We start from the raw sequence: 72,089 nt of genomic DNA, 5'->3' as shown, positions 1-72,089 counted from the left end.
AGTAGTAGCTGGAACAGAGAGAGAAACAAAATGTTTATCGTATGACAAAACATATAGTGAGCTGAAGTGTGACGAAGGCATCAATTGGGAAGAATGAGTTCACACATACTCTGTGAACAAGATTGGCATATAGAAAGGGATGACAAAACGGATCTTCCATCAACACTTTGATTATTCTCTTTTCCCCACTGTCATGGAACATGCTGATGCCTTGGTCGCTCCACTAGCTCGTATTCTCCAGTACTTGGGGCAGTTGCCCTCCTCCAACATAAACACTCCCATCACAGCACAAGACATTAAACTTATCCTCCGGTCCAAACGCAACACGGCCCCTGGTCATGACTGCGTCACCTTTGAGAAAGCCCTTATACCTTCCTGCCTGTCCTCACCCATCTCTATAACGTCATCCTCTCTACTGGCTTCTACCACGACCTGTGGAAGACCTCCCGCGTCCTCTTATACCTAAAACCCAACAAAACCCCTTCTGCCGCCTCTTCCTATCGTCCCATCTGCCTCACCTCCGTCTTCAGTAAGGTCTTAGAATCCATCCTCTCCCACCATATCCATCAGCGCCTTACTCAACACCACCTATTCCCTCTTACCCAGTGTGGCTTCCGACCCCCCTCCTCTGCTGAAGACCAACTCCTTAACCTCGTTCACCTTCTGTCCCTCCAGCTCAGCTCCCGTCGCTCTGCCATTTTTGTTTCCCTTGACCTCCAAAATGCCTATGACCGTGTATGGCATCCTCCCCCACCAGTTCACCATCTCCAGTATGCTGATGACACCGCCTTCCTGGATCTCTATCCTACCCTTCAACAATCCCAACGTACCCTCCAAACCCACCTTAACCGGTTCATCACTTGGTGTAACCAGTGGTTCCTCCGTCTCAATAGCTCCAAACCCAGGCAATCATCACAGGGCGCACCACTCGCTCCTTTCATCTCCATGATTTCTACCTCACCCATTGTGGTCGTCCCATCCAGCTCACCCCCACCCTGAGATACCTTGGCCTCACCCTCGACCGACACCTCACCTAGACCCCTCATCTCCAGACCATCCAGCAGAAAGAACATTCCCGCCTCCACCTTCTGAAACTCCTGTCTGGCCGGACACGGGGATTGCATTCTTCTACCATCCTCCACACTTACAAATCCCTAATCCGTCCTATCCTCTGTTATGCAGCATTGCCTGGATCTCCGCCCCCACCCGCTTTTACAAGGCCCTCCAAATCCTTGAACGCCATGCGCTCCACCTTGCCTTCCGTATCCGCCTTCCTCCCCCACACGGCTCCTGTAGGAACCGATCCCCTTCCCCCACCTCCTCCTTTTCCTCCAACATCTCCGCATCCTTTACATTGTCCCCACAGGCTTGATCCACCCCACCCTCTGGTTTCCTCCTTCCTCTCCACCCCCCACCCATTGCCGCGCCTGTATTGCTGTATCCCTCCCTCTCTACACCTCCACACCCTCCATCTCCTTCATCAGGGCAATTTCCAGTGCCTCCCCATCCCAGATGATGGACTTTGCCATGACATCTACCCTTCCTTCCAACTATAACCTGGCCTTGTTCCCCCCGCCTCCCCTCCCCAGGGCCCGCCTTTTTTCCTCTTCCCTCCTTCTCCCAGAGCGGATTTTCCTCCTCCCCCCTGAGCCCCTGCACCCCATACCTGCCTCTTTCCTTCCCACATCCCTCCCTCCCTGGCACTCTCCAGCGTGGCCCCCGCCCATCTCCCTCCCTCCCTCCCTTCTTCCGGTCTCCCTCATCTCCTGGCGCCTGGGAGATCCTATGTTTTGATCATCGTCAGTGTGCCACGTCAGTGTTGTTTTTAGTGCTGTTTCTCCTATGCTTCAAGAGGTGTGATTTTAATTGTGTATTGCATTGAGGTTTGCTGTCAGTGTTTATGTGCTACGCCATCCGTCAATAATTTTTATGCTCCAGTCACACTGTGCCTTGTGTTCTTTTAATAGTTGCAGTGTGTGGCTTTCTCTGTGCGTTACTTTTTTACAGTTTTTTATCTCCATTTTACAGTCGCCCCTTTTTTTGTCTATTGCCTCCCATGATATTCCCCCTTTTCTATATCTATGTTCACCGTATTCTCTCCTTTGTATATTTTTCACTGTCTTCTATTGTTTGTTTCATGTCTTTCGGCTGAAGATCAGTGCATATGCTGCTGCCAGCCCACCCTGATGGGGAATTGAAAACAATAAAGGAAAAAAAAAAAACCGAAGCTTCATGCAACCGTGTACACTATTCCCCTTTCATCCCTGCCTGCCACTGGCTGCAGGTAATCCTCTAAACCCCTTTTCCTTCCCCCTTCCGTTCTGCACCCCTCTTTAAAATGCAAAACATGGATACAGATCAAATCGATGAGACTTCATGTATTGTATGTGGGGAGAAGAACGTTGTGTGGCATCACTATGTCCAATGGTCCATAATTTCTGGGCGTGCGAGGTTTAAGACATTCAGTATTAAAAGTCAGGGAGAATGACCTTTGAAATGTAATCTTCGGCAAGGCCTTGATGGTTAAAGAGAAACCTGTATTTACAAGCTTCTTTAATTATGTTCTCTGCTCTGAAACACACAAATAAGTTTGGAAGAACTGTTAATTTTTACGAAAACTTTGATTATCGTGCCTGTATCTTTGACAGTTTATCGACATATACTTTCATTAATGTGCTGTGTTCCAGTGCTCAAACTGCCACTACATTTTTCCGTTTTCCAAATGAAGGCTGTATTAACACACACACAACAACCAAAACACGTGATCTCTAGACTGGAACAAGATCGCAAGCTCCCACCAGAATGCGCTACAACTTCACAACTTTTAATTATGAGCATTATGTAATTGTGCATTTTAAAAATGCAGAAGGAATCGAGTTAACAAAACCTATCCTTTCATGTTTCTTAATTTGTCTGAATTTACGGTAAAAATTCTATATTGTTAATTTCTATGTATGACAAGTCCAATATCGTTTGTATGATGACACGGATACTAAATAAATAAATATTCCTGGCCCATTGTGGTCATGTACAATTCCAATTGTCCAACGGGTTAGGAGAAACAAAAGATAATGTGACATTGACACACACAACGAGACATCGTCATGCTACTAGATTGCCGTAGCTGCTGGCTGGCATAAACAGAACAATAGATACACTCATCACAACTTTGAAATCTCAGTATATTATACTGTAGGTCTCTGGTGATGCTGGAAGTTATACTACAGGAAATAGTTCTACCTGTATTTTGATTACAATGAAATTTCTTAATAACTTAGAGGGTCTCTGGTGTGGCAAATACTACATCAAAACCCTTAAAACCTCTTATTGTTCACTTTGCTGAAAACGTGTACCAGGAATGCAGCATAATTTAAAAAAACACAAGCACACGCACCCGCAGACACCTGAAAATTATAAAAACTTTTGCATCCTTGTCACAAAATTTAGACCTAACATGGCTCATTGTGACCATGTGGAAAAAGTATATTGCCTATCAGTAGCTAAGAAATTGTGGGATTACTAATAACAGGTGTGGGCATCTCAAAACCAAATATGAATAGAATCTGAGGAGGCAAGGCAGGGACAATATCTAAAATTACACCCCAAATGACCCATGCATGTTTTCAGTTTCTCCTCAACTACACAGCTTTTACTATTGTGGTGAATACTGTTTTTTGCTTTGGCTGTCTATTTTCTGTTGTGAGGATAAAGTTCCCCTCACTCACATGACTTTAAAGTTTTCTAGTGTGAATTCTCGTTTTGAGATACTGAAATTAAAATACAAAGAACAAAATACATAAACTCAGGAACTCAAGAAGGCACAAGGGAATACAGATATCTGAAAAATGAGACTCAACAACTGCAGTATGATGAGCAGGAATGACCAGAGAGCAGAAGAAGACCATGTGGCTAAGGGAAATATAAATGCTGTTATTAAGAAAAGTAAACAGACCTTTGCAGAAAACAGAAGCACGTGTATGAATATTAAGAGAACTATCAGAGACAAGCAAACAGGGCAAGAGTGATAGGTGTTAGGAACATACAAAAAGGTTGTACAAAGGAAAGAAACAACAAAACAATGTAAAGGACAGGGAAGATGAGGGGACAAGATCTGGTATACTGTAGGAATAATTTGACATAGGACTGAAAAGCCTAAGTTGAAACAAGGTACATAGAGTAGGTGGCGTCCTGAAGAAATTGAGATGCTTGGGGAACAGGCCATAACAAAATGATTACACCTGGCAACCACAATACATGAGACATGCAAAGTATTGGGTTTAAAAACATAACAAAACCATTCACCTGTTATACAATGTATGAGATACCCAGAATAGCCTCCGACTTCAAGAAGAAAGTAATAAGTTGTTCAAATAATTTATGGGACTACAGAAGGGTGATCTCAATAGCCATCAATATTTCAACATGAGCGCACACTATCATTCACCAGGCTCAACTGCAGCAAGTAAACACTGTGTTAGGGAATTTAAAACCTCTCTTTGTGGGCAAATTCTGGAAAGATAACAAAAGCAACACATTATACACACTAGTGCAACACACAATCAAATATAATGACCAAACAATCAATTATTGACAATGTAATGTCAATGGATAGGCAAAAAAAAATTCACGTGCACTTGCAAAGGCTTAACTTTCAGAGCCAGTGGCTCCTCCTCCTGGCAGAAGAGTTGAAGGGGAAGGAAGAGTGGTGAAGGAAAAAAGACTGGAGAGGTTTAGGAAAAGGGGTACTTGTTCAGAAAAGTCTCCCAGAACCCCAGGTCAGGGGAGACTTACAGGATGGGATGTGAAAGGGGACTGCAGTGGATGAGATTTGAAAGCCTGAGAGCTTAAAGGTGGAAGACAGGGTAATATGCAAGACAGAGATTACTACTGAAACACTGTGTATGAGTTAATAAGAGTAAAAACTGTCATTGTATGTAACAGGGGTAGGATGGGGATGGGAAAAATAGACATGGCAGAAAATGAGAGTTGTACAAAACTAAAATGGAGTGAAAGAAGGAGTAGGTACTGTGAAGAAATGCTGAGATGGAAGCAGTCAACATAAATTAAGACCAGGTAGTTGGCGAGAACCAGGGACATGTGGTTGCACCAGTTCTCAGCTGTGGAGTTCTGAGAAACTAGAGTCTGGGATAAAAATCAGATGACACCTGTGGTGAAACAGTCACCGAGGTAATGACTGTCTTGTAGAGCATTCTCTGCTACAGGACATTGCATGTTGCTGGTATACTCTGTCTGCTTATATCCTTTCACGCTGATTAACGGTTGGGTGGTATTTATGCTGACATAAAAGGCCAAACAGTGTTTACATAACAGACGGTATATGACATGTGTCATTTCATAGGTGGCTCTCCCTTTGATGCTACATGTTTTGCCAGTTACAGGGCTGGAATAGCTGGTTGTAGGAGGGTGTATAGGGCAAGTCTTGCAGTGGTGACAGTCACATGGATAGGAGCCGTAGGGTAGGGAGAAGAGTGCGGAAGGAGCATAGCGCCTGACGGGAATGTTGCGGAGATAGGGAGGGCAACAAAAAGCTGTTCTATATGTGGTGGGCAAATTCCCAGAGAGAATGGATCTCATTTCAGGGTATGATTATGGGAAATCATGGGTTCCGGGGGGGGGGGGGGGGGGGTGGCTTTCCTGGAATCCATAAGCCTTCAGCCCCTGGTTTGCTTTTGATACATTGATGATGTCATTGACATATGGACTCAGAGTGAAGCTGACCTGTTAAAATTTTTGGACTCCCTAAATATCTTCTCCCAATTAAATTTCACATAGTCCTACCCTGAGTCCTATTTCACTTTTCTTGATGTTGATCTAATCCTCACTTAAGACAATTTAACACACTTCTGTCCACATTAAACCTACTAACAAACTACGTTACTTACATTTTGACGGTTGGCATCCTTTCAGTGTCAAATGTTTGCTCCCATACAGGCTTGGAATTTGAGACAATTGTATTTGTGTGGATGCAGACTCTTTATGACAATACAACATTCTCATCTCAGCCTTCACTGGACTTAATTATCCCAACAGCCTGGTTCAAAAACAGTTTTTCTGGACCATCACATCCAATCCTGGTACTACTGGTTCCGTCCACCTCCGTATTGTAGCGGTAGCATTACCGCCTACCACACAGGGGGCCCAGATTCGATTCCCGGCAGGGCATTTGGTGTTGTGTCGCCATCAACATTTTCATCATCATTGACTTACAATTTGGCGAAGTGGTGTCGACTAAAAAGGACTTGCAATATGGCAGCAGAACTCTCCGAATGGGGCCTCCCGGCCAACAGTGCCATATGATCATTTCCATTTTCCACTACTGGTCCCTCCAAAACTCAACTTTGGAGCACACCACTTGTCACCCAGTATTATCCTGCTCTTGTATGTATTATTTTAAGCTACTTCAAAAATTTTAAGAGGGTAAAAACCTTTTCTTCTGACCACTTTTGGATATTATTTTGAAAGGAGATGCAGCATGTGCCTGCACAGGTAACATGTTAAAAAGCTTTATTCCCCATGTGTTTGTGCCCGCCACTTGTGGTTTTGTAAGTAAAGTAGCAGGCATGTCGATCTTTAATGTTCAGTGAGTATTATGATTATAAATGGACTCCTTAAGGCTGTAACTTAAAATTTTTTACATAAAAAATGCAACTGTATATGCTGAGGTGATAAAAGTCATGGGGTAGCTATACACAAATATACAGATGGTGGTAGTACCATGTACACAAGGTAGTACATTAGCAGAGCCATCATTTGTACTCATGTTTATAATGTGATTGTGGCCACACGATGGGAATTAACAGACTCTGAATGCGGAACAGTAGTAGGAGCTTGATGCATGGACACTCCATTTAGGAAATAGTATGGGAATTGAACATTCTGAGACCCACAGTGTCAAGAGTTTGCCGAGAATATCAAATTTTAGGCATTACATCTCACCAAAGAAAATGCAGTGGCTGATGGCCTTCACTTAATGACAGACCAGCAGTATTTGTATAGAGTTCTCAGTGCAAACAGACAAGCAAACTGGATGAAATAACCCCAGAAATCAATCTTGGATGTATAATGAATATATCTATTACAACAGTGCAGCAGAATTTGTAATTATTAGCAATGGTAGCAGACAACTGATGTGAGAGCCTTTGCTAACAGCAACACAGTGCCTGCAAAGTCTCTGCTGGGCTTGCGAGCCTATCAGTTAAAACCTAGGCAAGAGGAAAACTGTGGCCTGGTCAGATGAGTCCTGGCTTGGAATCTTTGTTTGCCAGCAACAACAGCACAGAAATGAACATCAAGAAAAGATTAGCAGTGGGAATGTAATGCATGTATTCCCTCAGAGAGGCATTCAGCTCAAAATCAGTATAAACATATGCCCAGCAGTTGTGTACGGTCCAGAAACCTGTAGCACAACTAAATGGGCAAAGGAAAAACTACTAATATTTGAAATAAGAGTAATGAGGAAGACATGGATGTTAGATAAAGGAGATTGGAGAATAATGAATGACAAATCTTCAAGCAACAACCAACAATCCTACAGAAGGTTAAGAGCAGAAGAATCCAGTGGACAGGCAATGTAGGGTACTTGAAGGGAAACAAACACCAGACACACTGTGAGACAACCAAGGCTGTGCTGGATGGACAGCCTGGTGAATAACCCAGTAGTCCTAGGGACTGAAGACACCTGGAGGAACTGAGCACAGAACAAAGGAATGGAGGCAGTTTGTGGGAGCAACACATGGTCTGCAGGGTCTGTGACTGCTGGATATGTATGTATATTAAGAGAGATGGGGCTATCAGTGTACATAATTATTTAAAATAAGAGATGCAAGATATTTCAGTTATGGATACTCCAGACATATCCCACCCTGATTACAGTGGGAAAAAAGCATAACAGAAACTCAGCAAGTTTTTCAAAAAGATGTGTAGTTTACTCAACAGATAACTAATACATTACAATTTATCATATGCGTGTTCTATATGACTGTTCCACCTTACTTCTGAATCCAGATAGATAACAATGACTATAAGAGATATGCACTCATTGTCAACATTCAATATTTGTCTGGAGTGTAGCCTTATACAGAAGTGATACATAAATGACTAACAGGGCAGACAATAGGAGAATAGGCTTTTTAAATGTGGTTTAGAAAAGAATTATGAAGGCTTGATAAGTAGGCTGAGTAACTAATGAAAAAGTTTTGTGTTGAACTGGAGACAAAAGCTTTGTGGCACAACTTAACTAGAAGACATGTCAGATTGTCAAGGACATGCCCTGACGTGTCAAGGAATATTAAGTTTGGTACTGAAAGGAAGGGTAGAGGTTAAACAGTTGTACAAGGAGACCAATTCGTAGCAACACTAAGCAGACTCAAATGGATACAGCAGCAGTAGTAATGCAGAGAAGACGACTTGCAAAGGATAGAGCTGAATAGTGCCAGTCTGGACAACAACCACCACAAACAAACAACATCCTACAGTCTGTTTTATGCCGTTACATGACGAATGGATGGCTATTCAAATAAATTAATAAATAAATGTAGATGCATGAAAAAGTGACATATTGGGAACACTACTATCATATAGAGGAATTTAGGAAGATGCAGACAACTGATTTAACATTTTGACGAAGATATTTGGTTAGAGCATGATACTGGACTGCCCCTGAAATCTTGCTTCTGATGACAGACCAATATGCAATGTAATTAGAGGTCTAGGTTAGGTTCAATGGTGATAATTTTGTTGCTAGTTGATGAGGTCAATGAACATGAATTTCTAAGATTCTGGTAAAGGCCAACCTGTCGTGCAGGCTAATGTTTATGTTCACACCGTATGTTAATGCTCTCCGATTCTAAAGAGTGTAAAGTCATCAAAAATGCCTCCTCTCCCCCACCCATCTGCTTAAGTGGAACCCTTGGTCTCCTAGATATGTATTCTCCTGCACTCTGGAGGAATCAATGTTGATAGTAACTTGTGCTTCTACCACCATTTAAAGGAGTGCACACGTTGCCCACTTTCACCATTACATGTTTTGGCAACAAAGATTTTGCAGATGTCCAAAAGACATTTTGATCCTGCAACCACTATGAATCAAGACACAAAGGAATTAAAGACGTTAGTTGTCAATGGACATTGATTTATATCAATGGAGCAAGTTGAAAACTTGTGCCAGACAGATTCGAACCCAGGCCTCCAGCTTACTAGGCAGATATGCTGACCACTATGCCACCTGGACACAGTGGCCATCACACCCACATGGACTAACCTGGATCACTTATTGTTAGGCACAAATTCTCAACTTACACAACACACTGTACACTGTCCTAGCTCATTAGATGTCGAGGCCGACGTAGTGGTCAGCGCATCTGCCTAGTATGGTGGAGACCACGAGTTCGAATGCAGGGGACTTCGAATGCCGGTCCAGCTCAAATGTTGTTCTTGCCTCATTTATATAAATTAATTCCTGCTGGCAATTAATGTATGTAATTACTATGTGAAAAGATTTTGCATTGCATTTCATGTTTCATTATTTTGCGAAGATATTGGCAGATAAACCTTTCAACTTATTTTTGTGTTGTTACATAGTAAGATTCAAGTTTAATGTTTATGATCAATCCCTTTAGATGTTTGGTTAGTTTATTTGGTTAACAAAACATAGGTTGTAGTTGTGTAAACTGGAATCCTTTCAGTTGCCTGTAGCAGATCTGTTACCTTTTTTGTTTAAAGTCTCCCTATATTAGTACACACACAGTTATTCTCTCGGAATTCTAAGATAATAGCGAGGAAGGAAGATCGAAGAAAGTGTCCCTTCTAAAATGATAAGCTATAGTACACAAAAAGATGGGTTGGAAAATGTTCGGTACACAGTTGTCCAATATGAAAAACAGTACAACCGAGGAAGCAGCAAAAACATGTAGACTTACAATTTTGGGTAAAAATTTGATGAGCTGATTTAGTATTGCCTTGCTATGGAAGTTTCGGAAATATGGAAGCGTCCGATCCCGGCCGTCTGCTTTGACCCATGACGTCACAAGTATGGCGGAAACTACCATAAACCACGATTCCAAAATGGCGCATATAAAGTCGTTAGGTACACATTATGAAGACGCAAATACATCGAAACACCCCCCCCCCCCCCCACCCCGCCACACACACACACACACACACACACACACACACACACACACACACACACACACACACACACACACACACGTTCCACAAAAAGCCTGATGACACTAACGGGACAAGAGCGGAAATGGGGGTTTTTGGGTGGGGACAAACTAAATATAAACAAATTTAGACACCCGCCCCCATAAAAAAACGCGAAACGACGAAAAAAAAACCGACATCACAAAACCCCCAAATACCACTAAACACAATATCATCTGGGATCGGACACTTCCCTTACCCTATATAGCTCAACAGCAGCTCCCGATCCCATAAATTAGGATCAAACACTTCCCTTGACCTATGTAACTCAAGAACATCTCCCGATACCAATACCAACATTCACATCCACACATTGCAATAAAACACTTCCCTCGACCCCAACACACCCAAAACAAAAAAAATAAAAACTTACCTCAAAAAAGTTCCGGCGCTACAAACTAGGTTGGCCTCGACAATCACACAGAAGCACTCACACACACCTGTACTTACCCCTGTACTTAATGAACTCTGAAAACACTTCACGGCAAAAAGAAAACCAATGAAGCACACTCATCTCACTCACACCAGGCTCACGCGCGCAAAAACTTTGTGGGGACCTATAACAAAAATAATAAGTCACCAGTACAATCTCGCGCATGCCCAACCTAGACTTCTCGAACCAGGAACCGCGCCGTGTGGGGCGCCAAATGTCGTCCTTTCGACAGCGCCACATACACTCCTGGAAATTGAAATAAGAACACCGTGAATTCATTGTCCCAGGAAGGGGAAACTTTATTGACACATTCCTGGGGTCAGATACATCACATGATCACACTGACAGAACCACAGGCACATAGACACAGGCAACAGAGCATGCACAATGTCGGCACTAGTACAGTGTATATCCACCTTTCGCAGCAATGCAGGCTGCTATTCTCCCATGGAGACGATCATAGAGATGCTGGATGTAGTCCTGTGGAACGGCTTGCCATGCCATTTCCACCTGGCGCCTCAGTTGGACCAGCGTTCGTGCTGGACGTGCAGACCGCGTGAGACGACGCTTCATCCAGTCCTAAACATGCTCAATGGGGGACAGATCCGGAGATCTTGCTGGCCAGGGTAGTTGACTTACACCTTCTAGAGCACGTTGGGTGGCACGGGATACATGTGGACGTGCATAGTCCTGTTGGAACAGCAAGTTCCCTTGCCGGTCTAGGAATGGTAGAACGATGGGTTCGATGACGGTTTGGATGCACCGTGCGCTATTCAGTGTCCCCTCGACGATCACCAGTGGTGTACGGCCAGTGTAGGAGATCGCTCCCCACACCATGATGCCGGGTGTTGGCCCTGTGTGCCTCGGTCGTATGCAGTCCTGATTGTGGCGCTCACCTGCACGGCGCCAAACACGCATACGACCATCATTGGCACCAAGGCAGAAGCGACTCTCATCGCTGAAGACGACACGTCTCCATTCGTCCCTCCATTCACGCCTGTGCGACACCACTGGAGGCGGGCTGCACGATGTTGGGGCGTGAGCGGAAAACGGCCTAACGGTGTGCGGGACCGTAGCCCAGCTTCATGGAGACGGTTGCGAATGGTCCTCGCCGATACCCCAGGAGCAACAGTGTCCCTAATTTGCTGGGAAGTGGCGGTGCGGTCCCCTACGGCACTGCGTAGGATCCTACGGTCTTGGCGTGCATCCGTGCGTCGCTGCGGTCCGGTCCCAGGTCGACGGGCACGTGCACCTTCCGCCGACCACTGGCGACAACATCGATGTACTGTGGAGACCTCACGCCCCACGTGTTGAGCAATTCGGCGGTACGTCCACCCGGCCTCCCGCATGCCCACTGTACGCCCTCGCTCCAAGTCCGTCAACTGCACATACGGTTCACGTCCACGCTGTCGCGGCATGCTACCAGTGTTAAAGACTGCGATGGAGCTCCGTATGCCACGGCAAACTGGCTGACACTGACGGCGGCGGTGCACAAATGCTGCGCAGCTAGCGCCATTCGACGGCCAACACCGCGGTTCCTGGTGTGTCCGCTGTGCCGTGCGTGTGATCATTGCTTGTACAGCCCTCTCGCAGTGTCCGGAGCAAGTATGGTGGGTCTGACACACCGATGTCAATGTGTTCTTTTTTCCATTTCTAGGAGTGTATAACCGTCCCTGGTCCGAGACGCCGAAACTTTAGCCTAATTCATTTCTTCGCCACAAACAGAGCATTTCACAACCTCGACAATTAAACCGAAAGGCTTGAAAAACTTGATCAGTTGCAAAGGAGTGTTCCCCATCATTTCCCTCAGACGCGCACTGTTAATTTTATCAGTCATATCCATTCCTGAACAAGAACAATAACCAATCAATTTCACTAAAATTACCACACACCGTACAGCGAACAACACTAAATTAACCTTCACAGAAAACCGCAAAATCGTTAAACTGAACATACCACGAGAGGGCACAACAAACCACAACAAGACTCGACGACATCTAGAAACACGCTACACGCACAAACCAAACTCCGCGCCGTCATGACGTCACGACGTCACACACCACAACACCCTTACGTCACGGGTCAAAGCCGACGCGCGAGATCGGACGCTTCTGTCGACCCACATTTAGAAAGAAAGCCTGTAGGAATGTCTACTACAGGGCTCTTGTTTTCAGCAAAGGAGACAGAAATTCTATAATCTTCTGATTGGTGCTATACTACACTTAATCTGAAACTAGATTGTGTTCTCTTATTTGATAGCAATTTCACATTTTATTTGGTACTACTATGATTATTTTTTGAAGTCTCCAATTTTAGCAGTTATTTTCAGAACTCTCACGTTTTTTAAAATAATTTTAATTATTTTTTTTAATCGTAAAATATAAATGGTGATATAAAGTAAGTATCTTGTGCCTTTAAAAGTTCATTTTTACTACTTTATTTTTTAAATAAAAACGAAATTGCGGGTCTGGTTTTCGGCACTTTCGCCTCTGTACCGTATATATAGCACACCCACAAGAAAGTCACACAGGTCGAAAAACGCCATTTTTTAATTTGTCACCGAAAAATACGTGTGGAGTGCCCAACATACACGAAAAATAATGGAATTTACTGCCAACAAAGTTTACTTTAAACTTAAAGAAAACTTATATAATTTCAATATAAGTTTTATAATGTGTAAGACGCCTTTCTCAAATATTGGATTTCTTGAGTTCTGTTACTGGACTTGGCGGCATGCAATATATAGTAGAGTTGATGGGGGAGGGGAGTCCTCCACAACTACTAACTATACTGGTCATTCATTCAGTTAAGCATTCACGAATATCTTGTTTCCACAAATTCCACCTGAAGGAATGTGGAAAGACTTAAGTTAACTTTACAAAAGCTGGTAGTACGAACCAATGAAGGCTGCTTCTATAAAATATGAATCACAGCCAGAACCGATATCACTTAAAAACTTGAAAGAGGTAACTTACCTAAATGCCCATACACAGTTTTCACCGGCAAATTTAACTCACTGCGTGCACTTGGTTTTAAAATTAAATCTTGCAAGACAACATCACCTAACAAAGTATTGAATAACATGTAGGGGATTACAACACATTACATACCGTACCATATGGGAATTGTATAGCGGTACGCAACAGAACTACGACGCACCCAATATCACTATACTCACCTCCAAATATTCCAATTTGCAACTGAGATTGGTCCAAATTTTCGACATAGTCTCCGAGAAAACGATTCAAAAGATCTGCTACGATGTTTTCTAAAACCATTCTCACATATCAACCACACAGCACTTTCAAAACTGACTTGCTAAATATGGGTTGGAGCAAGTTTACAGTTCGTAACAACGCGCGCACGAATGCCCGGGCGACACTGCCTGCTACAGAACCTGTTATCCGGGCACGTGATCTCGTCAACACAGGACATGCGACAAAGTTTGTGGCTGGTTGGGACTTAGCGAAACTTCGACATTAGGGTTTGTAAACACCGCCATGTCACCCAACCGACCTGCTGTCCTCTGCCGAAACCTACGACAGGCTGCGGCGCACACGTCAGCAGGCAAAGTGCGGTTCTACACCTGTTAACTCGTAGCTGGGCACTCGCGTACTAACGAGAACTGGGAGCCGCTTTTATGGAGTCTTACTGGTTTCTTGTACCACAACGAAATACGCAACTTTGCAGTATGCTTAAAAGCACAGCTGAAATTGCTACGAGAGGAGAGAAAAAGCAGTCAAACATTTCTGACAACGGAGATTAATAATTTAATTGACGCTCGGTTTATTGTACATCCACATCTGTACAAACTACAGTAAGGTGCCTGGCAGACGGTACATCCCATTGTACGAGTTATAAGGGTTTCTTCCCGTTCCATTCACTTATGGAGCGCGGGAAGAATGATTGATGGAATTGAACTGCACACACACACACACACACACACACACACACACACACACACACACACACACACAGGCATTCAATCACTCTGCAACACCATTCTGTTCTGGCGTGTAAGGAGTTGTTGTTTCAAGTTTAATTCCATTCGTCTGTAAAAATAACTTCATGCGCAAATTGACGAATTCTTTTCCGTTGTCTGTTCGAAGTATTTTGATTTTTCGACCAGTTCCTACTCGTGCTTTGAATTCGATGAATGTGCCACAGACTTCTGTTGTTGATTTTATCATATAACCCAAAGATTTTCTTGACAGATCATCTGTAAATGTGAGAAGATGTCGTGATCCTCCCCACGAAGCCATGCTCTTTGGTCCACAAACAGCAGAATGCACAATGTGAAGTAGATCTTTTGCTCTTCTACCTGATGTTTTAACAAAAGGTCGAAACTGTTTACCTTTTATGCAGGGAATTCACGGATCTAAATTGACGTTCGACCAGTTCAGTCCATCAGCCATTTTTTCTTTTAATAAATGCATGCTTACACGATTCAAATGTCCCAATCTTCGACGCCACAGGTCATAACTGTCAATTTCTACAACATTTTCGTAATGATGCACTTCACCTAATCGATACGTACCATTCATTTGAGTTGCAGCTGCTACTGGTGTTCCAGAAACAATTACATCACTTTTATTGTATACACCGGACTGCACATTGTCAAACAATACACACAATCCACGTCTTGTCATCTGACTAACCGACAGTAGGTTGTAAGCAAGGCTTGGAACATACGCAACATCAGTAGCAGTTATCTGTTTATTCTTGTCGTCACAAGTAACTCGAAGATGAACATCGCCTTCTCCAATGGCCTGAAGATTGCTGTTACCTGCTACTGTCACTTTAGCAGCTGTGGGCGATTGGAAAGTGTTGAACGAGGCTCTCTGATTCGTCATGTGTCGTGAACACCCGGAATCCACAAACCAGCCGTCACTATGACGCGAATATGCAGTTAAAGCCATTAACACAGTTTCGTTTTCAGTACTCACTGCATTCGCAGAATTTGAAAATTTATTTGGTTTCTTCTTTGCTCTACACTCATTCCCCTTATGACCAGGTTTCTGGCATTTATAACACTTAAAAGGCTTGATATTTCGCACATCACGTTGGATATTTCTCTTCTGGTGTTTACTGTCCTGCTTACTAGCTACCAGCGCCGAATCTGTGGTGTCATTTGTGGATGCAAACTGACGTTTCGTTGATTCTTGAATTAATCGCTGACTTACTAAATCACTAGTAATCTTGACGCCCGAATTCTCAGGTTGGGTTAGTGGTGTTTAACGTCCCGTCGACAACGAGGTCGCTAGAGACGGAGCGCAAGCTCGGCTTAGGGAAGGAAATCGGCCGTGCCCTTTCAAAGGAACCATCCCTGCATTTGCCTGAAACGATTTAGGGAAATCACGGAAAACCTAAATCAGGATGGCCGGAGACGGGATTGAACCGTCGTCCTCCCGAATGCGAGCCGAATTCTCAATTGCCATAATCAAGGGTTGGAAATCTGCTGGAAGTCCACCAAGCATAATTGCAACTACGAAATCATCGCCCAATTCCTTACTAATGCTTCGAATTTGTTGAGCAAGTGACATAATTTTCGACAAATACGCCTCCATATTTTTCTCAGAAGCCAATCGTACATTCATCAAGCATTGTAACAGCCCAATATAACTAGACAAACTGTTATCTTCAAATGCAGATTGTAAATTTGGCCACGCTTCTTTAGCAGTCGTTGCTCCACGAAGATTTGGATACACAGTTGAATTTACAGAAAACATAATTTTGATAATGCTTTCTGTACATTCTTCTCATCTTCGTCAGTGCCAGCAATTGTGTCCCTTAGTCCCTCATGTTTCAGGTACATTTCCATCGTGAATTTCCAGTCATTGTAGTTTGTCATACCGGTCAACTTTTCAAAATTAAACAGTGATTGTCCACCCAAAGCCATCTTCAATACGTTCAGATAATTAAATAAATAAATCTTGAAAGTTTCTCTGCAAAAAGAAAATACGATAGCAACGCGATGAACACACGCGAAAATTATGTAACCTTGATTTATCAGTTTATTTCTTTGGTATGCAAAGTTCACTAATCCCTCCTGGGCCCATAACCTATTAGATACTGACTCTAATTAGTCCTCTGTGAGATTATAAAGTTGACCTTTTAATCAAATACACAATACACCATATTGCCAGGAACACACATTTTTAGAGACTATTTATTCAGCAATGTTACATAGCAAAGATCAAAGAGAAAACATAAACTACCATACATTGTTGTTGTTGTTGTGGTCTTCAGTCCTGAGACTGGTTTGATGCAGCTCTCCATGCTACTCTATCCTGTGCAAGCTTCTTCATCTCCCAGTACCTACTGCAACCTACATCCTTCTGAATCTGCTTAGTGTATTCATCTCTTGGTCTCCCCCTACGATTTTTACCCTCCACACTGCCCTCCAATACTAAATTGGTGATCTCTTGATGCCTCAGAACATGTCCTACCAACCGATCCCTTCTACTGGTCAAGTTGTGCCACAAGCTTCTCTTCTCCCCAATCCTATTCAATACTTCCTCATTAGTTATGTGATCTACCTATCTAATCTTCAGCATTCTTCTGTAGCACCACATTTCGAAAGCTTCTATTCTCTTCTTGTCCAAACTATTTACCGTCCATGTTTCACTTCCATACATGGCTACACTCCATGCAAATACTTTCAGAAATGGCTTCCTGACACTTAAATCTATACTCCAAGTTAACAAATTTCTCTTCTTCAGAAACGCTTTCCTTGCCATTGCCAGTCTACATTTTATATCCTCTCTACTTCGACCATCCTCAGTTATTTTGCTCCCCAAATAGCAAAACTCCCTTACTATTTTAAGTGTCTCATTTCCTAATCTAATACCCTCAACATCACCCGACTTAATTCTACTACATTCCATTATCTTCGTTATGGTTTTGTTGATGTTCATCTTATATCCTCCCTTCAAGACCCTGTCTATTCCGTTCAACTGCTCTTCCAAGTCCTTTGCTGTCTCTGACAGAATTACAATGTCATCGGCGAACCTCAAAGTTTTTATTTCTTCTCCATGGATTTTAATACCTACTCCGAATTTTTCTTTTGTTTCCTTTACTGCTTGCTCAATATACAGATTGAATAACACCGGCGAGAGGCTTCAACCCTGTCTTAATCCCTTCCCAACCACTGCTTCCCTTTCATGTCCCTCGACTCTTATAACGGCCATGTGGTTTCTGTACAAATTGTAAATAGCCTTTCGCTCCCAGTATTTTACCCCTGCCACATTTATAATTTGAAGGAGAGCATTCCAATCAACTTTGTGAAAAGCTTTCTCGAAGTCTACAAATGCTAGAAACGTAGGTTTGCCTTTCCTTAATCTTTCTTCTAAGATAAGTCGTAAGGTCAGTATTGCCTCACGTGTTCCAGTATTTCTACGGAATCCAAACTGATCTTCCCTGAGGTCGGCTTCTACTAGTTTTTCCATTCGTCTATAAAGAATTCGTGTTAGTATTTTGCAGCTGTGGCTTATTAAACAGATTGTTCGGTAATTTTCACATCTGTCAACACCTGCTTTCTTTGGGATTGGAATTATTATATTCTTCTTGAAGTCTGAGGGTATTTCGCCTGTTTCATACATCTTGCTCACCAGATGGTAGAGTTTTGTCAGGACTGGCTCTCCCAACACTGTCAGTAGTTCTAATGGAATGTTGTCTACTCCCGGGGCCTCGTTTCGACTCGGGTCTTTCAGTGCTCTGTCAAACTCTTCACGCAGTATCGTATCTCCCATTTCATCTTCATCTACATCCTCTTTCATTTCCATAATATTGTCCTCAAGTACATCGCCCTTGTATAGACGCTCTATATACTCCTTCCACCTTTCTGCTTTCCCTTCTTTGCTTAGAACTGGGTTTCCATCTGAACTCTTGATGTTCATACAAGTGGTTCTCTTATATATAACACATCAAAGAGTAGAATATGATTGTCCCCCCCCCCCCCCCCCCTGCCACACATGCACCCTTGCAGGGTCGCACACATTGCCACCCGCGCCCCTCCCGCCACTCACAAGCACGCACCTAGTTCGTTTCTTTCGCCAATCGACTCGACTAAAGCGAGTAGCTGTACTTTCCTACGTAGTACGCGCTTTCGCGACAACGTATTTTATACATTTCTGTCTGGCAGAGCTAACACATACCTACGAGAAAAGTCGCGGCCATTAAAGTGACCTCCATACGTTGTTCGAGATATGTCGCGAAAATGCTTCTGTTTTCTGCTACAGAGAACTTTTCGATACGTAGTGTTGTAAATACGGACTATTCGCCGAATAGGAAGGTAGTTTACATTCAGAAGGAGAAATATTAAGACAAGAATGAATAAGCAAAAAGTCCTAGTTGTAGCGAGTGCAAGTGTGAAGATTACTCAAGAGTGAGAGTTACCAGTTGATTTCGAAGTATTAATAATAGTAATTCATAGAGACTCGTTAACAATATTTTCACTAATAATGTAACAATAGTTTCCCATACCTAACTCCTAATACGAGTTAGGTATGGGAAACTATTGATGTGTATATCCGCGGTAATAGTGACTTTCGAGAAGATTCCTAAAAACGCATTGTTACATATGAATGCATTAAAAACATCGAATGCACTAGAAAGGAACGGAATCGACAATAACCACACACGTAAATTGCCGGATGACGTCATCATTGGAAACTCGCCCTTATATTATGCATTGCGTCGTAAGGTACATATTGGCTAATGGCTTTCACAGTAGGTATTTGTTCACACGACATAAAAGTCTGGAATCGGACATTCTGGCAGCGAATGTTCTCGAAACAACCGAGCCACACACATAAGGGAAGCAGTGTCGCTTTTTGAAAGCTACGATCGTTGCGATAACTTGGAAGTGATAAAAGTGAACAACTGCGATTACTGGCTATTACCATGGACTTCAATCAGTGTTGTGCTTAGTGATATTAGAAATACGCGGGGTGTGATCGTGTGTTTTAGTGCTAAGTCTACTAGCGTTGGATTTTTAGTGCGAATAAAGTGTTTATCCGAGAATTAAACTTTGCATGTGACTTGATTATTTTTCATTACGGTAAAAGTACAGCTAGCTGAAGATATCTTTAGCGCCCCCTTTTAAGGTTTTTCTGTATCAGACACTGGCCATGTCACGTCAATCAGATGCCGCAGTAGGCCAACGAGAGAGGTTAGTTGACTCCCCCCCCCCCCCCCCCTCCCCCAAGGATGTGGTATGGAGGAACATGGGGTCATTACACGGCTCTCATGGCTGTTGTAGACTACTTTTTTTAGACATGGAAGCCGCTACTACTCACTCAAGTAGTTCCTCAGTTGGTGTCAAGGGGTGGGTGCAACTTGTTCCAGTCCTGCCACTGAGTAAAAATTTCGTGGAAGCAGAGTACTGAGAATTGAACACAAATACTCTGCAAGAGAGTCCGCTGCAATGACCCGTTTTTCTTTCTTTTTTTCATGTTTTTCATATTCTTACTTTCGATCTGTCTCTTTTTCGTTATGTCTTCAGTGGTTCTTTGAGATTGTCGAATGACACAATTCCAATTTCTCCCTATGAGAACCTCACTCAATGAATACCATTGCAGAATATTGAAATGACATTTCACAAAATCCAAAGTATTTTCTGGTCATATCTAAAGGCTGTTAGTGGCACCAAAGTTAGTGTCCAGTCCCTAGCCAATGACACAGGAACTGATATTGAGGGTAACAAAGCAAAAGCTGAAATGCTTAACTCCGATTTCAAATGTTCCTTTACAGAGGAAAACCCAGAATAATTGCTCTAATTTAATCCTCACACCACTGAAACGATGAATAAAATAAGCATTAGTCTCAGTGATGTTGAGAAACAGTTGAAATCGTTGAAATTGAACAAATCTCCGTGCACCAATGAAAACCCTGTCACACTCCACGCTAACTATAATATGTTGTAGATCACCTGAACAAAAAACCGTGCCCAGTTCTTGGAAAAAGGTACGGGTCACACCCATCTACAAGAAGGGTAGTTGAAGCGATCCACAAAACTACCGTATATCCATGACATCGATTTGTTGTAGAATCTTAAAACATATTCTGAGCTCAAACATAATGAGGTATCTCGAACAGAATGATGTCCTCAATGCCAACCAGCATGGGTTTCGAAAACATTGATCATGTGAAACAACTCGCACTTTGGTAGATGCAGTATTTCTTGGTTTCCGAAAAGCATTTGGCTCAGTACCGCTCAGGGGTGGTGGCAGTGGGGGAGGGGGGGGGCTATGAGGCTATAGTCCCCGTCCCCATGGTGTATATCACGCTGGGTAAAATGACTTCAGAAATCAGCGAATATATTACTCCAACAGATTCAATCATTTTCTTTAATAATTATGTAGCTATATAAGTTGCAATGTATTTCAAACACATTTTAACAAAAGAATAAGTGTGAAAAATAGCTTACTATCGAAACCAATAAATATCATTTAACTTAAAATAGGCGTCTTATTATTTACTAAAACACGTTTTTTTTACCCTGAACTCTAAAACATTTACCAAAAACTACTTTAAGCAACACTAAATTTTACCAGTTTGTCAGTAGAGAACCCAAACTCTCCTTTTGTTAAGCGATATTCCAGTCCCCACCACCACCACCACCACCATTAGCCCCTCCCTTGACCGACTTCTAGAATCGCTCCTATGCTTCTTGTCAAAAGTACGATCATATGGGGTATCAAGGGACGCAGCATGCTATCTTGGATGGAGAGTCAAATGTCAAGTTCTCTTAAGATGTTTTTCTGTTGTACCGTGTAAAAGCTTGCCTTAAAGCCTCTCTTTTATTATGTATAGAAATTTTTTTTATTGGGCCTTCCAAAGACTTAACTTGAATTTTCCTTAATATGGCATTCAGCCAGGATTTGTTAATGCTTAGCCTTTCAAGAATTTCCTTAGCTGATCTGAAATATTATCTCAGCCTTTAGCCGAAAAGATATTGTAATTTTGCTTAAGTAAGGCCTTCAACGATTACTTTAAATCCTGGTGTTTTAAAAGCAATCATTTAAACTTATTCTGGAGAGGTTACTTGGGCCCTCAGCCGTGAATTAATCTTTGTTGTTTTAAAGAGAAAACTGTGCATTGGTTTGAGGAATAAAGTTGTGTGTGTCCTTGTATAACTAACAGTAATGGACCTTAGTCCCTTTCCACAACCTGATTTGATGGACAAATAAAAATTACCACCTTGTATTGCGAACAACCTGCTGTGCGAAATCAAAGATTTACTACACTTTGGAAATAAAAAGCTACGTTCTTATATGATCTTGTACGAACAATCTTTAAAACACTATAAAGTGTGACTACATACCGAAAGAAAAACAAGTTGTCCTCTTCCCCCCCCCCCCCCCCCCCCTTCACTCCCATGGACATCATGCTGCTGGTGGTGTGTCATTTCCACCAAAAGCGCAGTTGATGGGCAAATAAAAATTACAGCCTTGCAATGCGAAACCCCTGCTCTGAGAAAACAAATATTTACTACACTTTGGAAATAAAATGCAAAGTTCTTATACGAACTTGTTTCAACAAACTTTAATACACTGTAAAGCGTGGGTACATACCAATAGATTAACAACATGTCCTCTTCCCCTTCCTCCCCCCTCTCGTGGACATCATGCTGCTGCTGGTGTGTCATTTCCACCAAAAGCCCAGTTGATGGGCAAATAAAAATAGTAGCCTTGTAATGCAAACACCCTGCTGTGAGAGAACAAAGATTTCCTACACTTTGGAAATAAAATGCTACGTTCTTCTATGAACTTGTTTCAACAAACTTTAATACACTATAAAGCGTGGGTGCATACCAAGAGATTAACAACTTGTCCTCTTCCCCTTCCTCCCCCCTCTCGTGGACATCATGCTGCTGGTGGTGTGTCATTTCCACCAAAAGCCCACTTGATGGGCATATAAAAATTGCAGACTTGTAGTGCGATCACCCTGATGTGAGAAAACAAAGATTTACTACACTTTGGAAATAAAATGCTACGTTCTTATATGAACTTGAACGAACAATCTTTAAAACAGCATAAAGCCTGAGTACATACCAATAGAAGAAAAACTTGTCCTCTTCCACTCGTCTCCCTCCCCCCTCTCTCATGGACAACATGCTGCTGTAGGTGTGTCATTTCCACCAAAAGGCCACTTGATGGGCAAACAAAAATTTCAGCCTTGTAATGCGATCACCCTGCTGTGAGAAAAAAGAGATTTACTACACTTTGGAAATAAAATGCTATGTTCTTATATGGACTTGAAACAACATTCTTTAAAACACTATAAAGCGTGAGAACATACCGATAGAAGAACAACTTGTCCTCTTCCGCTCGCACCCCTCCCCCCTCTCTCGTTGACTACGTGCTGCTGGTGGTGTGTCATTTCCAACAAAAGCCCACTTGACAGGCAAATAAAAATTGCAGCCTTGTAGTGCGATCACCCTGTTGTGAGGAAACAAAGATTTACTACACTTTGGAAATAAAATGCTACGTTCTTATATGAACTTGATCGAACATTCTTTAAAACACTATAAAGCTTGAGTACATACCAATAGAAGAACAACTTGTCCTCTTCTGCTCGCCCTCTCCCACCCCCCCCCCTCCCACCCCCACGCACCCTCTTTTGGACAACATGCTGCTGGTGGTGTGTCAATTTCACCAAAAGCCCACTTGATGGCCAAAAAAAGATTGCGGCATTGTGATGCGATCACCCTGCTGTGAGAAAACAAAGATTTACTACACTTTAGAAATGAAATGCTACATTCTTATATGCACTTGAACGAACATTCTTTAGAACACTATAAAGCCTGAGTACATACCAATAGAAGAACAACTTGTCCTTTTCCGCTTGCCCCCCCCCCCCCCCCCCCACCCCGGCTCATGGAAAACATGCTGCTGGTGGTGTGTCATTTCCACCAAAAGCCCACTTCATGGGCAAATAAAAATTGCAGCCTTGTAATGCGATCACCCTGCTGTGAGAAAACAAAGACTCACTACACTTTGGAAATAAAATGCTACGTTCGTATATGAACTTGAACGAACAATCTTTAAAACACTATAAAACCTGAGTACATACCAATTGAAGAACAACTTGTCCACTTCCGTTCGCCGCCCCCCCCCCCCCCCCCCCCCCTTCCCTCTCGTGGACAACATGCTGCTGGTGGTGTGTCATTTCCACCAAAAGCCCACTTGATGGGCAAATAAAAATTGCAGCCTTGTAGTGCGATCACCCTGCTGTGAGACAACAAACATTTACTACACTTTGGAAACAAAATGCTACGTTATTATATGAACTTGAACGAACATTCTTTAAAACACTATAAAGCCGGAGAACATACCAATAAAAGAACAACTTGTCCTCTTCTGTTCGCACCCCCCCCCCCCCCCCCCCCAACTCCTCCCCTCTCGTGGATAACATACTGCTGGTGGTGTGTCATTTCCACCAAAAGCCCACTTGATGGGCAAATAAAAATTGCAGCCTTGTAGTGCGATCACCCTGCTGTGAGACAACAAACATTTACTACACTTTGGAAACAAAATGCTACGTTATTATATTAACTTGAACGAACATTCTTTAAAACACAATTAAGCCGGAGAACATACCAATAGAAGAACAACTTGTCCTCTTCTGTTCGCACCCCCCCCCAACCCCCCCCTCTCGTGGACAACATGCTGCTGGTGGTGTGTCATTTCCACCAAAAGCCCACTTGATGGGCAAATAAAAATTGCAGCCTTGTAGTGCGATCACCCTGCTGTGAGACAACAAACATTTACTACACTTTGGAAACAAAATGCTACGTTATTATATGAACTTGAATGAACATTCTTTAAAACACTATAAACACGGAGAACATACCAATAGAAGAACAACTTGTCCTCTTCTGTTCGCACCACCCCCAACCCCCCCCTCTCATGGACAACATGCTGCTGGTGGTGTGTCATTTCCACCAAAAGCCCACTTGACGGGCAAATAAAAATTGCAGCCTTGTAGTGCGATCACCCTGCTGTGAGACAACAAACATTTACTACACTTTGGAAACAAAATGCTACGTTATTATATGAACTTGAACGAACATTCTTTAAAACACTATAAACCCGGAGAACATACCAATAGAAGAACAACTTGTCCTCTTCTGTTCGCACCCCCCCCCCCTAATCCCCCCCTCTCGTGGACAACATACTGCTGGTGGTGTGTCATTTCCACCAAAAGCCCACTTGATGGGCAAATAAAAATTGCAGCCTTGTAGTGCGATCACCCTGCTGTGAGACATCAAACATTTACTACGCTTTGGAAATAAAATGCAACGTTATTATATGAACTTGAACGAACATTCTTTAAGACACTATAAAGCCGGAGAACATAAAATAGAAGAACAACTTGTACTCTTCTGTTCGCACCCCCCCCCCCCTCCCCCCGCAACTCCCCCCTCTCGTGAACAACATGCTGCTGGAGGTGTGTCATTTCCAACAAAAGCCCACTTGATGGGCAAATAAAAATTGCAGCCTTGTAGCGCGATCACCCTGCTGTGAGACAACAAACATTTACTACACTTTGGAAACAAAATGCTACGTTATTATATGAACTTGAACAAACATTCTTTAAAACACTATAAAGCCTGAGTACATACCAATAGAAGAACAACTTGCCCTCTTCCAGCCCCCCCTCCCCACAATCCCTTATGGACACTATGCTGCTGGTTGTGTGTTAATTCCACCAAAAGCCCACTTGATGGGCAAATAAAAATAGCAGCCTTGTAGTGCGATCACCCTGCTGTGAGAAAACAAACATTTACTACGCTTTGGAAACAAAATGCTACGTTATTATATGAATTTGAACGAACATTCTTTAAAACACTATAAAGCCGGAGAACATACCAATAGATGATCAACTTGTCCTCTTCTGTTCGCACGCCCCCCCCCCCCCCCAACCCCCCCCTTCTCGTGGACAACATGCTGCTGGTGGTGTGTCATTTCCACCAAAAGCCCACTTGATGGGCAAATAAAAATTGCAGCCTTGTAGTGCGATCACCCTGCTGTGAGACAACAAACATTTACTACACTTTGGAAACAAAATGCTATGTTATTATATGAACTTGAACGAGCATTCTTTAAAACACTATAAAGCCGGAGAACATACCAATAGAAGAACAACTTGTCCTCTTCTGTTCGCACCCCCCCCTCCCAACCCCCCCCTCTCGTGGACAACATGCTGCTGGCGGTGTGTCATTTCCACCAAAAGCCCACTTGATGGGCAAATAAAAATTGCAGCCTTGTAGTGCGATCACCCTGCTGTGAGACAACAAACATTTACTACACTTTGGAAACAAAATGCTACGTTATTATATGAACTTGAACGAACTTTCTTTAAAACACTACAAAGCCGGAGAACATACCCACAGAAGAACAACTTGTCCTCTTCTGTTCGCATCCCCCCACCCCCCAACCCCCCAGTCTCGTGGATAACATACTGTACTTGGTGTGTCTTTTCCACCAAAAGCCCACTTGATGGGCAAATAAAAATAGCAGCCTTGTAGTGCGATCTTCCTGCTGTGAGACAACAAACATTTACTACGCTTTGGAAACAAAATGCTACGTTATTATATGAACTTGAACGAACATTCTTTAAAACACTATTAAGCCTGAGCACATACCAATAGAAGAACAACATGTCCTCTTCCGCCCCCCCCTCCCCGCACCAACTCTCATGGACAACATGCTGTTGGCTGTGTGTTATTTCAACCAAAAGCCCACTTGATGGGCAAATAAAAATAGCAGCCTTGTAGTGCGATCACCCTGCAGTGAGAAAACAAACATTTACTAGGCTTTGGAAACAAAATGCTACGTTATTATATGAACTTGAACGAACATTCTTTAAAACACTATAAAGCCGGAGAACATACCAATAGATGATCAACTTGTCCTCTTCTGTTCGCATCCCCCCCCCAACCCCCCCGTCTCGTGGACAACATGCTGCTGGTGGTGTGTCATTTCCACCAAAAGCCCACTTGATGGGCAAAAAAAAATGCAGCCTTGTAGTGCGATCACCCTGCTGTGAGACAACAAACATTTACTACACTTTGGAAACAAAATGCTACGTTATTATATGAACTTGAACGAACATTCTTTAAAACACTATAAAGCCGTAGAACATACCAATAGAATAACAACTTGTCCTCTTCTGTTCGCCCCCCCCCCCCTGCCCGAAACCCCGCCCTCTCGTGGACAACATGCTGGTGGTGGTGTGTCATTTCCACCAGAAGCCCACTTGATGGGGAAATAAAAATTGCAGCCTTGTAGTGCGATCACCCTGCTCTGAGACATCAAGCATTTACTACACTTTGGAAATAATATGCTACGTTATTATATGAACTTGAACGAACATTCTTTAAAACACTATAAAGCAGGAGAACATACCAATAGAAGAACAACTTGTACTCTTCTGTTCGCACCCCCCCCCCCCCCCCCCCTCCCGCAACTCCCCCCTCTCGTGAACGACATGCTGCTGGTGGTGTGTCATTTCCACGAAAAGCCCACTTGATGGGCAAATAAAAATTGCAGCCTTGTAGTGCGATCACCCTGCTGTGTGACAACAAACATTTACTACACTTTGGAAACAAAATGCTACGTTATTATATGAATTTGAAAGAGCATTCTTTAAAACACTATAAAGCCGGAGAACATACCAATAGAAGAACAACTTGTCCTCTTCTGTTCGCACCCCCCCCCCTCCAACCCCCTCCCCCCCCACTCTCGTGGACAACATGCTGGTGGTGGTGTGTCATTTCCACCAAAAGCCCACTTGATGGGCAAATAAAAATTGCAGCCTTGTAGCGCGATCACCCTGCTGTGAGACAACAAACATTTACTACACTTTGGAAACAAAATGCTACGATATTATATGAACTTGAACGAACATTCTTTAAAACACTATAAAGCCTCAGTACATACCAATAAAAGAACAACTTGCCCTCTTCCAGCCCCCCTCCCCACCATCTCTCATGGAAACTATGCTGCTGGTTGTGTGTTAATTCCACCAAAAGCCCACTTGATGGGCAAATAAAAATAGCAGCCTTGTAGTGCGATCGTCCTGCTGTGAGAATACAAATATTTACTACACTTTGTAAACAAAATGCTGCGTTATTATATGAACTTGAACGAACATTCCTTAAAACACTATAAAGCCGGAGAACATACCAATAGAAGAACAACTTGTCCTCTTCTGTTCGCACCCCCCCCCCCAGCCGCCCCTCTCGTGGACAACATGCTGCTGGTGGTGTGTTATTTCCACCAAAAGCCCACTTGATGGGCAAATAAAAATTGCAGCCTTGTAGTGCGATCACCCTGCTGTGAGACATTAAACATTTACTACACTTTCGAAATAAAATGCTACGTTATTATATGAACTTGAACGAACATTCTTTAAAACACTATAAAGCCTGAGTACATACCAATAGAAAAACAACTTGTCCTCATCAGTTCGCACCCCCCTCCCATCCCCCTCTCTCATGGACAAAATGCTGCTGGTGGTGTGTCATTTCCACCAAAACCCCGCTTGATGGGCAAATAAAAATTGCAGCCTTGTAGTGCGATCACGCTGCTGTGAGACAACAAACATTTACTACACTTTGGAAACAAAATGCTACGTTATTATATGATCTTGAACGAACATTCTTTAAAACACTATAAAGCCGGAGAACATACCAATAGAAGAACAACTTGTCCTCCTCTGTTCGAACACCCCCCCCCCCCCCCCCCCCCCAACCCCCCCCCCCTTCTCGTGGACAACATGCTGCTGGTGGTGTGTCATTTCCACCAAGAGCCCACTTGATGGGCAAATAAAAATTGCAGCCTTGTAGTGCGATCACCCTGCTGTGAGACAACAAACATTTACTACACTTTGGAAATAAAATGCTACGTTATTATATGAACTTGAACGAACATTCTTTAAAACACTATAAAGCCGGAGAACATACCAATAGAAGAACAACTTGTCCTCTTCTCTTCGCACCCCCCCCAACCCCCGCCCCCCTCTCGTGGACAACATGCTGCTGGTGGTGTGTCATTTCCACCAAAAGCCCACTTGATGGGCAAATAAAAATTGCAGCCTTGTAGTGCGATCACCCTGCTGTGAGACAGTGAGACAACAAACATTTACTATACTTTGGAAACAAAATGTTACGTTATTATATGAACTTGAACGAACATTCTTTAAAACACTATAAAGCCTGAGTACATACCAGTAGAACAACAACTTGTCCTCCTCTGTTCGCAACCCCCCCCCCCCAACCACCCCCCTCTCGTGGACAAAATGCTGCTGGTGGTGTGTCATTTCCACCAAAAGCCCTCTTGATGGCCAAATAAAAATTGCAGCCTTGTAGTGCGATCACCCTGCTGTGAGACAACAAACATTTACTACACTTTGGAAACAAAATGCTACGTTATTATATGATCTTGAATGAACATTCTTTAAAACACTATAAAAACGGAGAACATACCAATAGAAGAACAACTTGTCCTCTTCTGTTCGCACCCCCCCCCCAACCCCCCCCTCTCGTGGACAACATGCTGCTGGTGGTGTGTCATTTCCATCAAAAGCCAACTTGATGGGCAAATAAAAATTGCAGCCTTGTAGCGCGATCACCCTGCTGTGAGACAACAAACATTTACTACACTTTGGAAACAAAATGCTACGTTATTATATGTACTTGAACGATCATTCTTTAAAACACTATAAAGCCGGAGAACATACCAATAGAAGAACAACTTGTCCTCTTCTGTTCGCACCCACCCCCCAACCCCCCCTCTTGTGGACTACTTGCTGCTGGTGGTGTGTCATTTCCACCAAAAGCCCACTTGATGGGCAAATAAAAATTGCAGCCTTGTAGCGCGATCACCCTGCTGTGAGACAACAAACATTTACTACACTTTGGAAACAAAATGCTACGTTATTATATGAACTTGAACGAACATTCTTTAAAACACTATAAAGCCGGAGAACATACCAATTGAAGAACAACTTGTCCTCTTCTGTTCGCACCCCCCCCCCCCCCCAATACCCCCCTCTCGTGGACAACATGCTGCTGGTGGTGTGTCATTTCCACCAAAAGCCCACTTGATGGGCAAATAAAAATTGCAGCCTTGTAGTGCGATCACCCTGCTGTGAGACAACAAACATTTACTACACTTTGGAAACAAAATGCTACGTTATTATATGAACTTGAACGAACATTCTTAAAAACACTATAAAGCCGGAGAACATACCAATAGAAGAACAACTTGTCCTCTTCTGTTCGCAACCCCCCCCCCCCCCCCCCCCCAACAACCACCCCTCTCGTGGACAACATGCTGCTATTGGTGTGTCATTTACACCAAAAGCCCACTTGATGGGCAAATAAAAATTGCAGCCTTGTAGTGCGATCACCCTGCTGTGAGAAAACAAAGATTTACTACACCTTGGAAATAAAATTCTACATTCTTATATGAACTTGAAAGAACATTCTTTCAAACACTATAAAGCCTTAGTACATACCAATAGAAGAACAACTTGTCCTCTCCTGCTCGCCCCCCCCCCCCCCCTCCACACCACCCTCTCGTGGACAACATGCTGCTGGTGGTGTGTCATTTCCACCAAAAGCCCACTTGATGGGCAAATAAAAATTGCAGCCTTGTAGTGCGATCACCCTGCTGTGAGAAAACAAAGATTTACTACACTTTGGAAATAAAATGCTACATTCTTATATGAACTTGAAAGAACATTCTTTCAAACACTATAAAGCCTTAGTACATACCAATGGAAGAACAACTAGTCCTCTCCTGCTCGCCCCCCCCCCCCCCCACACCACCCCCCTGTGGACAACATGCTGATGGTGGTGTGTCATTTCCACCAAAAGCCCACTTGATGGGCAAATAAAATATGCAGCCTTGTAGTGCGATCACCCTGCTGTGAGAAAACATAGATTCACTACACTTTGGAAATAAATGCTACATTCTTATATGAACTTGAAAGAACATTCTTTTAAACACTATAAAGCCTTTGTACATACCAATACAAGAACAACTTGTCGTCTCCTGCTCGCCCCTCCTCCACACCACCCTCTCGTGGACAAGATGCTGCTGGTGGTGTGTCATTTCCACCAAAAGCCCACTTGATGGGCAAATAAAAATTGCAGCCTTGTAGTGCGATCACCCTGCTATGAGAAAACAAGGATTTACTACACTTTGGAAATAAAATGCTACATTCTTATATGAACTTGAAAGAACATTCTTTAAAACACTATAAATCCTTAGTACATACCAATACAAGAACAACTTGTCCTCTCCTGCTCACCCCTCCTCCGCACCACCCTCTCGTGGACAAGATGCTGCTGGTGGTGTGTCATTTCCACCAAAAGCCCACTTGATGGGCAAATAAAAATTGCAGCCTTGTAGTGCGATCACCCTGCTGTGAGAAAACAAAGATTTACTACACTTTGGAAATAAAATGCTACATTCTTATATGAACTTGAAAGAACATTCTTTAAAACACTATAAAGCCATAGTACATACCAATACAAGAACAACTTGTCCTCTCCTGCTCGCCCCTCCTCCACACCACCCTCTTGTGGACAACATGCTGCTGGTGGTGTGTCATTTCCACCAAAACCCCACTTGATGGGCAAATAAAAATTGCAGCCTTGTAGTGCGATCACGCTGCTGTGAGAAGACAAAGATTTACTACACTTTGGAAATAAAATGCTACATTCTTATATGAACTTGAACGAACATTCTTAAAAACACTATAAAGCCTGAGTAAATACCAATAAAAGAACAAATTGTCCTCCCCTGCTCACCCCCACCTCCACACCACCCTCTCGTGGACAACATGCTGCTGGTGGTGTGTCATTTCCACCAAAAGCCCACTTGATGGGCAAATAAAAATTGCAGCCTTGTATTGCGATGACCCTGCTGTGAGAAGACAAAGATTTACTACACTTTGGAAATAAAACGCTACATTCTTATATGAACTTGAACAAACAAACTTAAAAACACTATAAAGACTGAGTACATAACAATAGAAAAACAACTTGTCCTCTTCCGCTCGCCCACCCATCCCACCCCCCCTCTCGTGGACAACATGCTGCTGGTAGTGTGTCATTTCCACCAAAAGGCCACTTGATGGGCAAATAAAAATTGCAGCCTTGTAGTGCGATCACCCTGCTGTGAGAAAACAAAGATTTACTACACTTTGGAAATAAATGCTACATTCTTATATGAACTTGAAAGAACATTCTTTAAAACACTATAAAGCCTTAGTACATACCAATACAAGAACAACTTGTCCTCTCCTGCTCGCCACTCCTCCACAGCACCCTCTCGTGGACAAGATGCTGCTGGTGATGTGTCATTTCCACCAAAAGCCCACTTGATGGGCAAATAAAAATTGCAGCCATGTAGTGCGATCACCCTGCTATGAGAAAACAAAGATTTACTACACTTTGGAAATAAAATGCTACATTCTTATATGAACTTGAAAGAACATTCTTTAAAACACTATAAAGCCTTAGTACATACCAATAGAAGAACAACTTGTCCTCTTACGCTCGCCCTCCCCCCCCCCCCCCCCCTCCACACCACCCTCTCGTGGACAACATGCTGCTGGTGGTGTTTCATTTCCACAAAAAGCCCACTCGATGGGCAAATAAAAATTGCAGCCTTGTAGTGCGATCACCCCGCTGTGAGAAAACAAAGATTTACTACACTTTGGAAATAAAATGCCACATTCTTATATGAACTTGAAAGAACATTCTTTCAAACACTATAAAGCCTGAGTACATACCAATAGAAGAACAACTTGTCCTCTCCTGCTCGCCCCCCCCCCCTCGACACCACCCTCTCGTGGACAACATGCTGCTGGTGGTGTGTCATTTCCACCAAAAGCCCACTTGATGGGCAAATAAAAATTGCAGCCTTGTTGTGCGATCACCCTGCTGTGAAAAAACAAAGATTTACTTCACTTTGGAAATAACATGCTACATTCTTATATGAACTTGAAAGAACATTCTTTCAAACACTATAAAGCCTGAGTACATACCAATAGAAGAACAACTTGTCCTCTCCTGCTCGCCTCCCCTCCACACCACCCTCTCGTGGACAACATGCTGCTGGTGGTGTGTCATTTCCATCAAAAGCCCACTTGATGGGCAAATAAAAATTGCAGCCTTGTAGTGCGATCACCCTACTGTGAGAAAACAAAGATTTACTACACTTTGGAAATAAGATGCTACATTCTTATATGAACTTGAAAGGACATTCATTCAAACACCATAAAGCCTTAGAACATACCAATAGAGGAACAACTTGTCCTCTCCTGCTCGCCCCCCCCTCCACACCACCCTCTTGTGGACAACATGCTGCTGGTGGTGCATCATTTCCACCAAAAGCCCACTTGATGGGCAAATAAAAATTGCAGCCTTGTGGTGCGATCACCCTGCTGTGAGAAAACAAAGATTTACTACACTTTGGAAATAAAATGCTACATTCTTATATGAACTTGAAAGAACATTCTTTCAAACACTATAAAGTCTTAGTACAAACCAATAGAAGAACAACTTGTCCTCTCCTGCTGGCCCCCCACCCCCCTCCACACCACCCTCTCGAGGACAACATTCTGCTGGTGGTGTGTCATTTCCACCAAAAGCCCACTTGATGGGCTAATAAAAATTGCAGCCTTGTAGTGCGATCACCCTGCAGTGAGAAAACAAAGATTTACTACACTTTGGAAATAAAATGCTACATTCTTATATGAACTTGAAAGAACATTCTTTCCAACACTATAAAGCCTGAGTACATACCAATAGAAGAACAACTTGTCCTCTCCTGCTCCCCCCCCCCCCCCTTCACACCACCCTCTCGTGGACAACATGCTGCTGGTGGTGTGTCATTTCCACCAAAAGCCCACATGATGGGCAAATAAATATTGCAGCCTTGTAGTGCGATCACCCTGCTGTGAGAAAACAAAGATTTACTACACTTTGGAAATAAAATTCTACATTCTTAGATGAACTTGAAGGAACATTCTTTCGAACACTATAAAGCCTGATTACATACCAATAGAAGAACAACTTGTCCTCTCCTGCTCGCCCCCCCCCCCTCCACACCCCCCTCTCGTGGACAACATTCTGCTGGTGGTGTGTCATTTCCACCAAAAGCCCACTTGATGGGCAAATAAAAATTGCAGCCTTGTAGTGCGGTCACCCTGCTGTGAGAAAACAAAGATTTACTACACTTTGGAAATAAAATGCTACATTCTTATATGAACTTGAAAGAACATTCATTCAAACACCATAAAGCCTTAGAACTTACCAATAGAAGAACAACTTGTCCTCTCCTGCTCGCCCCCCCCCCCCCTCCACACCACCCTCTCTTGGACAACATGCTGCTGGTGGTGCGTCATTTCCACCAAAAGCCCACTTGATGGGCAAATAAAAATGGCAGCCTTGTGGTGCGATCACCCTGCTGTGAGAAAACAAAGATTTACTACACTTTGGAAATAAATTGCTACATTCTTATATGAACTTGAAAGAACATTCTTTCAAACACTATAAAGTCTTAGTACAAACCAATAGAAGAACAACTTGTCCTCTCCTGCTCGCCCCCCCCCCCCTCCACACCACCCTCTCTTGGACAACATGCTGCTGGTGGTGCGTCATTTCCACCAAAAGCCCACTTGATGGGCAAATAAAAATTGCAGCCTTGTGGTGCGATCACCCTGCTGTGAGAAAACAAAGATTTACTACACTTTGGAAATAAAATGCTACATTCTTATATGAACTTGAAAGAACATTCTTTCAAACACTATAAAGTCTTAGTACAAACCAATAGAACAACAACTTGTCCTCTCCGGCTCGCCCCCCCCCCCCCGCCCCCCCTCCCCTCCACACCACCCTCTCGTGGACAACATGCTGCTGGTGGTGTGTCATTTCCACCAAAAGTCCACTTGATGGGCAAATAAAAATTGCAGCTTTGTAGTGCGATCACCCTGCTGTGAGAAAACAAAGATTTACTACACTTTGGAAATAAAATGCTACATTCTTAGATGAACTTGAAGGAACATTCTTTCAAACACTATAAAGCCTGAGTACATACCAATAGAAGAACAACTTGTCCTCTCCTTCTCGCCCCCCCTCCCCCCCTCCACACCACCATCTCGTGGACAACATGCTGCTGGTGGTGTGTCATTTCCACCAAAAGCCCACTTGATGGGCAAATAAAAATTGCAGCCTTGTAGTGCAATCACCTTGCTGTGAGAAAACAAAGATTTACTACACTTTGGAAATAAAATGCTACATTCTTATATGAACTTGAAAGAACATTCATTCAAACACCAAAAAGCCTTAGAACATACCAATAGAAGAACAACTTGTCCTCTCCTGCTCGCCCCCCCCCCCCCCCCCCTCCACACCACCCTCTCTTGGACAACATGCTGCTGGTGGTGCGTCATTTCCACCAAAAGCCCACTTGATGGGCAAATAAAAATGTCAGCCTCGTGGTGCGATCACCCTGCTGTGAGAAAACAAAGATTTACTACACTTTGGAAATAAATTGCGACATTCTTATATGAACTTGAAAGAACATTCTTTCAAACACTATAAAGTCTTAGTACAAACCAATAGAAGAACAACTTGTCCTCTCCTGCTCGCCCCCCCCTCCACACCACCCTCTCGTGGACAACATGCTGCTGGTGGTGTGTCATTTCCACCAAAAGCCCACTTGATGGGCAAATAAATATTGCAGCCTTGTAGTGCGATCACCCTGCTGTGAGAAAACAAAGATTTACTACACTTTGGAAATAAAATTCTACATTCTTAGATGAACTTGAAGGAACATTCTTTCGAACACTATAAAGCCTGATTACATACCAATAGAAGAACAACTTGTCCTCTCCTGCTCGCCCCCCCCCCCCCCCCTCCACACCCCCCTCTCGTGGACAACATTCTGCTGGTGGTGTGTCATTTCCACCAAAAGCCCACTTGATGGGCACATAAAAATTACAGCCTTGTAGTGCGGTCACCCTGCTGTGAGAAAACAAAGATTTACTACACTTTGGAAATAAAATGCTACATTCTTATATGAACTTGAAAGAACATTCATTCAAACACCATAAAGCCGTAGAACTTACCAATAGAAGAACAACTTGTCCTCTCCTGCTCGCCCCCCCCCCCCCCCCTCCACACCACCCTCTCTTGGACAACATGCTGCTGGTGGTGCGTCATTTCCACCAAAAGCCCACTTGATGGGCAAATAAAAATGGCAGCCTTGTGGTGCGATCACCCTGCTGTGAGAAAACAAAGATTTACTACACTTTGGAAATAAAATGCTACATTCTTATATGAACTTGAAAGAACATTCTTTCAAACACTATAAAGTCTTAGTACAAACCAATAGAAGAACAACTTGTCCTCTCCTGCTCGCCCCCCCCCCCCCCTCCACACCACCCTCTCGTGGACAACATGCTGCTGGTGGTGTGTCATTTCCACCAAAAGCCCACTTGATGGGCAAATAAAAATTGCAGCCTTGTAGTGCGATGACCTTGCTGTGAGAAAACAAAGATTTACTACACTTTGGAAATAAAATGCTACATTCTTATATGAACTTGAAAGAACATCCTTTCAAACACTATGTAGCCTGTGTACATACCAATAGAAGAACAACTTGTCCTCTCCTGCTCGCCCCCCCCCCCTCCACACCACCCTCTCGTGGACAACATGCTGCTGGTGGTGTGTCATTTCCACCAAAAGCCCACTTGATGGGCAAATAAAAATTGCAGCCTTGTAGTGCGATCACCCTACTGTGAGAAAACAAAGATTTACTACACTTTGGAAATAAAATGCTACATTCTTATAAGAACTTGAAAGAACATTCATTCAAACACCATAAAGCCTTAGAACATACCAATAGAAGAACAACTTGTCCTCTCCTGCTGCCCCCCCCCCCCTCCACATCACCCTCTTGTGGACAACATGCTGCTGGTGGTGCGTCATTTCCACCAAAAGCCCACTTGATGGGCAAATAAAAATGGCAGCCTCGTGGTGCGATCACCCTGCTGTGAGAAAACAAAGATTTACTACACTTTGGAAATAAAATGCTACATTCTTATATGAACTTGAAAGAACATTCTTTCAAACACAATAAAGTCTTAGTTCATACCAATAGAAGAACAACTTGTCCTCTCCTGCTCACCCCACCCCCCCCACCCCACCACCCTCTCGTGGACAACATGCTGCTGGTGGTGTGTCATTTCCACCAAAAGCCCACTTGATGGGCAAATAAAAATTGCAGCCTTGTAGTGCAATCACCTTGCTGTGAGAAAACAAAGATTTACTACACTTTGGAAATAAAATGCTACATTCTTATATGAACTTGAAAGAACATTCTTTCAAACACTATAAAGCCTGAGTACATACCAATAGAAGAACAACTTTTCCTCTCCTGCTCGCCCCCCCCCCCCCCCCCCCCCACCCCCCACACCACCCTCTCGTGGACAACATGCTGCAGGTGGTGTGTCATTTCCACCAAAAGCCCACTTGATGGGCAAATAAAAATTGCAGCCTTGTAGTGCGATCACCCTAATGTGAGAAAACAAAGATTTACTACACTTTGGAAATAAAATGCTACATTCTTATATGAACTTGAAAGAACATTCATTCAAACACCATAAAGCGTTAGAACTTACCAATAGAAGAACAACTTGTCCTCTCCTGCTCGCCCCCCCCCCCCTCCACACCGCCCTCTCTTGGACAACATGCTGCTGGTGGTGCGTCATTAACACCAAAAGCCCACTTGATGGGCAAATAAAAATGGCAGCCTTGTGGTGCGATCACCCTGCTGTGAGAAAACAAAGATTTACTACACTTTGGAAATAAAATGCTACATTCTTATATGAACTTGAAAGAACATTCTTTCAAACACAATAAAGTCTTAGTACATACCAATAGAAGAACAACTTGTCCTCTCCTGCTCACCCCACCCCCCCCACCCCACCACCCTCTCGTGGACAACATGCTGCTGGTGGTGTGTCATTTCCACCAAAAGCCCACTTGATGGGCAAATAAAAATTGCAGCCTTGTAGTGCGATCACCTTGCTGTGAGAAAACAAAGATTTACTACACTTTGGAAATAAAATGCTACATTTTTATATGAACTTGAAAGAACATTCTTTCAAACACTATATAGCCTGAGTACATACCAATAGAAGAACAACTTGTCCTCTCCTGCTCGCCCCCCCTTCCACACCACCCTCTCGTGGACAACATGCTGCTGGTGGTGTGTCATTTCCACCAAAAGCCCACTTGATGGGCAAATAAAAATTGCAGCCTTGTAGTGCGATCACCCTGCTGTGAGAAAACAAAGATTTACTACACTTTGGAAATAAAATGCTACATTCTTATATGAACTTGAAAGAACATTCATTCAAACTCCATAAAGCCTTAGAACATACCAATAGAAGAACAACTTGTCCTCTCCTGCTCGCCCCCCCCCCCCCCCTCCACACCACCCACTTGTGGACAACATGCTGCTGGTGGTGTGTCATTTCCACCAAAAGCCCACTTGATGGGCAAATAAAAATTGCAGCCTTGTAGTGCGATCACCCTGCTGTGAGAAAACAAAGATTTACTACACTTTGGAAATAAAATGCTACATTCTTATACGAATTTGAAAGAACATTCTTTAAAACACTATAAAGCCTGAGTACATACCAATAGAAGAACAACTTATCCTTCCCTGCTCGCCCCCCCATCCCACCCCCCTCTCGTGGACAACATGCTGCTGGTGGTGTGTCATTTCCACCAAAAGCCCACTTGATGGGCAAATAAAAATTGCAGCCTTGTAGTGCGATCACCCTGCTGTGAGAAGACAAAGATTTACTACGCTTTGGAAATACATTGCTACATTCTTATATGAACTTAAACGAACATTCTCAAAAACACTATAAAGCCTGAGTAAATACCAATAAAAGAACAACTTGTCCTCTCCTGCTCGCCACCCCCTCCACACCACCCTCTCGTGGACAACATGCTGCTGGTGGTGTGTCATTTCCACCAAAAGCCCACTTGATGGTCAAATAAAAATTGCAGCCTTCTATTGCGATCACCCTGCTGTGAGAAGACAAAGATTTACTACACTTTGGAAATAAAATGCTGCTGGTGGTGTGTCATTTCCACCTAAAGCCCACTTGATGGGCAAATAAAAATTGCAGCCTTGTAGTGCGATCACCTGCTGTGAGAAAACATAGATTTACTATACTTTGGAAATAAAATGCTACATTCTTATATGAACTTGAACGAACATTCTTTAAAACACTATAAAGCCTTAGTACATACCAATAGAAGAACAACTTGTCCTATTACGCTCGCCCCCCCCCCCCCCCCCCCCCCCCGACCACCGCACAACCCTCTCATGGACAACATGCTGCTGGTGGTGTGTGATTTCCACCAAAAGCCCACTTGATGGGCAAATAAAAATTGCAGACTTGTAGTGCGATCACCCTGCTGTGAGAAAACAAAGATTTACTACACTTTTGGAATAAAATGCTACATTCTTATATGAACTTTAAAGAACATTCTTTCAAACACTATAAAGCCTTAGTACATATCAATAGAAGAACAACTTGTCCTCTCCTGCACACCCCACCCCCCCCCCCCCCCGCCCCCCCCGTGGACAACATGCTGCTGGTGGTGTGTCATTTCCACCAAAAGCCCACTTGATGGGCAATTAAAAATTGCAGCCTTGTAGTGCGATCACCCAGCTGTGAGAAAACAAAGATTTAATACACTTTGGAAATAAAATGCTACATTCTTATATGAACTTGAAAGAACATTCTTTCAAACACTATAAAGCCTTGGTACATACCAATAGAAGAACAACTTGTCCTCTCCTGCTCGCCCCCCCCCCCTCCACACCACCCTCTCGTGGACAACATGCTGCTGGTGGTGTGTCATTTCCACCAAAAGCCCACTTGATGGGCAAATAAAAATTGCAGCCTTGTAGTGCGGTCACCCTGCTGCGAAAAAACAAAGAATTACTACACTTTAAAAATAACATCCTACATTCTTATATGAACTTGAAAGAACATTCTTTCAAACACTATAAAGCCTGAGTACATACCAATAGAAGAACAACTTGTCCTCTCCTGCTCGCCCCCCCCTCCACACCACCCTCTCGTGGACAACATGCTGCTGGTGTTGTGTCATTTCCACCAAAAGCCCACTTGATGGGCAAATAAGAATTGCAGCCTTGTAGTGCGATCACCCTAAAGTGAGAAAACAAAGATTTACTACACTTTGGAAATAAAATGCTACATTCTTATATGAACTTGAAAGAACATTCATTCAAACACCATAAAGCCTTAGAACATACCAATAGAAGAACAACTTGTCCTCTCCTGCTCGCCCCCCCCCCCCTCCACACCACCCTCTCTTGGACAACATGCTGCTGGTGGTGCGTCATTTCCACCAAAAGCCCACTTGATGGGCAAATAAAAATGGCAGCCTTGTGGTGCGATCACCCTGCTGTGAGAAAACAAAGATTTACTACAATTTGGAAATAAAATGCTACATTCTTATATGAACTTGAAAGAACATTCTTTCAAACACTATAAAGTCTTAGTACAAACCAATAGAAGAACAACTTGTCCTCTCCTGCTCGCCCCCCCTCCCCCCCCTCACCACCCTCTCGTGGACAACATGCTGCTGGTGGTGTCTCATTTCCACTAAAAGCCCACTTGATGGGCAAATAAAAATTGCAGCCTTGTAGTGCGATCACCCTGCTGTGAGAAAACAAAGATTCACTACACTTTGGAAATAAAATGCTACATTCTTATATGAACTTGAAAGAACATTCTTTCAAACACTATAAAGCCTGAGTACATACCAATAGAAGAACAACTTCTCCTCTCCTGCTCGCCCCCCCCCCCCCCCTCCACACCACCCTCTCGTGGACAACATGCTGCTGGTGGTGTGTCATTTCCACCAAAAGCCCACTTGATGGGCAAATAAAAATTGCAGCCTAGTAGTGCGATCACCCTACTGTGAGAAAACAAAGATTTACTACACTTTGGAAATAAAATGCTACATTCTTATATGAACTTGAAAGAACATTCATTCAAACACCATAAAGCCTTAGAACATACCAATAGAAGAACAACTTGTCCTCTCCTGCTCGCCCCCCCCCCCCCTCCACACCTCCCTCTTGTGGACAACATGCTGCTGGTGGTGCGTCATTTCCCCCAAAAGCCCACTTGATGGGAAAATAAAAATTGCAGCCTTGTGGTGCGATCACCCTGCTGTGAGAAAACAAAGATTTACTACACTTTGGAAATAAAATGCTACATTCTTATATGAACTTGAAAGAACATTCATTCAAACACCATAAAGCCTTAGAACATACGAATAGAAGAACAACTTGTCCTCTCCTGCTCGCCCCCCCCCCCCCCTCCACACCACCCTCTTGTGGACAACATGCTGCTGGTGGTGCGTCATTTCCCCCAAAAGCCCACTTGATGGGAAAATAAAAATTGCAGCCTTGTGGTGCGATCACCCTGCTGTGAGAAAACAAAGATTTACTACACTTTGGAAATAAAATGCTACATTCTTATATGAACTTGTAAGAACATTCTTTCAAACACTATAAAGCCTGAGTACATACCAATAGAAGAACAACTTGTCCTCTCTTGCCCCCCCCCCCCCTCCACACCACCCTCTCGTGGACAACATGCTGCTGTTGGTGTGTCATTTCCACCAAAAGCCCACTTGATGGGCAAATAAAAATTGCAGCCTTGTATTGCGATCACCCTGCTGTGAGAAAACAAAGATTTACTACACTTTGGAAATAAAATGCTACATTCTTATATGAACTTGAAAGAACATTCTTTCAAACACTATAAAGCCTGAGTACATACCAATAGAAGAACAACTTGTCCTCTCCTGCTTGCCCCCCCCTCCACACCACCCTCTCACGGACAACATGCTGCTGGTGGTGTGTCATTTCCACCAAAAGCCCACTTAATGGGCAAATAAAAATTGCAGCCTTGTAGTGCGATCACCCTGCTGTGAGAAAACAAAGATTTACTACACTTTGGAAATAAAATGCTACATTCTTACATGAACTTGAAAGAACATTGTTTCAAACACTATAAAGCCTGAGTACATACCAATAGAAGAACAACTTGTCCTCTCCTGCTCGCCCCCCAGCCTTCCCTCCACACCGCCCTCTCGTGGACAACATGCTGCTGGTGGTGTGTCATTTCCACCAAAAGCCCACTTGATGGGCAAATAAAAATTGCAGCCTTGTAGTGCGATCACGCTGCTGTGAAAAAACAAAGATTTACTACACTTTGGAAATAACATGCTACATTCTTATATGAACTTGAAAGAACATTCTTTCAAACATTATAAAGCCTGAGTACATACCAATAGAAGAACAACTTGTCCTCTCCTGCTGGCCCCCCTCCCCCCCCCCCCCCACCCACCACTCCCTACGCTCGTGGACAACATGCTGCTGGTGGTGTGTCATTTCCACCAAAAGCCCACTTGATGGGCAAATAAAAATTGCAGTCTTGTAGTGCGATCACCCTGCTGTGAGAAAACAAAGATTTACCACACTTTGGAAATAAAATGCTACATTCATATGAACTTGAAAGAACATTCTTTAAAACACTATAAAACCTGAGTACATGCTTATAGAAGAACAACTTGCCCTCTCCTGCTCGCCCCCACATCCCACCCCCCTCTCGTGGACAAAGTGCTGCTGGTGGTGTGTCATTTCCACGAAAAGCCCACTTGATGGGCAAATAAAAATTGCAGCCTTGTAGTGCTACCACCCTGCTGTGAGAAAACAAAGATTTACTACACTTTGGAAATAAAATGCTACATTCTTATATGAACTTGAAAGAACATTCTTTCAAACACTATAAAGCCTGAGTACATACCGATAGAAGAACAACTTGTCCTCTCCTGCTCGCCCCCCCCTCCACACCACACTCTCGTGGACAACATGTTGCTGGTGGTGTGTCATTTCCACCAAAAGCCCACTTGATGGGCAAATAAAAATTGCAGCCTTGTAGTGCGATCACCCTGCTGTGAGAAAACAAAGATTTACTACACTTTGGAAATAAAATGCTACATTCTTATATGAACTTGAAAGAACATACTTTCAAACACTATAAAGCCTGAGTACATACCGATAGAAGAACAACTAGTCCTCTCCAGCTCGCCCCCCCCCTCCACACCACCCTCTCGTGGACAACATGTTGCTGGTGGTGTGTCATTTCCCCTAAAAGCCCAGTTGATGGGCAAATAAAAATTGCAGCCTTGTAGTGCGATCACCCTGCTGTGAGAAAACAAAGATTTACTACACTTTGGAAATAAAATGCTACATTCTTATATGAACTTGAAAGAACATTCTTTAAAACACCATAAAGCCTGAGTACATACCAATAAAAGAACAACTTGTCCTATCCTGCTCGCCCCCCCATCCCGCCACCCTCTCGTGGACAACATGCTGCTGGTGGTGTGTCGTTTCCATCAAAAGCCCACTTGATGGGCAAACAAAAATTGCAGCCTTGTAGTGCGATCACCCTGCTGTGATAAAACAAAGATTTACTACACTTTGGAAATAACATGCTACATTCTTATATGAACTTGAAAGAACATTCTTTCAAACACTATAAAGCCTGAGTACATACCAATAGAAGAACAACTTGTCCTCTCCTGCTCGCCCCCCCCCCCTCCACACCACCCTCTAGTGGACAACATGCTGCTGGTGGTGTGTCATTTCCACCAAAAGCTCACTTGATGGGCAAATAAAAATTGCAGCCTAGTAGTGCGATCACCCTAGTGTGAGAAAACAAAGATTTACTACACTTTGGAAATAAAATGCTACATTCTTATATGAACTTGAAAGAACATTCTTTCAAACACCATAAAGCCTTAGAATATACCAATAGAAGAACAACTTGTCCTCTCCTGCTCGCCCCCCCCCCCCCCCTCCACACCACCCTCTTGTGGACAACATGCTGCTGGTGGTGCGTCATTTCCCCCAAAAGCCCACTTGATGGGGAAATAAAAATTGCAGCCTTGTAGTGCAATCATCCTGCTGTGAGAAAACAAAGATTTACTACACTTTGGAAATAAAATGCTACATTCTTATATGAACTTGAAAGAACATTCTTTCAAACACTATAAAGCCTGATTACATACCAATAGAAGAACAACTTGTCCTCTCCTGCTCGCCCCCCCCCCCTCCACACCCCCCTCTCGTGGACAACATTCTGCTGGTGGTGTGTCATTTCCACCAAAAGCCCACTTGATGGGCACATAAAAATTGCAGCCTTGTAGTGCGGTCACCCTGCTGTGAGAAAACAAAGATTTACTACACTTTGGAAATAAAATGCTACATTCTTATATGAACTTGAAAGAACATTCATTCAAACACCATAAAGCCTTAGAACTTACCAATAGAAGAACAACTTGTCCTCTCCTGCTCGCCCCCCCCCCCTCCACACCACCCACTCTTGGACAACATGCTGCTGGTGGTGCGTCATTTCCACCAAAAGCCCACTTGATGGGCAAATAAAAATGGCAGCCTTGTGGTGCGATCACCCTGCTGTGAGAAAACAAAGATTTACTACACTTTGGAAATAAAATGCTACATTCTTATATGAACTTGAAAGAACATTCTTTCAAACACTATAAAGTCTTAGTACAAACCAATAGAAGAACAACTTGTCCTCTCCTGCTCGCCCCCCCCCCCCCTCCACACCACCCTCTCGTGGACAACATGCTGCTGGTGGTGTGTCATTTCCACCAAAAGCCCACTAGATGGGCAAATAAAAATTGCAGCCTTGTAGTGCGATGACCTTGCTGTGAGAAAACAAAGATTTACTACACTTTGGAAATAAAATGCTACATTCTTATATGAACTTGAAAGAACATCCTTTCAAACACTATGTAGCCTGTGTACATACCAATAGAAGAACAACTTGTCCTCTCCTGCTCGCCCCCCCCCCCCCCTCCACACCACCCTCTCGTGGACAACATGCTGCTGGTGGTGTGTCATTTCCACCAAAAGCCCACTTGATGGGCAAATAAAAATTGCAGCCTTGTAGTGCGATCACCCTACTGTGAGAAAACAAAGATTTACTACACTTTGGAAATAAAATGCTACATTCTTATATGAACTTGAAAGAACATTCATTCAAACACCATAAAGCCTTAGAACATACCAATAGAAGAACAACTTGTCCTCTCCTGCTGCCCCCCCCCCCCCTCCACACCACCCTCTTGTGGACAACATGCTGCTGGTGGTGCGTCATTTCCACCAAAAGCCCACTTGATGGGCAAATAAAAATTGCAGCCTTGTGGTGCGATCACCCTGCTGTGAGAAAACAAAGATTTACTACACTTTGGAAATAAAATGCTACATTCTTATATGAACTTGAAAGAACATTCTTTCAAACACTATAAAGTCTTAGTACAAACCAATAGAACAACAACTTGTCCTCTCCGGCTCGCCCCCCCCCCCCCCCCCTCCACACCACCCTCTCGTGGACAACATGCTGCTGGTGGTGTGTCATTTCCACCAAAAGTCCACTTGATGGGCAAATAAAAATTGCAGCTTTGTAGTGCGATCACCCTGCTGTGAGAAAACAAAGATTTACTACACTTTGGAAATAAAATGCTACATTCTTAGATGAACTTGAAGGAACATTCTTTCAAACACTATAAAGCCTGAGTACATACCAATAGAAGAACAACTTGTCCTCTCCTGCTCGCCCCCCCCCCCCCCCCTCCACACCACCCTCTCTTGGACAACATGCTGATGGTGGTCCGTCATTTCCACCAAAAGCCCACTTGATGGGCAAATAAAAATGGCAGCCTCGTGGTGCGATCACCCTGCTGTGAGAAAACAAAGATTTACTACACTTTGGAAATAAATTGCTACATTCTTATATGAACTTGAAAGAACATTCTTTCAAACACTATAAAGTCTTAGTACAAACCAATAGAAGAACAACTTGTCCTCTCCTGCTCGCCCCCCCCTCCACACCACCCTCTCGTGGACAACATGCTGCTGGTGGTGTGTCATTTCCACCAAAAGCCCACTTGATGGGCAAATAAAAATTGCAGCCTTGTAGTGCAATCACCTTGCTGTGAGAAAACAAAGATTTACTACACTTTGGAAATAAAATGCTACATTCTTATATGAACTTGAAAGAACATTCTTTCAAACACTATAAAGCCTGAGTACATACCAATAGAAGAACAACTTTTCCTCTCCTGCTCGCCCCCCCCCCCCCCCACCCCCCACACCACCCTCTCGTGGACAACATGCTGCAGGTGGTGTGTCATTTCCACCAAAAGCCCACTTGATGGGCAAATAAAAATTGCAGCCTTGTAGTGCGATCACCCTAATGTGAGAAAACAAAGATTTACTACACTTTGGAAATAAAATGCTACATTCTTATATGAACTTGAAAGAACATTCATTCAAACACCATAAAGCGTTAGAACTTACCAATAGAAGAACAACTTGTCCTCTCCTGCTCGCCCCCCCCCCCCCCCCTCCACACCGCCCTCTCTTGGACAACATGCTGCTGGTGGTGCGTCATTAACACCAAAAGCCCACTTGATGGGCAAATAAAAATGGCAGCCTTGTGGTGCGATCACCCTGCTGTGAGAAAACAAAGATTTACTACACTTTGGAAATAAAATGCTACATTCTTATATGAACTTGAAAGAACATTCTTTCAAACACAATAAAGTCTTAATACATACCAATAGAAGAACAACTTGTCCTCTCCTGCTCACCCCACCCCCCCCACCCCACCACCCTCTCGTGGACAACATGCTGCTGGTGGTGTGTCATTTCCACCAAAAGCCCACTTGATGGGCAAATAAAAATTGCAGCCTTGTAGTGCGATCACCTTGCTGTGAGAAAACAAAGATTTACTACACTTTGGAAATAAAATGCTACATTTTTATATGAACTTGAAAGAACATTCTTTCAAACACTATATAGCCTGAGTACATACCAATAGAAGAACAACTTGTCCTCTCCTGCTCGCCCCCCCCTCCACACCACCCTCTCATGGACAACATGCTGCTGGTGGTGTGTCATTTCCACCAAAAGCCCACTTGATGGGCAAATAAAAATTGCAGCCTTGTAGTGCGATCACCCTGCTGTGAGAAAACAAAGATTTACTACACTTTGGAAATAAAATGCTACATTCTTATATGAACTTGAAAGAACATTCATTCAAACTCCATAAAGCCTTAGAACATACCAATAGAAGAACAACTTGTCCTCTCCTGCTCGCCCCCCCCCCCCCTCCACACCACCCACTTGTGGACAACATGCTGATGGTGGTGCGTCATTTCCACCAAAAGCCCACTTGATGGGCAAATAAAAATTGCAGCCTTGTGGTGCGATCACCCTGCTGTGAGAAAACAAAGATTTACTACACTTTGGAAATAAAATGCTACATTCTTATATGAACTTGAAAGAACATTCTTTCAAACACTATAAAGTCTTAGTACAAACCAATAGAACAACAACTTGTCCTCTCCTGCTCGCCCCCCCCCCCCCCCCCTCCACACCACCCGCTCGTGGACAACATGCTGCTGGTGGTGTGTCATTTCCACCAAAAGCCCACTTGATGGGCAAATAAAAATTGCAGCCTTGTAGTGCGATCACCCTGCTGTGAGAAAACAAAGATTTACTACACTTTGGAAATAAAATGCTACATTCTTATACGAATTTGAAAGAACATTCTTTAAAACACTATAAAGCCTGAGTACATACCAATAGAAGAACAACTTATCCTTCCCTGCTCGCCCCCCCATCCCACCCCCCTCTCGTGGACAACATGCTGCTGGTGGTGTGTCATTTCCACCAAAAGCCCACTTGATGGGCAAATAAAAATTGCAGCCTTGTAGTGCGATCACCCTGCTGTGAGAAGACAAAGATTTACTACGCTTTGGAAATACATTGCTACATTCTTATATGAACTTAAACGAACATTCTCAAAAACACTATAAAGCCTGAGTAAATACCAATAAAAGAACAACTTGTCCTCTCCTGCTCGCCACCCCCTCCACACCACCCTCTCGTGGACAACATGCTGCTGGTGGTGTGTCATTTCCACCAAAAGCCCACTTGATGGTCAAATAAAAATTGCAGCCTTCTATTGCGATCACCCTGCTGTGAGAAGACAAAGATTTACTACACTTTGGAAATAAAATGCTGCTGGTGGTGTGTCATTTCCACCTAAAGCCCACTTGATGGGCAAATAAAAATTGCATCCTTGTAGTGCGATCACCTGCTGTGAGAAAACATAGATTTACTATACTTTGGAAATAAAATGCTACATTCTTATATGAACTTGAACGAACATTCTTTAAAACACTATAAAGCCTTAGTACATACCAATAGAAGAACAACTTGTCCTCTTACGCTCGCCCCCCCCCCCCCCCCCCCCGACCACCGCACAACCCTCTCATGGACAACATGCTGCTGGTGGTGTGTGATTTCCACCAAAAGCCCACTTGATGGGCAAATAAAAATTGCAGACTTGTAGTGCGATCACCCTGCTATGAGAAAACAAAGATTTACTACACTTTTGGAATAAAATGCTACATTCTTATATGAACTTTAAAGAACATTCTTTCAAACACTATAAAGCCTTAGTACATATCAATAGAAGAACAACTTGTCCTCTCCTGCACACCCCACCCCCCCCCCCCGCCCCCCCCGTGGACAACATGCTGCTGGTGGTGTGTCATTTCCACCAAAAGCCCACTTGATGGGCAATTAAAAATTGCAGCCTTGTAGTGCGATCACCCAGCTGTGAGAAAACAAAGATTTAATACACTTTGGAAATAAAATGCTACATTCTTATATGAACTTGAAAGAACATTCTTTCAAACACTATAAAGCCTTGGTACATACCAATAGAAGAACAACTTGTCCTCTCCTGCTCGCCCCCCCCCCCTCCACACCACCCTCTCGTGGACAACATGCTGCTGGTGGTGTGTCATTTCCACCAAAAGCCCACTTGATGGGCAAATAAAAATTGCAGCCTTGTAGTGCGGTCACCCTGCTGCGAAAAAACAAAGAATTACTACACTTTAAAAATAACATCCTACATTCTTATATGAACTTGAAAGAACATTCTTTCAAACACTATAAAGCCTGAGTACATACCAATAGAAGAACAACTTGTCCTCTCCTGCTCGCCCCCCCCTCCACACCACCCTCTCGTGGACAACATGCTGCTGGTGTTGTGTCATTTCCACCAAAAGCCCACTTGATGGGCAAATAAGAATTGCAGCCTTGTAGTGCGATCACCCTAAAGTGAGAAAACAAAGATTTACTACACTTTGGAAATACATTGCTACATTCTTATATGAACTTGAAAGAACATTCATTCAAACACCATAAAGCCTTAGAACATACCAATAGAAGAACAACTTGTCCTCTCCTGCTCGCCCCCCCCCCCTCCACACCACCCTCTCTTGGACAACATGCTGCTGGTGGTGCGTCATTTCCACCAAAAGCCCACTTGATGGGCAAATAAAAATGGCAGCCTTGTGGTGCGATCACCCTGCTGTGAGAAAACAAAGATTTACTACAATTTGGAAATAAAATGCTACATTCTTATATGAACTTGAAAGAACATTCTTTCAAACACTATAAAGTCTTAGTACAAACCAATAGAAGAACAACTTGTCCTCTCCTGCTCGCCCCCCCTCCCCCCCCTCACCACCCTCTCGTGGACAACATGCTGCTGGTGGTGTCTCATTTCCACTAAAAGCCCACTTGATGGGCAAATAAAAATTGCAGCCTTGTAGTGCGATCACCCTGCTGTGAGAAAACAAAGATTCACTACACTTTGGAAATAAAATGCTACATTCTTATATGAACTTGAAAGAACATTCTTTCAAACACTATAAAGCCTGAGTACATACCAATAGAAGAACAACTTCTCCTCTCCTGCTCGCCCCCCCCCCCCCCCTCCACACCACCCTCTCGTGGACAACATGCTGCTGGTGGTGTGTCATTTCCACCAAAAGCCCACTTGATGGGCAAATAAAAATTGCAGCCTAGTAGTGCGATCACCCTACTGTGAGAAAACAAAGATTTACTACACTTTGGAAATAAAATGCTACATTCTTATATGAACTTGAAAGAACATTCATTCAAACACCATAAAGCCTTAGAACATACGAATAGAAGAACAACTTGTCCTCTCCTGCTCGCCCCCCCCCCCCTCCACACCTCCCTCTTGTGGACAACATGCTGCTGGTGGTGCGTCATTTCCCCCAAAAGCCCACTTGATGGGAAAATAAAAATTGCAGCCTTGTGGTGCGATCACCCTGCTGTGAGAAAACAAAGATTTACTACACTTTGGAAATAAAATGCTACATTCTTATATGAACTTGTAAGAACATTCTTTCAAACACTATAAAGCCTGAGTACATACCAATAGAAGAACAACTTGTCCTCTCCTGCCCCCCCCCCCCCTCCACACCACCCTCTCGTGGACAACATGCTGCTGGTGGTGTGTCATTTCCACCAAAAGCCCACTTGATGGGCAAATAAAAATTGCAGCCTTGTATTGCGATCACCCTGCTGTGAGAAAACAAAGATTTAGTACACTTTGGAAATAAAATGCTACATTCTTATATGAACTTGAAAGAACATTCTTTCAAACACTATAAAGCCTGAGTACATACCAATAGAAGAACAACTTGTCCTCTCCTGCTTGCCCCCCCCTCCACACCACCCTCTCACGGACAACATGCTGCTGGTGGTGTGTCATTTCCACCAAAAGCCCACTTAATGGGCAAATAAAAATTGCAGCCTTGTAGTGCGATCACCCTGCTGTGAGAAAACAAAGATTTACTACACTTTGGAAATAAAATGCTACATTCTTACATGAACTTGAAAGAACATTGTTTCAAACACTATAAAGCCTGAGTACATACCAATAGAAGAACAACTTGTCCTCTCCTGCTCGCCCACCAGCCTTCCCTCCACACCGCCCTCTCGTGGACAACATGCTGCTGGTGGTGTGTCATTTCCACCAAAAGCCCACTTGATGGGCAAATAAAAATTGCAGCCTTGTAGTGCGATCACGCTGCTGTGAAAAAACAAAGATTTACTACACTTTGGAAATAACATGCTACATTCTTATATGAACTTGAAAGAACATTCTTTCAAACATTATAAAGCCTGAGTACATACCAATAGAAGAACAACTTGTCCTCTCCTGCTGGCCCCCCTCCCCCCCCCCCCCCCCACCACACCCTACGCTCGTGGACAACATGCTGCTGGTGGTGTGTCATTTCCACCAAAAGCCCACTTGATGGGCAAATAAAAATTGCAGTCTTGTAGTGCGATCACCCTGCTGTGAGAAAACAAAGATTTACCACACTTTGGAAATAAAATGCTACATTCATATGAACTTGAAAGAACATTCTTTCAAACACTATAAAACCTGAGTACATGCTTATAGAAGAACAACTTGCCCTCTCCTGCTCGCCCCCACATCCCACCCCCCTCTCGTGGACAACATGCTGCTGGTGGTGTGTCATTTCCACGAAAAGCCCACTTGATGGGCAAATAAAAATTGCAGCCTTGTAGTGCTACCACCCTGCTGTGAGAAAACAAAGATTTACTACACTTTGGAAATAAAATGCTACATTCTTATATGAACTTGAAAGAACATTCTTTCAAACACTATAAAGCCTGAGTACATACCGATAGAAGAACAACTTGTCCTCTCCTGCTCGCCCCCCCCTCCACACCACACTCTCGTGGACAACATGTTGCTGGTGGTGTGTCATTTCCACCAAAAGCCCACTTGATGGGCAAATAAAAATTGCAGCCTTGTAGTGCGATCACCCTGCTGTGAGAAAACAAAGATTTACTACACTTTGGAAATAAAATGCTACATTCTTATATGAACTTGAAAGAACATACTTTCAAACACTATAAAGCCTGAGTACATACCGATAGAAGAACAACTTGTCCTCTCCAGCTCGCCCCCCCCTCAACACCACCCTCTCGTGGACAACATGTTGCTGGTGGTGTGTCATTTCCCCTAAAAGCCCAGTTGATGGGCAAATAAAAATTGCAGCCTTGTAGTGCGATCACCCTGCTGTGAGAAAACAAAGATTTACTACACTTTGGAAATAAAATGCTACATTCTTATATGAACTTGAAAGAACATTCTTTAAAACACCATAAAGCCTGAGTACATACCAATAAAAGAACAACTTGTCCTATCCTGCTCGCCCCCCCATCCCGCCACCCTCTCGTGGACAACATGCTGCTGGTGGTGTGTCGTTTCCATCAAAAGCCCACTTGATGGGCAAACAAAAATTGCAGCCTTGTAGTGCGATCACCCTGCTGTGATAAAACAAAGATTTACTACACTTTGGAAATAACATGCTACATTCTTATATGAACTTGAAAGAACATTCTTTCAAACACTATAAAGCCTGAGTACATACCAATTGAAGAACAACTTGTCCTCTCCTGCTCGCCCCCCCCCCCCCCCCTCCACACCACCCTCTAGTGGACAACATGCTGCTGGTGGTGTGTCATTTCCACCAAAAGCTCACTTGATGGGCAAATAAAAATTGCAGCCTAGTAGTGCGATCACCCTAGTGTGAGAAAACAAAGATTTACTACACTTTGGAAATAAAATGCTACATTCTTATATGAACTTGAAAGAACATTCATTCAAACACCATAAAGCCTTAGAACATACCAATAGAAGAACAACTTGTCCTCTCCTGCTCGCCCCCCCCCCCCTCCACACCACCCTCTTGTGGACAACATGCTGCTGGTGGTGCGTCATTTCCCCCAAAAGCCCACTTGATGGGGAAATAAAAATTGCAGCCTTGTAGTGCAATCACCCTGCTGTGAGAAAACAAAGATTTACTACACTTTGGAAATAAAATGCTACATTCTTATATGAACTTGAAAGAACATTCTTTCAAACACTATAAAGACTGAGTACATACCAATAGAAGAACAACTTGTCCTCTCCTGCTCCCCCCCCCCCCCCCCCTCTACACCACCCTCTCGTGGACAACATGCTGCTGGTGGTGTGTCATTTCCACCAAAAGCCCACTTGATGGGCAAATAAAAATTGCAGCCTTGTAGTGCGATCACCCTGCTGTGAGAAAACAAAGATTTACTACACTTTGGAAATAAAATGCTACATTCTTAGATGAACTTGAAGGAACATTCTTTCAAACACTATAAAGCCTGAGTACATAACAATAGAAGAACAACTTGTCTTCTCCTGCTCGCCCCCCCCCCCCCCCCCTCCACACCACCCTCTCGTGGACAACATGCTGCTGGTGGTGTGTCATTTCCACCAAAAGCCCACTTAATGGGCAAATAAAAATTGCAGCCTTGTAGTGCGATCACCCTGCTGTGAAAAAACAAAGATTTACTACACTTTGGAAATAAAATGCTACATTCTTACATGAACTTGAAAGAAATTTGTTTCAAACACTATAAAGCCTGAGTACATACCAATAGAAGAACAACTTGTCCTCTCCTGCTCGCCCCCCAGCCTTCCCTCCACACCGCCCTCTCGTGGACAACATGCTGCTGGTGGTGTGTCATTTCCACCAAAAGCCCACTTGATGGGCAAATAAAAATTGCAGCCTTGTAGTGCGATCACGCTGCTGTGAAAAAACAAAGATTTACTACACTTTGGAAATAACATGCTACATTCTTATATGAACTTGAAAGAACATTCTTTCAAACATTATAAAGCCTGAGTACATACCAATAGAAGAACAACTTGTCCTCTCCTGCTGGCCCCCCTCCCCCCCCCCCCCCCCACCACACCCTACGCTCGTGGACAACATGCTGCTGGTGGTGTGTCATTTCCACCAAAAGCCCACTTGATGGGCAAATAAAAATTGCAGTCTTGTAGTGCGATCACCCTGCTGTGAGAAAACAAAGATTTACCACACTTTGGAAATAAAATGCTACATTCATATGAACTTGAAAGAACATTCTTTCAAACACTATAAAACCTGAGTACATGCTTATAGAAGAACAACTTGCCCTCTCCTGCTCGCCCCCACATCCCACCCCCCTCTCGTGGACAACATGCTGCTGGTGGTGTGTCATTTCCACGAAAAGCCCACTTGATGGGCAAATAAAAATTGCAGCCTTGTAGTGCTACCACCCTGCTGTGAGAAAACAAAGATTTACTACACTTTGGAAATAAAATGCTACATTCTTATATGAACTTGAAAGAACATTCTTTCAAACACTATAAAGCCTGAGTACATACCGATAGAAGAACAACTTGTCCTCTCCTGCTCGCCCCCCCCTCCACACCACACTCTCGTGGACAACATGTTGCTGGTGGTGTGTCATTTCCACCAAAAGCCCACTTGATGGGCAAATAAAAATTGCAGCCTTGTAGTGCGATCACCCTGCTGTGAGAAAACAAAGATTTACTACACTTTGGAAATAAAATGCTACATTCTTATATGAACTTGAAAGAACATACTTTCAAACACTATAAAGCCTGAGTACATACCGATAGAAGAACAACTTGTCCTCTCCAGCTCGCCCCCCCCTCAACACCACCCTCTCGTGGACAACATGTTGCTGGTGGTGTGTCAGTTCCCCTAAAAGCCCAGTTGATGGGCAAATAAAAATTGCAGCCTTGTAGTGCGATCACCCTGCTGTGAGAAAACAAAGATTTACTACACTTTGGAAATAAAATGCTACATTCTTATATGAACTTGAAAGAACATTCTTTAAAACACCATAAAGCCTGAGTACATACCAATAAAAGAACAACTTGTCCTATCCTGCTCGCCCCCCCATCCCGCCACCCTCTCGTGGACAACATGCTGCTGGTGGTGTGTCGTTTCCATCAAAAGCCCACTTGATGGGCAAACAAAAATTGCAGCCTTGTAGTGCGATCACCCTGCTGTGATAAAACAAAGATTTACTACACTTTGGAAATAACATGCTACATTCTTATATGAACTTGAAAGAACATTCTTTCAAACACTATAAAGCCTGAGTACATACCAATAGAAGAACAACTTGTCCTCTCCTGCTCGCCCCCCCCCCCCCCCCTCCACACCACCCTCTAGTGGACAACATGCTGCTGGTGGTGTGTCATTTCCACCAAAAGCTCACTTGATGGGCAAATAAAAATTGCAGCCTAGTAGTGCGATCACCCTAGTGTGAGAAAACAAAGATTTACTACACTTTGGAAATAAAATGCTACATTCTTATATGAACTTGAAAGAACATTCATTCAAACACCATAAAGCCTTAGAACATACCAATAGAAGAACAACTTGTCCTCTCCTGCTCGCCCCCCCCCCCCCCCCCCCTCCACACCACCCTCTTGTGGACAACATGCTGCTGGTGGTGCGTCATTTCCCCCAAAAGCCCACTTGATGGGGAAATAAAAATTGCAGCCTTGTAGTGCAATCACCCTGCTGTGAGAAAACAAAGATTTACTACACTTTGGAAATAAAATGCTACATTCTTATATGAACTTGAAAGAACATTCTTTCAAACACTATAAAGACTGAGTACATACCAATAGAAGAACAACTTGTCCTCTCCTGCTCCCCCCCCCCCCCCCCCCTCCACACCACCCTCTCGTGGACAACATGCTGCTGGTGGTGTGTCATTTCCACCAAAAGCCCACTTGATGGGCAAATAAAAATTGCAGCCTTGTAGTGCGATCACCCTGCTGTGAGAAAACAAAGATTTACTACACTTTGGAAATAAAATGCTACATTCTTAGATGAACTTGAAGGAACATTCTTTCAAACACTATAAAGCCTGAGTACATAACAATAGAAGAACAACTTGTCTTCTCCTGCTCGCCCCCCCCCCCCCCCCCTCCACACCACCCTCTCGTGGACAACATGCTGCTGGTGGTGTGTCATTTCCACCAAAAGCCCACTAGATGGGCAAATAAAAATTGCAGCCTTGTAGTGCGGTCACCCTGGTGTGAAAAAACAAAGATTTACTACACTTTGGAAATAACATGCTACATTCTTATATGAACTTGAAAGAACATTCTTTCAAACACTATAAAGCCTGAGTACATACCAATAGAAGAACAACTTGTCCTCTCCTGCTCGCCCCCCCCCCCCCTCCACACCACCCTCTCATGGACAACATGCTGCTGGTGGTGTGTCATTTCCACCACAAGCCCACTTGATGGGCAAATAAAAATTGCAGCCTTGTAGTGCGATCACCCTGCTGTGAGAAGTCAAAGGTTTACTACACTTTGGAAATAAAATGCTACATTCTCTTATGAACTTGAAAGAACATTCTTTCAAACACTATAAAACCTGAGTACATGCCTATAGAAGAACAACTTGCCCTCTCCTGCTCGCCCCCACATCCCACCCCCCTCTCGTGGACAACTTGCTGCTGGTGGTGTGTCATTTCCACCAAAAGCCCACTTGATGGGCAAATAAAAATTGCAGCCTTGTAGTGCGATCACCCTGCTGTGAGAAAACAAAGATTTACTACTCTTTGGAAATAAAATGCTACATTCTTATATGAACTTGAATGAACATTCTTTCAAACACCATAAAGCCTGAGTACATACCGATAGAAGAACAACTTGTCCTCTCCAACTCGCCCCCCCCTCCACACCACACTCTCGTGGACAACATGTTGCTGGTGGTGTGTCATTTCCAACAAAAGCCCACTTGATGGGCAAATAAAAATTGCAGCCTTGTAGTGCGATCACCCTGCTGTGAGAAAACAAAGATTTACTACACTTTGGAAATAAAATGCTACATTCTTATATGAACTTGAAAGAACATTCTTTCAAACACTATAAAGCCTGAGTACATACCGATAGAAGAACAACTTGTCCTCTCCTGCTCGCCCCCCCCTCCACACTACCCTCTCGTGGACAACATGTTGCTGGTGGTGTGTCATTTCCACTAAAAGCCCACTTGATGGGCAAATAAAAATTGCAGCCTTGTAGTGCGATCACCCTGCTGTGAGAAAACAAAGATTTACTACACTTTGGAAATAAAATGCTACATTCTTATATGAACTTGAAAGAACATTCTTTAAAACACCATAAAGCCTGAGTACATACCAATAAAAGAACAACTTGTCCTATCCTGCTCGCCCCCCCATCCCGCCACCCTCTCGTGGACAACATGCTGCTGGTGGTGTGTCGTTTCCATCAAAAGCCCACTTGATGGGCAAATAAAAATTGCAGCCTTGTAGTGCGATCACCCTGCTGTGAGAAAACTAAGATTTACTACACTTTGGAAATAAAATGCTACATTCTTATATGAACTTGAATGAACATTCTTAAGAACACTATAATGCCTGAGTACATACCAATAGAAAAACAACTTGTCTTCTTCCGCTCGCCCACCCATCCCACCCCCCCTCTCGTGGACAACATGCTGCTGGTGGAGTGTCATTTCCAATAAAAGCCCACTTGATGGGCAAATAAAAATTGCAGCCTTGTAGTGCGATCACCCTGCTGTGAGAAAACAAAGATTTCCTACACTTTGGAAATAATATGCTACATTCTTATAGCAACTTGAAAGAACATTCTTCCAAACACTATAAAGCCTGAGTACATACCAATAGAAGAACAACTTGTCCTCTCCTGCTCGCCCCCCCCTCCACACCACCCTCTCGTGGACAACATGTTGCTGGTGGTGTGTCATTTCCACCAATAGCCCACTTGATGGGCAAATAAAAATTGCAGCCTTGTAGTGCGATCACCCTGCTGTGAGAAATCAAAGGTTTACTACACTTTGGAAATAAAATGCTACATTCTCATATGAACTTGAAAGAACATTCTTTCAAACACTATAAAACCTGAGTACATGCCTATAGAAGAACAACTTGCCCTCTCCTGCTCGTCCCCACATCCCACCCCCCTCTCGTGGACAACATGCTGCTGGTGGTGTGTCATTTCCACCAAAAGCCCACTTGATGGGCAAATAAAAATTGCAGCCTTGTAGTGCGATCACCCTGCTGTGAGAAAACAAAGATTTACTACACTTTGGAAATAAAATGCTACATCCTTATATGAACTTGAAAGAACATTCTTTCAAACACTATAAAGCCTGAGTACATACCGATAGAAGAACAACTTGTCCTCTCCAACTCGCCCCCCCCTCCACACCACACTCTCGTGGACAACATGTTGCTGGTGGTGTGTCATTTCCACCAAAAGCCCACTTGATGGGCAAATAAAAATTGCAGCCTAGTAGTGCGATCACCCTGCTGTGAGAAAACAAAGATTTACTACACTTTGGAAATAAAATGCTACATTCTTATATGAACTTGAAAGAACATTCTTTAAAACACCATAAAGCCTGAGTACATACCAATAAAAGAACAACTTGTCCTATCCTGCTCGCCCCCCCATCCCGCCACCCTCTCGTGGACAACATGCTGCTGGTGGTGTGTCGTTTCCATCAAAAGCCCACTTGATGGGCAAATAAAAATTGCAGCCTTGTAGTGCGATCACCCTGCTGTGAGAAAACAAAGATTTACTACACTTTGGAAATAAAATGCTACATTCTTATATGAACTTGAATGAACATTCTTAAGAACACTATAATGCCTGAGTACATACCAATAGAAAAACAACTTGTCTTCTTCCGCTCGCCCACACATCCCACCCCCCCTCTCGTGGACAACATGCTGCTGGTGGAGTGTCATTTCCAATAAAAGCCCACTTGATGGGCAAATAAAAATTGCAGCCTTGTAGTGCGATCACCCTGCTGTGAGAAAACAAAGATTTACTACACTTTGGAAATAAAATGCTACATTCTTATATGAACTTGACCGAACATTCTTCAGAACACTATAAAGCCTTAGTACTTACCAATAGAAAAACAAGTTGTCCTCTTCCGCTCGCCCACCCATCCCACCCCCCCTCTCGTGGACAACATGCTGCTGGTGGTGTGTCGTTTCCATCAAAAGCACACTTGAAGGGCAAATAAAAATTGCAGGCTTGTAGTGCGATGACGCTGCTGTGAGAAAACAAAGATTTACTACACTTTGGAAATAAAATGCTACATTCTTATATGAACTTGAACGAACATTCTTAAAAACACTATAATGCCTGAGTACATACCAATAGAAAAACAACTTGTCTTCTTCCGCTTGCCCACCCATCCCACCCCCCCTCTCGTGGACAACATGCTGCTGGTGGTGTGACATTACCAATAAAAGCCCACTTGATGGGCAAATAAAAATTGCAGCCTTGTAGTGCGATCACCCTGCTGTGAGAAAACAAAGATTTCCTACACTTTGGAAATAATATGCTACATTCTTATAGCAACTTGAAAGAACATTCTTTCAAACACTATAAAGCCTGAGTACATACCGATAGAAGAACAACTTGTCCTCTCCTGCTCGCCCCCCCCTCCACACCACCCTCTCGTGGACAACATGTTGCTGGTGGTGTGTCATTTCCACTAAAAGCCCACTTGATGGGCAAATAAAAATTGCAGCCTTGTAGTGCGATCACCCTGCTGTGAGAAAACAAAGATTTACTACACTTTGGAAATAAAATGCTACATTCTTATATGAACTTGAAAGAACATTCTTTAAAACACCATAAAGCCTGAGTACATACCAATAAAAGAACAACTTGTCCTATCCTGCTCGCCCCCCATCCCGCCACCCTCTCGTGGACAACATGCTGCTGGTGGTGTGTCGTTTCCATCAAAAGCCCACTTGATGGGCAAATAAAAATTGCAGCCTTGTAGTGCGATCACCCTGCTGTGAGAAAACAAAGATTTACTACACTTTGGAAATAAAATGCTACATTCTTATATGAACTTGAATGAACATTCTTAAAAACACTATAATGCCTGAGTACATACCAATAGAAAAACAACTTCTCTTCTTCCGCTCGCCCACCCATCCCACCCCCCCTCTCGTGGACAACATGCTGCTGGTGGAGTGTCATTTCCAATAAAAGCCCACTTGATGGGCAAATAAAAATTGCAGCCTTGTAGTGCGATCACCCTGCTGTGAGAAAACAAAGATTTACTACACTTTGGAAATAAAATGCTACATTCTTATAGCAACTTGACCGAACATTCTTTAGAACACTATAAAGCCTTAGTACTTACCAATAGAAAAACAACTTGTCCTCTTCCGCTCGCCCACCCATCCCACCCCCCCTGTCGTGGACAACATGCTGCTGGTGGTGTGTCGTTTCCATCAAAAGCACACTTGAAGGGCAAATAAAAATTCCAGGCTTGTAGTGCGATGACCCTGCTGTGAGAAAACAAAGATTTACTACACTTCGGAAATAAAATGCTACATTCTTATACGAACTTGAACGAACATTCTTAAAAACACTATAATGCCTGAGTACATACCAATAGAAAAACAACTTGTCTTCTTCCGCTCGCCCACCCATCCCACCCCCCCTCTCGTGGACAACATGCTGCTGGTGGTGTGACATTTCCAATAAAAGCCCACTTGATGGGCAAATAAAAATTGCAGCCTTGTAGTGCGATCACCCTGCTGTGAGAAAACAAAGATTTACTACACTTTGGAAATAAAATGCTACATTCTTATATGAACTTGAATGAACATTCTTAAAAACACTATAATGCCTGAGTACATACCAATAGAAAAACAACTTGACTTCTTCCGCTCGCCCACCCATCCCACCCCCCCTCTCGTGGACAACATGCTGCTGGTGGAGTGTCATTTCCAATAAAAGCCCACTTGATGGGCAAATAAAAATTGCAGCCTTGTAGTGCGATCACCCTGCTGTGAGAAAACAAAGATTTACTACACTTTGGAAATAAAATGCTACATTCTTATAGCAACTTGACCGAACATTCTTTAGAACACTATAAAGCCTTAGTACTTATCAATAGAAAAACAACTTGTCCTCTTCCGCTCGCCCACCCATCCCACCCCCCCTCTCGTGGACAACATGCTGCTGGTGGTGTGTCGTTTCCATCAAAAGCACACTTGAAGGGCAAATAAAAATACCAGGCTTGTAGTGCGATGACCCTGCTGTGAGAAAACAAAGATTTACTACACTTTGGAAATAAAATGCTACATTCTTATATGAACTTGAACGAACATTCTTAACAACACTATAATGCCTGAGTACATACCAATAGAAAAACAACTTGTCTTCTTCCGCTCGCCCACCCATCCCACCCCCCCTCTCGTGGACAACATGCTGCTGGTGGTGTGACATTTCCAATAAAAGCCCACTTGATGGGCAAATAAAAATTGCAGCCTTGTAGTGCGATCACCCTGCTGTGAGAAAACAAAGATTTCCAACACTTTGGAAATAATATGCTACATTCTTATATCAACTTGAAAGAACATTCTTTAAAACACTATAAAGCCTGAGTACATACCAATGGAAGAACAACTTGTCCTATCCTGCTCGCCCCCCCATCCCACCCTCCTCTCGTGGACAACATGCTGCTGGTGGTGTGTCGTTTCCATCAAAAGCCCACTTGATGGGCAAATAAAAATTGCAGCCTTGTAGTGCGATGACCCGGCTGTGGGAAAACAAAGATTTACTACACTTTGGAAATAAAATGCTACATTCTTATATGAACTTGAACGAACATTCTTTGGAACACTATAAAGCCTTAGTACATACCAATAAAAGAACAACTTGTCCTCTTACGCTCGCCCCCCCCCCCACCCCCCCCCCCCTCTACACAACCCTCTCGTGGACAATATGCTGCTGCTGGTGTGTCATTTCCACCAAAAGCCCACTTGATGGGCAAATAAAAATTGCAGCCTTGTAGTGCGATCACCCTGCTGTGAGAAAACAAAGATTTACTACACTTTGGAAATAAAATGCTACATCCATATATGAACTTGAAAGAACATTCTTTCAAACACTATGAAGCCTTAGTACATACCAATAGAAGAACAACTTGTCCTCTCCTGCTCGCCCCCCCCTCCACAACACCCTCTCTTGGACAACATGCTGCTGGTGGTGTGTCATTTCCACCAAAAGCCCACTTGATGGGCAAATAAAAATTGCAGCCTTGTAGTGCGATCACCCTGCTGTGAGAAAACAAAGATTTACTACAATTTGGAAATAAAATGCTACATTCTTATATGAACTTGAGAGAACGTTCTTTCAAACACTATAAAGCCTGAGTACATAACAATAGAAGAACAACTTGTCCTCTCCTGCTCGCCCCCCCCATCCCACCCCCCCCTCTCGTGGACAACATGCTGCTGGTGGTGTGTCATTTCCACCAAAAGCCCACTTGATGGGCAAATAAAAATTGCAGCCTTGTAGTGCGATCACCCTGCTCTGAGAAAACAAAGATTTACTACACTTTGGAAATAAAATGCTACATTCTTATATGAACTTGAACGAACATTCTTTAAAACACTATAAAGCCTGAGTACATACCAATAGAAGAACAACTTGTCCTCTCCAGCTCGCCCCCCAATCCCACCCCCCTCTCGTGGACAACATGCTGCTGGTGGTGTGTCATTTCCACCATAAGCCCACTTGATGGGCAAATAAAAATTGCAGCCTTGTAGTGCGATCACACTGCTGTGTGAAAACAAAGATTTACTACACTTTGGAAATAAAATGCTACATTCTTATATTAAATTGAAAGAACATTCTTTCAAACACTATAATGCCTGAGTACATACCAATAGAAGAACAACTTGTCCTCTCCTGCTCGCCACCCCATCCCACCCCCTTCTCGTGGACAACATGCTGCTGGTGGTGTGTCATTTCCACCAAAAGCCCACTTGATGGGCAAATAAAAATTGCAGCCTTGTAGTGCGATCACCCTGCTGTGAGAAAACAAAGATTTACTACACTTTGGAAATAAAATGCTACATTCTTATATGAACTTGAAAGAACATTCTTTCAAACACTATAAAGCCCGAGTACATACCAATAGAAGAACAACTTGTCCTCTCCTGCTCGCTCCCCCCTCCACACCACACTCCCGTGGACAACATGCTGCTGGTGGTGTGTCAATTCCACCAAAAGCCCACTTGATGGCAAATAAAAATTGCAGCCTTGTAGTGCGATCACCCTGCTGTGAGAAAACAAAGATATTACTACACTTTGGAAATAAATTGCTACATTCTTATATGAACTTGAACGAACATTCCTTCAAACACTATAAAGCCTTAGTACATACCAATAGAAGAACAACTTGTCCTCTCCTGCTCGCCCCCCCCTCCACACCTTCCTCTCTTGGACAACATGCTGCTGGTGGTGTGTCATTTCCACCAAAAGCCCACTTGATGGGCAAATAAAAATTGCAGTATTGTAGTGCGATCACCCTGCTGTGAGAAAACAAAGATTTACTACACTTTGGAAATAAAATGCTACATTCTTATATGAACTTTCTTTCAAATACTATAAAGCCTGAGTACATACCAATAGAAGAACAACTTGTCCTCTCCTGCTCGCCCACACATCCCACCCCCCTCTCGTGGACAACATGCTGCTAATGGTGTGTCATTTCCACCAAAAGCCCACTTGATGGGCAAATAAAAATTGCAGCCTTGTAGTGCGATCACCCTGCTGTGAGAAAACAAAGATTTACTACACTTTGGAAATAAAATGCTACATTCATATATGAACTTGAAAGAACATTCTTAAACACTATGAAGCCTTAGTACATACCAATAGAAGAACAACTTGTCCTCTCCTGCTCGGCCCCCCCTCCACAACACCCTCTCTTGGACAACATGCTGCTGGTGGTGTGTCATTTCCACCAAATGCCCACTTGATGGGCAAATAAAAATTGCAGCCTTGTAGTGCGATCACCCTGCTGTGAGAAAACTAAGATTTACTACAATTTGGAAATAAAATGCTACATTCTTATATGAACTTGAAAGAACGTTCTTTCAAACACTATAAAGCCTGAGTACATAACAATAGAAGAACAACTTGTCCTCTCCTGCTCGCCCCCCCCCATCCCACCCCCCTCTCGTGGACAACATGCTGCTGGTGGTGTGTCGTTTCCACCAAAAGCCCACTTGATGGGCAAATAAAAACTGCAGCCTTGTAGTGCGATCACCCTGCTCTGAGAAAACAAAGATTTACTACACTTTGGAAATAAAATGCTACATTCTTATATGAACTTGAACGAACATTCTTTAAAACACTATAAAGCCTGAGTACATACCAATAGAAGAACAACTTGTCCTCTCCAGCTCGCCCCCCAATCCCACCCCCCTCTCGTGGACAACATGCTGCTGGTGGTGTGTCATTTCCACCATAAGCCCACTTGATGGGCAAATAAAAATTGCAGCCTTGTAGTGCGATCACACTGCTGTGTGAAAACAAAGATTTACTACACTTTGGAAATAAAATGCTACATTCTTATATGAACTTGAAAGAACATTCTTTCAAACACTATAATGCCTGAGTACATACCAATAGAAGAACAACTTGTCCTCTCCTGCTCGCCACCCCATCCCACCCCCTTCTCGTGGACAACATGCTGCTGGTGGTGTGTCATTTCCACCAAAAGCCCACTTGATGGGCAAATAAAAATTGCAGCCTTGTAGTGCGATCACCCTGCTGTGAGAAAACAAAGATTTACTACACTTTGGAAATAAAATGCTACATTCATATATGAACTTGAAAGAACATTCTTTCAAACACTATGAAGCCTTAGTACATACCAATAGAAGAACAACTTGTCCTCTCCTGCTCGGCCCCCCCTCCACAACACCCTCTCTTGGACAACATGCTGCTGGTGGTGTGTCATTTCCACCAAAAGCCCACTTGATGGGCAAATAAAAATTGCAGCCTTGTAGTGCGATCACCCTGCTGTGAGAAAACTAAGATTTACTACAATTTGGAAATAAAATGCTACATTCTTATATGAACTTGAAAGAACGTTCTTTCAAACACTATAAAGCCTGAGTACATAACAATAGAAGAACAACTTGTCCTCTCCTGCTCGCCCCCCCCCCCCCATCCCACCCCCCTCTCGTGGACAACATGCTGCTGGTGGTGTGTCATTTCCACCAAAAGCCCACTTGATGGGCAAATAAAAAATTGCAGCCTTGTAGTGCGATCACCCTGCTCTGAGAAAACAAAGATTTACTACACTTTGGAAATAAAATGCTACATTCTTATATGAACTTGAACGAACATTCTTTAAAACACTATAAAGCCTGAGTACATACCAATAGAAGAACAACTTGTCCTCTCCAGCTCGCCCCCCAATCCCACCCCCCTCTCGTGGACAACATGCTGCTGGTGGTGTGTCATTTCCACCATAAGCCCACTTGATGGGCAAATAAAAATTGCAGCCTTGTAGTGCGATCACACTGCTGTGTGAAAACAAAGATTTACTACACTTTGGAAATAAAATGCTACATTCTTATATGAACTTGAAAGAACATTCTTTCAAACACTATAATGCCTGAGTACATACCAATAGAAGAACAACTTGTCCTCTCCTGCTCGCCACCCCATCCCACCCCCTTCTCGTGGACAACATGCTGCTGGTGGTGTGTCATTTCCACCAAAAGCCCACTTGATGGGCAAATAAAAATTGCAGCCTTGTAGTGCGATCACCCTGCTGTGAGAAAACAAAGATTTACTACACTTTGGAAATAAAATGCTACATTCTTATATGGACTTGAAAGAACATTCCTTCAAACACTATAAAGCCCGAGTACATACCAATAGAAGATCAACTTGTCCTCTCCTGCTCGCTCCCCCCTCCACACCACACTCCCGTGGACAACATGCTGCTGGTGGTGTGTCAATTCCACCAAAAGCCCACTTGATGGCAAATAAAAATTGCAGCTTTGTAGTGCGATCACCCTGCTGTGAGAAAACAAAGATATTACTACACTTTGGAAATAAATTGCTACATTGTTATATGAACTTGAACGAACATTCCTTCAAACACTATAAAGCCTTAGTACATACCAATAGAAGAACAACTTGTCCTCTCCTGCTCGCCCCCCCCTCCACACCTTCCTCTCTTGGACAACATGCTGCTGGTGGTGTGTCATTTCCACCAAAAGCCCACTTGATGGGCAAATAAAAATTGCAGTCTTGTAGTGCGATCACCCTGCTGTGAGAAAACAAAGATTTACTACACTTTGGAAATAAAATGCTACATTCTTATATGAACTTTCTTTCAAATACTATAAAGCCTGAGTACATACCAATAGAAGAACAACTTGTCCTCTCCTCCTCGCCCACACATCCCACCCCCCTCTCGTGGACAACATGCTGCTAATGGTGTGTCATTTCCACCAAAAGCCCACTTGATGGGCAAATAAAAATTGCAGCCTTGTAGTGCGATCACCCTGCTGTGAGAAAACAAAGATTTACTACACTTTGGAAATAAAATGCTACATTCTTATATGAACTTGAACGAACATTCTTTAAAACACTATAAAGCCTTAGTACATACCAATAGAAGAACAACTTGTCCTCTCCTGCTCGCCCCCCCCTCCACAACACCCTCTCTTGGACAACATGCTGCTGGTGGTGTGTCATTTCCACCAAAAGCCCACTTGATGGGCAAATAAAAATTGCAGCCTTGTAGTGCGATCACCCTGCTGTGAGAAAACAAAGATTTACTACAATTTGGAAATAAAATGCTACATTCTTATATGAACTTGAGAGAACGTTCTTTCAAACACTATAAAGCCTGAGTACATAACAATAGAAGAACAACTTGTCCTCTCCTGCTCGCCCCCCCCATCCCACCCCCCCCTCTCGTGGACAACATGCTGCTGGTGGTGTGTCATTTCCACCAAAAGCCCACTTGATGGGCAAATAAAAATTGCAGCCTTGTAGTGCGATCACCCTGCTCTGAGAAAACAAAGATTTACTACACTTTGGAAATAAAATGCTACATTCTTATATGAACTTGAACGAACATTCTTTAAAACACTATAAAGCCTGAGTACATACCAATAGAAGAACAACTTGTCCTCTCCAGCTCGCCCCCCAATCCCACCCCCCTCTCGTGGACAACATGCTGCTGGTGGTGTGTCATTTCCACCATAAGCCCACTTGATGGGCAAATAAAAATTGCAGCCTTGTAGTGCGATCACACTGCTGTGTGAAAACAAAGATTTACTACACTTTGGAAATAAAATGCTACATTCTTATATTAAATTGAAAGAACATTCTTTCAAACACTATAATGCCTGAGTACATACCAATAGAAGAACAACTTGTCCTCTCCTGCTCGCCACCCCATCCCACCCCCTTCTCGTGGACAACATGCTGCTGGTGGTGTGTCATTTCCACCAAAAGCCCACTTGATGGGCAAATAAAAATTGCAGCCTTGTAGTGCGATCACCCTGCTGTGAGAAAACAAAGATTTACTACACTTTGGAAATAAAATGCTACATTCTTATATGAACTTGAAAGAACATTCTTTCAAACACTATAAAGCCCGAGTACATACCAATAGAAGAACAACTTGTCCTCTCCTGCTCGCTCCCCCCTCCACACCACACTCCCGTGGACAACATGCTGCTGGTGGTGTGTCAATTCCACCAAAAGCCCACTTGATGGCAAATAAAAATTGCAGCCTTGTAGTGCGATCACCCTGCTGTGAGAAAACAAAGATATTACTACACTTTGGAAATAAATTGCTACATTCTTATATGAACTTGAACGAACATTCCTTCAAACACTATAAAGCCTTAGTACATACCAATAGAAGAACAACTTGTCCTCTCCTGCTCGCCCCCCCCTCCACACCTTCCTCTCTTGGACAACATGCTGCTGGTGGTGTGTCATTTCCACCAAAAGCCCACTTGATGGGCAAATAAAAATTGCAGTATTGTAGTGCGATCACCCTGCTGTGAGAAAACAAAGATTTACTACACTTTGGAAATAAAATGCTACATTCTTATATGAACTTTCTTTCAAATACTATAAAGCCTGAGTACATACCAATAGAAGAACAACTTGTCCTCTCCTGCTCGCCCACACATCCCACCCCCCTCTCGTGGACAACATGCTGCTAATGGTGTGTCATTTCCACCAAAAGCCCACTTGATGGGCAAATAAAAATTGCAGCCTTGTAGTGCGATCACCCTGCTGTGAGAAAACAAAGATTTACTACACTTTGGAAATAAAATGCTACATTCATATATGAACTTGAAAGAACATTCTTAAACACTATGAAGCCTTAGTACATACCAATAGAAGAACAACTTGTCCTCTCCTGCTCGGCCCCCCCTCCACAACACCCTCTCTTGGACAACATGCTGCTGGTGGTGTGTCATTTCCACCAAATGCCCACTTGATGGGCAAATAAAAATTGCAGCCTTGTAGTGCGATCACCCTGCTGTGAGAAAACTAAGATTTACTACAATTTGGAAATAAAATGCTACATTCTTATATGAACTTGAAAGAACGTTCTTTCAAACACTATAAAGCCTGAGTACATAACAATAGAAGAACAACTTGTCCTCTCCTGCTCGCCCCCCCCCATCCCACCCCCCTCTCGTGGACAACATGCTGCTGGTGGTGTGTCGTTTCCACCAAAAGCCCACTTGATGGGCAAATAAAAACTGCAGCCTTGTAGTGCGATCACCCTGCTCTGAGAAAACAAAGATTTACTACACTTTGGAAATAAAATGCTACATTCTTATATGAACTTGAACGAACATTCTTTAAAACACTATAAAGCCTGAGTACATACCAATAGAAGAACAACTTGTCCTCTCCAGCTCGCCCCCCAATCCCACCCCCCTCTCGTGGACAACATGCTGCTGGTGGTGTGTCATTTCCACCATAAGCCCACTTGATGGGCAAATAAAAATTGCAGCCTTGTAGTGCGATCACACTGCTGTGTGAAAACAAAGATTTACTACACTTTGGAAATAAAATGCTACATTCTTATATGAACTTGAAAGAACATTCTTTCAAACACTATAATGCCTGAGTACATACCAATAGAAGAACAACTTGTCCTCTCCTGCTCGCCACCCCATCCCACCCCCTTCTCGTGGACAACATGCTGCTGGTGGTGTGTCATTTCCACCAAAAGCCCACTTGATGGGCAAATAAAAATTGCAGCCTTGTAGTGCGATCACCCTGCTGTGAGAAAACAAAGATTTACTACACTTTGGAAATAAAATGCTACATTCATATATGAACTTGAAAGAACATTCTTTCAAACACTATGAAGCCTTAGTACATACCAATAGAAGAACAACTTGTCCTCTCCTGCTCGGCCCCCCCTCCACAACACCCTCTCTTGGACAACATGCTGCTGGTGGTGTGTCATTTCCACCAAAAGCCCACTTGATGGGCAAATAAAAATTGCAGCCTTGTAGTGCGATCACCCTGCTGTGAGAAAACTAAGATTTACTACAATTTGGAAATAAAATGCTACATTCTTATATGAACTTGAAAGAACGTTCTTTCAAACACTATAAAGCCTGAGTACATAACAATAGAAGAACAACTTGTCCTCTCCTGCTCGCCCCCCCCCCCCATCCCACCCCCCTCTCGTGGACAACATGCTGCTGGTGGTGTGTCATTTCCACCAAAAGCCCACTTGATGGGCAAATAAAAAATTGCAGCCTTGTAGTGCGATCACCCTGCTCTGAGAAAACAAAGATTTACTACACTTTGGAAATAAAATGCTACATTCTTATATGAACTTGAACGAACATTCTTTAAAACACTATAAAGCCTGAGTACATACCAATAGAAGAACAACTTGTCCTCTCCAGCTCGCCCCCCAATCCCACCCCCCTCTCGTGGACAACATGCTGCTGGTGGTGTGTCATTTCCACCATAAGCCCACTTGATGGGCAAATAAAAATTGCAGCCTTGTAGTGCGATCACACTGCTGTGTGAAAACAAAGATTTACTACACTTTGGAAATAAAATGCTACATTCTTATATGAACTTGAAAGAACATTCTTTCAAACACTATAATGCCTGAGTACATACCAATAGAAGAACAACTTGTCCTCTCCTGCTCGCCACCCCATCCCACCCCCTTCTCGTGGACAACATGCTGCTGGTGGTGTGTCATTTCCACCAAAAGCCCACTTGATGGGCAAATAAAAATTGCAGCCTTGTAGTGCGATCACCCTGCTGTGAGAAAACAAAGATTTACTACACTTTGGAAATAAAATGCTACATTCTTATATGGACTTGAAAGAACATTCCTTCAAACACTATAAAGCCCGAGTACATACCAATAGAAGATCAACTTGTCCTCTCCTGCTCGCTCCCCCCTCCACACCACACTCCCGTGGACAACATGCTGCTGGTGGTGTGTCAATTCCACCAAAAGCCCACTTGATGGCAAATAAAAATTGCAGCTTTGTAGTGCGATCACCCTGCTGTGAGAAAACAAAGATATTACTACACTTTGGAAATAAATTGCTACATTGTTATATGAACTTGAACGAACATTCCTTCAAACACTATAAAGCCTTAGTACATACCAATAGAAGAACAACTTGTCCTCTCCTGCTCGCCCCCCCCTCCACACCTTCCTCTCTTGGACAACATGCTGCTGGTGGTGTGTCATTTCCACCAAAAGCCCACTTGATGGGCAAATAAAAATTGCAGTCTTGTAGTGCGATCACCCTGCTGTGAGAAAACAAAGATTTACTACACTTTGGAAATAAAATGCTACATTCTTATATGAACTTTCTTTCAAATACTATAAAGCCTGAGTACATACCAATAGAAGAACAACTTGTCCTCTCCTCCTCGCCCACACATCCCACCCCCCTCTCGTGGACAACATGCTGCTAATGGTGTGTCATTTCCACCAAAAGCCCACTTGATGGGCAAATAAAAATTGCAGCCTTGTAGTGCGATCACCCTGCTGTGAGAAAACAAAGATTTACTACACTTTGGAAATAAAATGCTACATTCTTATATGAACTTGAACGAACATTCTTTAAAACACTATAAAGCCTAAGTACATACCAATAGAAGAACAACTTGTCCTCTCCTGCTCGCCCTCCCCCCCCACCACACCACCCTCTCGTGGACAACATGCTGGTAGTGGTATGTCAATTCCACCAAAAGCCCACTTGATGGGCAAATTAAAATTGCAGCCTTGTAGTGCGATCACCCTGCTATGAGAAAACAGAGATTTACTACACTTTGGAAATAAAATGTTACATTCTTATATGAACTTGAACGAACATTCTTTAAAACACTATAAAGCCTTAGTACATACCAATAGAAGAACAACTTGTCCTCTCCTGCTCGAACCGCCATCCCACCCCCCTCTCGTGGACAACATGCTGCTGGAGGTGTGTCATTTCCACCAAAAGCCCACTTGATGGGCAAATAAAAATTGCAGCCTTGTAGTGCGATCACCCTGCTGTGCGAAAACAAAGATTTACTACACTTTGGAAATAAAATGCTACATTCTTATATGAACTTGAACGAACATTCTTTAAAACACTATAAAGCCTTAGTACGTACCAATAGAAGAAAAACTTGTCCTCTCCTGCTCGCCCCCCCATCCCACCCCACTCTCGTGTACAACATGCTGCTGGTGGTGTGTCATTTCCACCAAAAGCCCACTTGATGGGCAAATAAAAATTGCAGGCTTGTAGTGCGATCACCCTGCTGTGAGAAAACAAAGATTTACTACACTTTGGAAATAAAATGCTACATTCTTATATGAACTTGAAAGAACATTCTTTCAAACACTATAAAGCCTTAGTACATACCAATAGAAGAACAACTTGTCCTCTTACGCTCGCCCCCCCCCCCCCCCCCCCCTCCACACCACCCTCTCGTGGACAACATGCTGCTGGTGGTGTTTCATTTCCACCAAAAGCCCACTTGATGGGCAAATAAAAATTGCAGCCTTGTAGTGCGATCACCCTGCTGTGAGAAAACAAAGATTTACTACACTTTGGAAATAAAATGCTACATTCTTATATGAACTTGAAAGAACATTCTTTCAAACACTATTAAGCCTGAGTACATACCAATAGACGAACAACTTGTCCTCTCCTGCTCGCCCCCCCCTCCACACTACTTTCTCGTGGACAACATGCAGCTGGTGGTGTGTCATTTCCACCAAAAGCCCCCTTGATGTGCAAATAAAAATTGCAGCCTTGTAGTGCGATCACCCTGCTGTGAGAAAACAAAGATTTACTACACTTTGGAAATAAAATGCTACATTCTAACATGAACTTGAAAGAACATTCTTTCAAACACTATAAAGCCTGAGTACATACCAATAGAAGAACAACTTGTCCTCTCCTGCTCGCCCCCCCCCCCCCCCCCCCCCCACAACACCCTCTCGTGGACAACATGCTGCTGGTGGTGTGTCATTTCCACCAAAAGCCCACTTGATGGGCAAATAAAAATTGCAGCCTTGTAGTGCGAT

Source organism: Schistocerca serialis, chromosome 12 (genome assembly GCF_023864345.2).
Source record: "Schistocerca serialis cubense isolate TAMUIC-IGC-003099 chromosome 12, iqSchSeri2.2, whole genome shotgun sequence".
NCBI classification, from domain to species: Eukaryota; Metazoa; Arthropoda; class Insecta; order Orthoptera; family Acrididae; genus Schistocerca; species Schistocerca serialis.
Note: the sequence above shows the minus strand (reverse complement) of the source record.